At 37.1% G+C, this 72,089-nt stretch overlaps 1 long non-coding RNA gene and 1 pseudogene across 1 annotated transcript; one reads left to right on the top strand and one right to left on the bottom strand.

Moving 5' to 3' along the window:
* The first annotated feature begins 12,981 nt into the window (after positions 1–12,981).
* Positions 12,982–48,844, top strand: LOC141488901 (uncharacterized). The gene is made up of 4 exons (XR_012468842.1): positions 12,982–13,127; positions 33,453–33,512; positions 35,468–35,609; positions 48,487–48,844. It is a non-coding gene; the product is annotated as an uncharacterized LOC141488901 (long non-coding RNA).
* LOC141488892 (phosphatidylinositol N-acetylglucosaminyltransferase subunit P-like) lies at positions 22,023–22,355 on the bottom strand (annotated as a pseudogene).
* Positions 48,845–72,089: the final 23,245 nt, after the last annotated feature.

A 72,089-nucleotide genomic window follows, 5' to 3' on the forward strand; every position in this document is an offset into this window, starting at 1 on the left:
TCTCTTTGATCACTACCTATGTCCTCCCAATGAGACTTTCCTGTCCTAAAAATTTTATCTTCTTAATGTTAGGTTCTATTTTCCTTAAAAAATTACACCAAGCTAAGTAAATGATTTTATTCTGTGCCAATTGAGAAGTGATAGAGGTAGCATGGTATGTAATGCCACCACCAACAAATCATTTTAGTGAACCCACCACCAACAAATCATTTTAGTGAACCCAATGCATTTATTTATTTGTTTGCTCACAAATTTATTTAGCATTTATTAAAGACTTTCCATGTGGCAGGATGGTGCTGTTATTCTAAATATGAACCAGCCCTAAAGAAATGTACATTCTGGTGGAGGAAGACAGTAACAAAATAAGAAGGGGGTCATCAAAGAAGGGTAGGGAGGAAAGTGATTACACTCATTGTGGTATGTTGAGGAGACTATAGGAGATGGAATGGATACCTGGAAAGGACTTGTCAAGTCAACCAGCATTTATTAAAAATTTGCCCTTATTAAATGCACTGTGCTAAATGTTAGAGATACAAACAAAAGTGAAGAGAAAGCTAATACCTGCTCTTGAGGAAAGTCTAGGCTCAGAAGGGAAGTTCTAGGAACAACTCATCAAAGGGAAAAGGCAGTTGAGGTGTGGTGGTGAAGGAGAAGGTCAAAGAACCTTATCAGAACCAGGGTAGCTAATATTTTTGCAATACCTTTTGGAAATGTTATGTGTAACTGATAGAGTCTAGGGAAATAATGGGTATCCATATGTAAGTATCCATATTAGGGATTTTCTGAATCCTAAATTCCTGTCAAATTTTCCTGCTCAAGATACAAACTCTTCCCCGGGGTCATCTACATTGGATGTTGAACAGCAATTGCAGTTTCTTGTGCAAATTCAATCTTTCAACAGCTCTATTCCTAATAAAACTAGTTCAAGGTCAAGATGAGGCTTTTAGGGATACTTCTTGAGGGAACACACTCTTTTCATTTCTTAGGCAATAATTTACACTTAGAGGATCTCTCCCTGGGATTTTTCCCTCTCTGTGGAATTTGATTGGGGAAAACTTGGGAGAAGTTAGAGAATAAAAAAGAAATAAGGAAAAATGATGGAAATAACCTGCAAAATGAGGAATTTCCCCCCTTAAAAGAAGATTTCTTCTCTTATTTTTCAGAATTCAGGACCAATTCTCTGTAAGTGATTATTGTAAGAAAATCATTTTTGCCTTTCTCTGCTTATAATGATCTATAATCATCTCAAGGTGACCATAGCAAAGCTATAGGTAAGGAACTTTTATACCTCCTCTTTGTTAGAACTATTGCTTTAACAAATTCTTAATACACAGGTCCTCTTTCTTGACACTTTCCCTGGTATCTACAATTCCAGATCATAGGAATGCCAATTCTTTAGAGTATCTCCTATTTCTCATAGATGTCTATGTGCTCTCTATTCCTATCTTGGTTTCTGTCCAACATATATAATTGTACGCTCTTCTTCACTAGACCCTTCACCTCAACCAACATTCACTTCTAGTTAATTCTCTGGGATAGTCTCCAAGTTCAAATATTTATCAGAGTTAGTGAACACCAACTTCAGGCTTTAAGAATTTTTGATGACATGACCTTTCATCATTTTAGAGTTTTGTGTGTGTGTGTGTGTGTGTGTGTGTGTGTGTGTGTGTGTGTTTCAGTTGTCATGCTCAAATAATTTCTTATCTTCTGGCCAACCTTCAAGTACTGAAAGAATTTCCATCCTTACCAATCAAGATTCTAAATAGTATTCTTCCCTGGACTGTCCTCAAAGTCCTCCTAGATTGATAGAACTTTGTCCTCCTAGATTGATAGAACTTTCTGGAGCTTGTGAGCTTCTAGAATGACTTTTTTTTTAGTTTTTTAGTTTTTTTGAGGCAATGGGGTTAAGTGGCTTGCCCAAGGCCACACAGCCACGTATTTATTAAGTATCTGAGATCAGATTTGAACTCAGGTACTCCTGACTCCAGGGCTGGTTCTCTATCTACTGTGCCACCTAGCTGCCCCTGGCATGACTTTTAAGAAAATCCAGGGTCAACTTCACCCCCAGTAAGACAGTAGAGCAGGACTTTAATAGAGCCCCCAAGAAAATCTTCGGAATATCAGGCAAGGGACATTTTTTAACAGAAGAGAGACAAGAATAGCATTAGGGGAAAGGAGGTAAGATTAGTTGGGAAGGAAATCACAAGTCTGCTAAAGCATTGAAATATAAGATATATTATTCAAGTGAAATTTTCTTGGGTTTTGAAGTAATAAAACTTTTCTAATGCAACCCAGTCTCTCATTCCTATTTAATATAGTGTGAAAGGAAAATATCTTGGATTTAATACAAAAGAGAAAACAAATTGTAATTAAGCATTCAAATGCATTTTTCTTTTCTCAGGGGATCCCAAAGATGATTATAAATCAAATCTTCAAAGACATAAGAGTAGGGAGTTGACATGAATATTTTGAGGCATGCGCCATTATTTACCTCAATGTGAATTCATACATCCTAGAACCTATACTGGAATTACTAATTTTTTTTTTTTTGGATTTTTTTTGCAAGGCATTGGAGTTAAGTGACTTCCCAAAGATAACATAGCTAAGTAAGTATTAAGTGCCTGAGGCTTGATTTGAATTCAGGTTCTCCTGACTCCAGGATCTGTGTTCCATCTACTGCAACACCTAGCTGCCTCCTTGTGATGTCTAATTTGAAGAAAGGTCTTATGCAAAAGTTTTGGATAGACACACTGGGAAGAGATGAATAATCTTTCCAGAAGTAGATTATGCAAAAGGAAAAAAATAGAAAAAAATGATCATACTTTCTTCCATCTAGTTTCTTTCCTCCTCTTATACTTTCATCTCTTCCTTATATCACCATCCACCTTATCTCACCATCCATGAAAACTATGTATGCATCTGTTTTTTTGGAGAGAGAAAAAATGTGTTATGGATAATCAGAATGGCAGCTAGGTAACACAGTGGATAGAGTGTCAGGCCAGGCATCAGGAATACCTGAGTTCAGATTTGGTTTTAGACACTAACTAGCAGTGTGACTCTGGACAAGTCACTTAACCTGATTATTTTTGTTTTCTCATCTAAAAATGATCAGAAGGAAATGGCAAACACTCCAGTATTTTTGCCAAGAAAACCCCAAATGCAATCATGAAGAATCACACAAGACTGAAATAACTGGACAGCAGCAACATCAGTAAGGTTGCTTGAGGGGTAAAAATTTGTATGTACATATATATGTATATATCTACACACATACACACATATATAATCAAACATGTACACATATATTTTTTCATATTTATATTTATATATTTATATCTATTTGGATAAGACTTGTAATTTCATTGTTATATGAAACTTTTGGTGAGGGATTTCCCTCTACCAGTAGGGATCTAGCTACTCTTCTACTTGTGGTCTTAAAAGTATTGCTCATGGACCATGAGACTGTTACTTGGCTGGACAATATGTTTGATTTGTGGGCCTTGAAGTCAGGGTTTTTTAATTCCAAGGCTAGTTCTTTCTTCATTAGTACCCAATTGCTTCTCATATACATGTTTATACATTCATGTATTTTCATATATAATATTATCTCTGAAGGAGAACATAGAGATCTTCTAATCCAAGTCTCTCATTTTTATGAATGGAAAAAGGTCAAGTGATATCATGCAGTTAATGACAGAAATAAAACTAGAATCCAGGGTTCCTGACTCTCATTCCAGTATCCTTTCCACTGCACATTATATTGTCTTACTACATCCTGGGCTAAATTAATATAAAAAAGAAAGTATCTTAAAATGATGCTGCCAGTGAATTTACTAAAAATATGATTCCTATTTTGCTCTTTCATTCTTCAATCCTTGATGTTCTTGAGGAGCTTATTTTCCCCATTGCAGCTGTCATCCAGTCTCCTCACACAGCCAGTTCACAACCACAATGGTTCTGTAACTTCAGGGCCCAGATTTAATATCTGAGGAAAGCTGTCTCCAAGTTTCTTTATAGCGAACAAAAAAATACTAGATAGCAAAAAATAAAAGCTCTTTGATCACATCCAGGCTTCAGTCCTAACTAGCTGTATGACCCTGGAAAAGTCATTCATCTTTTGTGTACTCAAGTTTATATATGTATAAAATTAGGTGTGTTAAGTTTCAGTTCAGAACAAGATGTATACAATTCATTCAGAACCCTGAAAGAAAGGGATCAGATGAACAAAATTGGTGTACATCTGTGAACAATGTTACTGTGATTATACTTTGCATTATTACCCTAGGGGACATACACACACACACATTTCTACAATTTAATGAAGATGTAGTGAACATGGAGGAGATCCAGAGAACAAGGAAATAATTAAAGGGGGCAGAATAAGGATGGAGGTAGAAATTTTATGAAAATTAGCTTATTCAGAAAATTTTTTTAAATTAATGAAGAACTCTAAGTCAATGATCTTATGTAACTTAAATATGGAAAAATATAGCTATATAAAATGAAATCAGTAGTCTCTCACTAAGTGCTCTACCCATTGTAGCTCTCATTGACAAAATATAGAATATAGGATAGTTTTTATAATCTAAGAATAAAAAAATAAAACAATATAAAGACTTCCACCTGAGCTTATAAGCAATCATCCAAGCTTTGAATCACATTTAAGTGAAAATGAATTATAGAATATTAAAAACTACTATTCTTGAAAAATTTTTATTGACTACCATTTTCTCTAATAATGATGATGATGATGATGATGATGATGATGATGTTTGTTCTTTATTTTTGGAGAAGATCACAATATTAGGGAGGTGATGCCATGATGAACACATGAATTGGATTTGGGTGAGGGGGGTGCTGTGCTAAAGTCACCAGCCTCACTTTCTCCTCTAGAGCCATCTGGGTCCAGTGACCAGATAAGAATCAGGATGACTGGAGATGGTCCTGGATGTGGGGCAATCAAAGTTAAGTGACTTGCCCAAGGTCACACACCTAGTAAATGTCAAGTGTTTGAGGCTGAATTAGAACTCCCATCCTCCTTACTCCAAGATTGGTGCTTTATCTACTGCACCATTTAGCTGCACACCATTTTCTTCTAAGATGGTAGGCTTAATCACAAATTAACATAGTGCCCACTGGAATTGCACAACATTGGTCAAAATCTTTCATCTCCCTCAAATAGTATGTTGACCAGCATGTTGTGGCACATTCCCAGAAGACCCTCTCCACTCTGTGTCTCTGACCAGGTTTGAATTCCTCTTGTCCCAAGTTCTTTCCCCATCAATTATTCTGGCACAGATCCAAGTTCATGTCTAGTTCACTTTAGGGCAGTCAGGCCAGAGGCAAAGGTTGAACAATAAACACAGATAGTATTTGCGAATAGATAAGGTCTTGATTTCTTAGGAATCAACTAGAGGTTCTGGTCTTTCTTCAGGGAACTATATAGCTCTCCCAATGAAGAGGAACTGGGACCAGATGGTCAAGTTGGAGCTACAATTTGGTAGAGGTGGAATTGTTGAGGAATCATCAGTAGATGGAAATGTGGAAGACAAAATCATGGCAGGGAACCATAATATAGAAAACAACCATTGGACTATTCATCCCCATTGGTAGACCCTACTTAGGCTAATGTTATAAGTCAGAAAACTGTATATAATCTTGTGGGGAAAAGAGGGCTACAGTAAGAAAGTTGCTCAACTCTTTAGTAATCTCTTACTTGTAGGAGGGGGCATCTAAAATAATTGAGATGAAAGAGAAGATAGGGCTTCCTGGGGGAGAATTGTATCAACTGCTTATAAGCACAGGTGGGAGTCATATATATTTATAATAATATATTTATAATAATAATATATTTATATTTATATATATTTAATTTCTAGTTTATACAAACTGTTCTATGTTCTATATTTTATCAATCTGAGCCCTTGGAAGTTAAGGGTCCTTTGAGAGAAATGAATCATGTTATGGGAAACCAGGGAAACCATGAGTGGGGACAAAATAAAATAACTCATACCTAACCCAAATATAATAATATTTTTTGATACACAGGCAATTTCTCAGCAAGTTATTTTCTTCTCAATACCCAGGTAATGCAGTTAAAAATTAATGATATTTTGTAATATTACCTATGTGTTCTGATAAATCCCTCCTCCTTCCCCTGTCTCAGAGAGCTATTCCTTATGACAAATAATAAAAAAAAAGGGAAGGGGGAAGTCAGTTTATCAAAACTAAGCAACACATCCCCAAAATCTAACATATGTACTATTTTATACTCATAGTCCCCAATATTGCAAATAAGTAGGTAGGGGGGATTTTGAGACAACAGAACTAGAAATTACAGAATAGTTGTAGGTATGAATTATTTAGTGAATTTCTTCCTTGGGAATGCCTTAAACCAGTGACAGCATATGTCTGGTTAAAAAACCCCGAAACATTGAGAGGTTCTAATCTGGATCTGTGATTGACTGGCATAAGGAAAATATCTCTTGGTCAATTGAGATTGGCAGTGATTCCAAAGAGCTTCCTGGAATAGGATTTGTTATACAACTGACTCCTGTGGTAGGTCTCTAACCACCTTACCTCTGCCTCTTAGGAAATTACCTGAGTATCAGAAATACTTATTTGCTGCATTTGTCTGTTTTGTGTTTTTTAGAATGAAACTGGGCCCTGGACAAATAGGTAGGTAAGGTGGAGGGTTTTCAATTTGTCTCACAGGCACGGATGTCATTTGCCTTTTAAAATATTGAAAAAGAAGGCTTTATGTCTACTCCAATGCAGCCTGAAAAAATAGCCTAATAATAGTAGTTGACAGCTGAATTTCTTATTGCCCCAACATCCCTGATGCAATCACCTCACAATCTACCACATTCCGCACCCTGGTTTAGCACAAGTCTGTACACGTTCTCACTAGCACCCTTTCATTATTGCCTCTCCTAATCAGCTGTCTCACTCTTCACAGTCTGGCTATTACAATAAGTGCTTAATATCTGTTCCTGTCTTGTTGTGGGATCATTGTGTTGATGGCATGCTGTGTTGGTGTGAGGCAGAGGTAGCTAACAAATTCAGGACTCATCACAACAGACTCACCAGGGGATCCAGGGTATAGGATGGTGGTGAACCTCAAACATTCCAGAGATTCAGCCCTATTGGGGTTCTTTCTTCATATTACTCCTTGCTTTACTTTTAAGAGCCCAAGAAAATACAGGACTACTCCCAGCTTTGTGAGTGCCTGTCATCCAAAATTTTTGTATAGACCTCAATGTACCTGCTGTCTCCCCTTACTAGTTCAGCTCCTAGAGATCAAAGGCTTTTTTCATTCTTTTTTGTCTCCAGCAACTAGCCCAGGGACATATATATATATATATATATATATATATATATATATATATGTATATGTACATATATATTAGGTACTTAATAAATGCTCATTGATCGAAGCCCAATCCACAGCAGATTTATCAAAACATGGAGTTTTTTTTCCCCCTTGGATGAGGAGGTAATGCTAAATGAATGATAAGTGTTGCATTGTTGTAATATTGTATTAATACAATAAAATCAGAGATGTATGCCCAGTATGCTGTTTTATATATATTTAGGTTTTTGCAAGGCAAATGGGGTTAAGTGGCTTGCCCAAGGCCACATAGCTGGTGCTCTATCCATTGTGCCACCTAACCACCCTGCTGTTATGTATTTTTGCATGGAGGAAATTCTGGGAAGGCAAAGCCTCATCATGTAATATGGACCTTATTTCTTTTTTATATGATAGCACCCAAGGCAGCACAATGACTCAATTATTATCACTATTTGGGAAATGATATAATCTAAACTGATTCTTTATCTGTCCTGCATACACAGAGGCATTTCACAAACACTCACAATTTGCTTCTCCATATGCCTGTCAAATATTGTCATTGTTAATCATTTCTTTATAATTGTTAAATAATAATTATTAAAGTACAAGTGCAGAAAGCAATGTTGGGCATTGGTTGAGCCCCTTTTCTTTAAACACACAGATATACATACTTTTCATTCAAAGGGGCAGCAGGTTTCTATGAATACATAGAGGGATCGACAGTATTTATATGGAGTATTTATAATAAAAAAGGCACAACAGCAGAATCTAGCTCCAATGAGATCACATAGGCAAAGTGTTTTACAAACTCTATAAGTATCCATTATTATTATTTTTCTTCCCTAAAGACTTGGCAATTTAGGAGATCTGGGGTAGAGACAGGCAATCTTAATATATAGATGACTAACAGTCTTGCTGCTCTCAACATTGGTAGTGAAGTCCTATGACTTGGGTTTATATTCTATGCTTTTTATTGCATCTTCAATTTCTCTTTTTCCATTTTTCCCATTCACTCATCCTGTTAATATGCTAAATTAAAATTTCCTTCTAGTCATCTGTTCACATAAATGATTGTTGTACTTTTGATCTTCCTTTCATTAGCAAATTTCACATTCCCTAACTTCTCTTCCTTACCACCCCACTCATTAATTACCCCTTCTAGCTCTTATCACTACTTCTTAACTGAAACTGCATTTTCTGGGGTCACCAAGTGACTACTAAATCTCAAAGTCTCTTTCATACCATATCTCCCTTGACTTCTTTTTAGCCTTTGACACTGATGACCTTCACCTTATTATTTTCTTGTCTCCTTTGATAAATCCCTCTTCTGCTTTTTCCCTACAACTTGAACTATTCCTCCTTCATTATTCCTCTTCCCACTATATAAAAATAGGTTTGTCCTTGCTTTTCCCTTGCCTTTCCTTCCCTTGCCTTCCTTTCCCTTCCCTTTCTCTTTGTTTCTAATCTTTTGACCTTGATGAGCTTATCCACTACAAGTTCAACCATCTAAACTGATGACTCCCCAAACTCAAATTTTATGTCTCAAAAATTTTTGTATATAAAATTCCAGCATGGCTCCTCACTACAGTCCCATATTTTCATCTACTAAAAAATACTGTGGCCTGGAATGCCCACTTGTATCTCAATCTCAATAGATCCCAAGCCAAACTCATTATTTTTTTATCTGCTGAAGTCATTCTTCTTTTCTGACATTTCTGTTAATGTCATCACCTTTATTTCCTCCAACCTTGGAGTTCTACTTTTGGTTCCTTCCTCTACTATTTCTTTTTTAGGTTTTTGCAAGGCAAATGGGATTAAGTGGCTTGCCCAAGGCCACACAGCTAGGTAATTATTAATTGTTTGAGACGGGATTTGAACCTAGGTACTCCTGACTCCAGGGCTGGTGCTCCATCCACTGCTCCACCTAGCCGCCCCTTACTATTTTCAAAGATCTAATCAGTCCTATTGATTTTATTTCTATGGTGGCTTTCACATATATCCTTTCTATTCTATTCCCATTGCTACCAATTTATTTCAAACCCTTCTGCCTCACACCTCTATTATTGTAGTGGTCTCCTAAGTGGTCTCCAGGTTCCTCTCTAGTATCTATCCTAAACACTAGAGGGGTCAAACTTGAAATCTACAAAAACCCAGAGTGCAATTGAATTAGATAAAAATGTAATTGTGAAATGTTTAAAAACGAAGAAAAATACAATGTTACACAGATAATGCTGATTTGCGGTTTTTTAAGTCAAAATGCTACTAGCAAAGATCAGTGTTTGGCACCATTACCTTACACCATCACAAGATTCAGTTTTCCAAAACAAAGTTTTGATAATATTACTTTCTTGTTCAAATACTTTTAATGACATCCTATTGTCTACTGAATAAAGACCATATTCCTTGCTCTGGTATTCAAGGTCTTATATAATATGGCTCCAAACTACTTTTCTATTCTTAGTTCATAACAACTCACCACCATATACCCTATGCTTCAACCAAATTATACACTTCATTGATCCCCATAGATGCCTTATACTACACTCCCCACCTATCACCAAGTCATTGCTTATACAATTCTAGGTACTTGAAATGCCCCATACCCAATTAGAGTTTTATCTAAATTCCAGTGCTCAAGTTAAAAGTCACTTCTTTGTAACTTCTAGAATTGCCCAAGACAGAAACAATATTTCTCTCCTCTCAACTCTCATAACCCTGTTAAATATACATTTCTCAACTAGTCATATGTGTCTTATGTTGTAATTATTTTGGAATAACTTGGATTTACTTGAGATTCCCTCCCTTTTCACTTTGGAACCCTTGCCAACATCAGCTCCTCTTAAGACTCAGATGGTAAAGATCTTAGCTTAAGGTCAAGGTTTCCCACCCTGCCATGGCCACCGCTAGTTGTCCTGACACTGGGTCCAGATGACTCCAGTGGAGAAAGTAAAACTGGTGACTTTGTACAACCCTCCCTCACTTAAATTCAATTCACTTGCAAGTCATGGCATCACCTTCCTGATGTCATGGTCTTTTTTGAGAATGAAGGACAAGCAACAACAAGATGCTTATAGTCATTGTAACCATCTCTCAAATTTATTACATATTTATTAAATATAAATGTGTATTAATTCTGCATCTTCTCACAGAACTTTTTTTTTAGTTTTTTGCAAGGCAAATGGGGTTAAGTGGCTTTTCCAAGGCCACACAGCTAGGTAATTATTAAATGTCTGAGACCGGATTTGAATCCAGGTACTCCTGACTCCAGGGCCGGCGCTTTATCTGCTGTGTCACCTAGCCACCCCTTCTCACAGAACTTTTAATCCTCAAGAACAAGGTATATCTCCCTTTTGCAGCCTTTGGCACACAATAGGCACTCCCTTCCTTTCTCGATAGCCTAGGCAGTTGTATACTTGCCTTATCTTCTCATTAAATTGGAATGCCAGCCAGGGAGAAAAATATAAAATTTAGTGTCAGAAGACCTAGATTTAAATTCTGGATCTGCTACTTACTACTCTGCCTGTGTGTGTGGGGCAACAGACAAATTCCCCCTCTAAAGTTTTGTTTTTTTTGCAAGACAATGGTGTTAAGTGGTTTGCCCAAGGCCACACAGCTAGGTAATTAAGTGTCTGAGTTGGATTTGAACTCAGGTACTCCTGACTCCAGGGTGGGTGCTCTATCCACTGTGCCACCTAGCCTCCCCTCCTCTCTAAGTTTTAACTTCCTATCAGTGAAAAGTGAGGTTTGTATTAGAGTGGTATAGTGGATACAGTACTGGACCTAGAGATGAGAGATTCAAGATGATCTTCCTGAATTCAGATACTTATTAGCTATGTGATCCTGGGTAAGTCATTTAGCTGCCTGTTTCCTCATCTATAAAATGAGCTGGAGAAGGAAATGACAAACCACTCCCATATTTTTGCTTGGAAAACCCCAAATGGGGTCAGGAAGAGCTAGACATTACTGGAATGACTGAAAAATGACAAAAGATCTTTCCAGATCTAAATCCATTATCCTATTATGGTGATTGTTTTGTGAGCAGGGTCAATGTTGTGTACATTTTTGATTCCTCCATAACAATTAACTCTGCGTTTTGAACATAGCACTCAAAATATGTTAGTCACAAGAATGAATGAATGAATGACCTTAAAATGAATAGAACAATTTTCTTCCTCAATTCTTTTCTGTTGTTTGGCAACTTTGGTGGATAATCATAGGCTGACCACTTCAATCTCATGTATCTATACTTCGATATATTAATCCTCAGTGAGTAGAAACTCTCCCTCATACAATTCACAGATGCAAAACACTTCAGAGACCCATAACTGTTTCCTCCTGTGTCTGAGACTTTCTTGGCTCTGAAAACTTCCTGGGTTTGCTGACATCATCCTGTGTGGAGGAGGACTTGGCCGGCCTGCTGAGAACATATATGTAATTGAATAAGTTCTATTAAGAAAAAGGAAAAGGAGGGAAAAAAACCCCAACAATCCAGCCACACCTTCATAGCCATTGTTAAACATTCTGAGTATGTGATGCCACATGGTAAGCTGAAAAGGAAGAGGTTACCCTGGGAGGTATTTCCTAAGCAAAGATTGTAAAAAGCCTTTGGGACTGGACATGGTCAAAAGGAAATGAAGAGGTCATGTTCTTCCTTCAAATGGGTTTAGTCTGTAAGGAAGGAGCTGAACTCAACACTGAAGAAAACAGCACGACAGACATTAACAACAACAACAACACTTAAGGACTTTCTATAAAATCAAAGGACTAGGAAGGACAAGGGCAAGGCCACATCGTCCATCCCCCTGCCTTCCAACTTGCTTTCAGACAGACTAGGTTTCCAGAAAAGATTTCACAACCTTCCCCTATTAACATTCCAGTGGCTAACATTCCTCAGACTGGAAATTCTTTCTCATGTCTAACCTGAATCTCTCATGCTGCCACTTATATTCATTTCCTCATCTGTTCTAGTGGAAATGGAAAACAGCCTGTCACCTCCCTTGTATTATAACCTTTTAGAAACCTGAAGGCTGTTAAACTACTATTTAATCACTCGAGAATTTATGTTCCTTTTAGTGAAGAAATCTAAGGGCCTGTGGCAAACATTTAGAATCAGGAAATGGTTTTGAAAATACTAAAAATAAAAAAAAGGGGAAAAAAACCCCTTGACAACTGGACCTCTTCTAGTACCCAAAGAAAGATCCCTTGCATGAATATACAGTTTTACACATTCATTTTTAAACAGAGAGAGTATTTTATCTTTCCTTTCCCAGTCACTTGTATTCCTCCTATAGGATAATGAGTACAGTGGTTGTCCGACCCTTGGATTGTTCATGCAGGTCATTGTTAGCATGTAGAAAGATGAATAAAGCATCTTGACTGAGGTGGACAGAATGGTTGGGGGTGGGTTGAATGGGAGGAAAGGGATAACCTTCCAGTTTTATGCATTTTCCCTGTCTATTTCTGACTCAGGAGGCTGTCCCCACTGTGACACTAATACACCATGGAACAGAATAATTGTTGGCAAGGTCTGGGGGACAGTGAGCCAGACTGGGCGGAGAGAGCATTCCATTACTATAACACAATGCCATAATAGGATACAAAATTCTTTTCATATTAATTCTTATACAATAGAAATTATTTTTTTAAAATTCCAGTTTTCACATTGGCCAGGGAGGAGAAAGATAACCTCTCTCCACAAGGAGGTCATTTTTCTTGCCCTGCCCTGACATGGTGAGACCCTGGATAGCCCCTTAGCTGGCTGCATCTCAGTCATAAGGTGGGTACAATTCAGTTTCAGAGAACTGATCAAGTGTAGCCTATGTTTTCTTCCAGGAAACCTTTTCTGGATTACTTCAAGCTCAGAGGGGAAAAATGGGTCATATTCCAAGGTAGTTCCTATTCTTTGTTTCTTTTTCTTTTTCTTTTAGTTTTTTGCAGAGCAATGGGGTTGCTCAAGGTCATACAGCTAAGTAATTATTAAGTGTCTGAGGTCAAATTTGAACTCAGGTCCTTCTGATTCCAGGGCTAGTTCTCTATCCACTGTGTCATCTAGTTGCCCACCTATTCTATCTGTAAGGAACTTTATGGGTTTAAAAAAAACACTTGGATACTAAGATAAAAAGGGACTCGGTCCTTTAAAATGCTCAAGCTTGGGTTGTCTGCAGAGAGATTCATACTAGAAATTCTTTGATGACTCTAGCCCTTAATGGGGGGTTTAGGGTGGCTCTCTCTCAAATGGTAAGGTGAAAGAGAACAAATAGTGTATTTCCTTTATCATTCCCTATGGTGCCTAAGGCAATGACCTACACTTGGTGGGTGCTCAATAAACATTGTTGACAGTCTGACTCATTGACTGGGCATGATGACTGGACTCCAAAAACCTGGATCATATTTCTATCTTGGCTGTTATTGAGCTCGGGCATGTCATCTTTTGCACCTTGGTTTCCTTCTCTGTAACACAAGCAGAGCTTATATTGGGCAGAATCTAAGCCCTGGGCCTGCTTCAGGGTGGATACTAGGAGAAATTAAGCCAAGGGAAGCCCTTGGGGACTTTGTCATTAAAAAGAAAAAAAAAAAGAAAAAAAAGAGAAGAGCAGAGTATTACTTGCAATCTCTGTCCTTAAAGCTAATCTCCATCTAGGATGTAAACTACTAGGGGGAAATTATTTGTATTAATCTATATTCAGTAAATTCCTTACTCTCATTCATTTGTCCAGCAAATATAAAGCTTTTAATATAAGCACACACACATGTATATGCTGAATACATTTCCTAAGCACTCTTTCTTATTCCCTCCAATAATTTTGTTAACCATAAATAATTTTCCTAGTTACAAAGGATTTTTTTGGTGGGGTTTTAGAGAGTAAACTTCATTCTTCAAGTCCTATTCACTCAGTGAATAAATATGATTATTCTTTTTTTCTGATGCTTTTCTTTAAAAACAAAGCCTTGATTTCTTAAGTTGTTCTTGTATTTTAACAGGAATAAGGATTTTTTCAATAATGTAGGAAAAAATTCTATCAGATAAGGGAAAAAAGTAAAAACAATGAATATTGGCATTTCTACAGATGACCCTTTACCCTTCACAACCATAATACCAAATCACATAGCCCTGATTAAATGAAGTGACTCTCCCTCTGATCAATGAACAGTAAGTCTGGCATTCTTTTCTGCCTAAACATCCTGGTTCCAGGCAGTGCCAACCATATGAATTTTGAGGTTGAATCCCCTTCCAGACTAAATGAACTGGCAACAGGCTTTATGGGACATTCCACTGAAATCAGGCCATCAAACTCTGAAGACAAAGACCATTGATTCAAAGCACACCAAACAGGAGTTTCTCTAATCAAATATATTAAATTTGCCATCATTCTTGATTGTTTCAGTGGAATGAAGGGGCAGCTGGATGGGTTCATGTTCTGGATATTTTATTCAGTCCCCTGAGGTTGGAGGCTTGGTATGTGTGTATGTGCTTGGGGTATATTTGGGGGGGAGCAGGCATCAGGGCAGAGAAGAAAATGGTAGAGATGGTTGGAAAACTCTGTTGTCTAAGTAAAATGATTTTGCAAATTACCCCCAAATTCCTAAACCAGTGTCTGTGAACTTGTTTAAAAAATATTTCAATAATTATATTTCAAAATAATTGGTTTTCCTTTTGATCATATGTATTTTATGCATTTAAAAAGGTTATTTATTCTGAGAAGTGTTCCTTAGGTTTCACTAGATTGTCAAAGGGCCTCAGGACACACCCCCAAAAGTTAAGAACCCCTGTTCTAATCCATACAGAGGAGTCCAAGAGTTATCCTCCAACAAGGAAAAACCTTGGCTACCTATACTATGAGTCTGTTTCCATCTCCTGCCAAAGAAATATAGATCTCTGAATATCAAGACAAAAATAGGACTCTGAAGGCCAGCATCAAGGATGTGCTTTTTGACTTTTGATCATCAAGGAACCAATCAACCTCTTTCCCATTCCAATCCTTTTCCCCAAAGTATAAGCTTTGTCCCAAAGGGTTTACAATTTAGAAAACTAGAGGACTGACATCTCTATCCCTTTGAAAACACAAGTTTGAGTTGTGGATCTGTAGCATCTTCCTTCATCACTGTCAGACACATGTTTTTAAATCAGAAATCTGTAAGCAAACTAACTTTTTAAAAAAAGTTCTATCAACAAAAGTTTAACAGGGATGTTTCCTGCCCAGCCACGAGAGCTGCAGTTTCTTGCTAAGTTTCCTTTGCTTCAAACAAGACCCTAGGTCACTGATGTCACTTCCTCTGTCTGCTTCGATGATAACAGGATAAACCTGAACTAGCTATGAACCAGGCATTCCACTGGGTAATTCATTATTTCTCCCCATTGTAGGCAGGATACTCAGCTTCAAACATTGTTTTAGTAGTTAGGGTTTTACATACACATATGCACATGCATGAATGCATGTGCGCCCACACGTCCACATACACACACTAGCGCAGTTTCCAAAGAAAATCATTTGGAGGAACTTTAGGATAGGCTAATAGACCCCGCATGTGGGCAATGTGACTAGTCCACAGAATGGGCTTTGCAAAGAAGCTGGTGCCTGTTACAGACTGAATCAGTCTGCTTCTGATCAGAAATGTGAAAGGCAGCTGGCTATGTTAAAAGGGCAGAGAATAAAGCAAGCAGTGTAAAATGAAGACACAATTAAGCAAAGACAAAATGCCCTGAAAATGTTTCTGTTCCTTATTCGTTTGCTCTCGGGGGTCTCTTTTAGAAAGAAATTATTCTATTTGGTTCTAATTTTCTCTTGGTGGGGGATATTTAATTTGACAAAATGTGATGGCCTTTTTATCATTCCCCATTTTAATAAATAAATAATAATAATAGTTAATAGCTTTGAGGTTTACAAAGCACTTTACATATATTTTGTTATATTTGATATGATCCTTAAGCAATGCTATAGAGAAGTGCTAGTCTCCATTTCAGAGTTATAGAAACTGAGGATGACAAGTTTTGTGACTTGTTGAGGGTTACATAGGAATAAGACAATAATGGAACTCAGTTTCATGACTTGCTGAGGGTTACATAGTAAGACCAATCTGGTAAGAAAATAAGTCTAACACTCTATCCCCTCCCTAACCGCCTGTAAGGAAATCAAAGGTTCTGTTTTCTTTAGTTCAGAAGCAGAGTCAGGTGATTCTTGGAAGGATATAGAGGTTTGTTTTTTTCCTGAGGCAATCTAAATTTGGCCTGTTAGCCTTAATCTCTTGTCATAGAGAGGGACATCAGATTCCACTGAGCATTCCCAACTGCTTTCCTTCAAATACCCTACATTGATGAGTTTTCAGTTTCTTCCCTTCCATAACCTTACCTTACCCAATAGACTCTTCATCAACTATGCATGAACATATCTTTGTCTATATCTATTTGTCGGCTCCCTGCTCCTGCCTCCCCACTGCCTTTCTTTTTCCTTTGATCATTAAGAAACATGGATTAAGCCAGAGTAGAGAGAGCTACTGGAGGATGGGTATAAATATTCTATCATCTAGTTGTGCCAATGGTACCTTATCTCCTAATTTAACCTAATAAAACCCTAAAGGTATAGGTTTATAGATTTAGACTTGAGAGAGACCATAAAGTGCATCTGCCTCAACTCCCTCATTTCACAGTTGAAGGATCTGAAACCTGGAGAAGTTCCGAATCTCACACAAGTTTCCATAGGAAGGAAGAGAATGGTAGAGTGGGATTTGATTCCAAAGTCTTCTGACTACTATGTTGCCTCTTTCTACTTTATTAGGAATCTATGCTGGGATAGAGTAGACAGGAATGCCAGTCTTTTTTTCCATGTTACCCTGGATGACATAGAAGTGTGGGGACACTGTGAGGCATAACCAGAGCTAGCATTCTCGTGGAAAATAAAGAGAAAAGAGAACTATTGAACTGCAGGCAAAACCCACTTAACCCTGTCACAATGGACAAATCCAGCACTTCTCAAGACTCTGTTTTCTCATCTGTAAAATGAAGGGTTTGGAAAAGATTATCTGTTAAAGCTTTTCCAGTTCAAAAATTGTATGATTCTTTTACAAAATAAATTACTTTATTACTTATTCACAAAAAAGGGGAATGCTACTTTAAAATGTTTAAAATGTTACTTTAAAAGTCTCTTGAATCTTAGGGGCAGCTAGGTGGTGCAGTGGATAGAGCACTGGCCCTGGAGTCGGGAGTACCTGAGTTCAAATCCCACCTCTGACACTTAATTGCCTTTCTATGTGGCCTTGGGCAAACCACTTAACCCCATTGTCTTGCAAAAACATGAAATAAAATAAAATAAAATAAAATAAAATACCTCTTCCTTCATTCTCCTGAACACCTAAGGTATGAGAAAGATAAAAGAGTAAACTGAGTATCAGAGAGAAGAGGTTGACTCAATCTTCAGCTGCTTTGTTAAACAAAAAGGGAACACAGGGGAATGGTGCCATCAATCCCCAGCATGGAATGGAGTGAGAGGGAGGATAAAAGGAGATGCTGAGCAGGAGGCGTGATGGGAGAGCTGGACAGCTTTCTAGTTCCCGCTGATCTAAGTCTCCATACTTTGGGGCTATTATTTGGTTTCATGTGTTGTGAATTATGAAGCTGCCCGACACACCCACAATCAAATGTTAAGTACTAAAACTCTTTCCAGTGCCAAACATATATAACCGACTCTGAAATTATCTTTTGATTTGGGTTACCCATATACTAATGCTCTGACTGGTGCCAAAGTCAAGAGTTTCCTATCATGTTATTTTTTTTTCTGGAGTTGCTTTTTTGGGAGTGGTGTTCAGGGAGTTTGGGAGTCTGGATCTTTATCCAGTTGTGCTTTATAGAAATCCTTGGTCCCAGTAAGGGGGTCCTCTTTTTCCTTGAGGGGCATAGGCCATAGAACATCTTTTAGGCTCAGTCTCAAATCTCTTGCTTTTGTTATTGTTCAGTTATTTTATTCTTGTCTGATACTTTGTGACCTTATTTAAGGTTTTCTTGGCAAAGATAGTGAAAGGGTTTGCCATATCCTTCTCCATCTCATTTTACAGGTGAAGAAACTGAGCAAAAAGGGTGCAGTGATTTCCCTAGTATCCCACAGTTAAAAAGTGTTTGAGGCTAGATTTGAACTCAGGAAAATAAGTCTGACTTTAGACCTGGCATTCTCTCCACTGTGCCACCAAGACACCAAATCTTTACCTGGGGGCAATGGAAATCAGCCTTGTCTTCATGGATCATTGGATGAGAAAGGTCACAGGGTCCTTTGGACCTGAGGACCAACTAAAGTAATATCACACAGTTGAACTCTGACCCAGACATCTTACTTTATGGCTAGAAGATCTATTTGATTTAAAATTATTCAATATGTGTTAGAAATTCAAACAGTATAAGGACTATTTCCTCACTATCCCACCCCTCATTCTTTTTGAGTTTTACTTTGGCATGGTCATTTAGTGAGGGTCCCAGAAGGAAGTGGGACACTGATGCTCAGGACACACTTTTACTTTTTTGGCTTACACATCCCAAACTGCATTGGGCTAGGCAATGGGGCTTATTTTTCTTTTTTGAGACCCTATCGATCTACCAAGAAACTTAGGTAAGTGTTTAGAAGCTCACTGAGGTTAGTGTTCTCCTGCTTCATGTGGTGAAAAGTTCGCATGTTATAGTTATTTTTGATGTGGCTGCTATAGCCAATGAAAGATTCTTTTCTTCTTTATTTTCAAAGTTTCAGGTTAGGTTCTTTTGGTTTCTCTTCAACATTTCCTCTTCAAGATAGCTGAGAACAAACTTATTTCTCCACCCTCCCAAAGGGTTTAACCCTCTTCATCACTGTTAATTCTCAGTTGTTAACTTAATAGTTGTTAACATGGCAGATTATGGGATGGGAGAAAGTGTGGCATATTCTTGTAATCATCCCATCTTGTTTTTGTTATCAACAGGGAACATTCAAATACTTTCTGATATGAGAATGATTAAAAAATAAATAGTTGGCATTTACATGAAATCACTTTAAGATTGGCAAAGCTCTTTATAGTTATCTCATTTTATCCTCACAACAAATCACAAGGTAGGTGATTTATTAGTTCCATTTTGCAGATGAAGAAACTGAGGCTGAAGGAGTTACCCAGAGTCACACAGTAAATAAATATGCAAGGCAGTCTTTGAACTCTGATGTATCTGACTCTGAAGTCCAGTCTTTTAGCCAATGTGCCACCTAGCAGCTTTAATAAGAATCTTATCATTGACCTCCAAAGGACTAAATCCAAAGACTTTCCCCAAATTCCTGAAATCTGTATATAATGTTGTGTAGTTGATCAGCTATTCCTTTTGGAAATTTCTTCAACTCCTAACCCAAGCTCTCACCTCCATGCAGCTCTCTCAAATCTGATTTTTTATAGAATCTCAGATTTGCAAAGGTCAGTTTTTATGAACGTGGCATAACCTCTACCCCTATCCTTTTTTAAAACCTCAACTGAAGATAATATTCTGCTCTAGCCCCTTATTTTAACTTCATGTATTATTATTATTATTATTATTATCATTTGTTCCAAGTCCATTGCTTATAAATAACATATTGTTGAATTCTGGCTTCTAATCTATCCTGCTATGCTCTTCTGTTTTATGACTGGATTCATCCTATTCATATTCACAGTTATGATTATTACTATCTGTGCATTTCCCTCCATTCTGTTGTCTTCTATTTATTCTTTTCTCATTCTTTTTACCCTGTCCCTTCTCAAAAATCCATTTTACTTTGGACCACTGCCTCTTTTAATCTATTCTCTCTTTTTTTTTTATTACTTTTATTATCTTTATTACCTTTTATTACCTCTTCCTTTCTTCCTATTTCCCTCTTCCCCCTCCAACTTTACTGTTGGGTAAGATAAATTTCTATACTCAATTGACTGTGTGTGTATGTGTGTGTGTGTGTGTGTGTGTGTGTGTGTATTTTTTCCTCTTTGAATCAATCCAAATGAGAGTGAGGTTCCATTTTTTCCTTCATTGTAAAAACCCTTCCTTGTACACTCTTTTATGTGAGATAATGTTCCCCATTCTTCATTTCCTATTCCATTTCTCCCAGTGCATTCTCTTTCTTATTCATTCATTTTTTGAGATCATTCAACTATAATCAACTCATTCTCATGCTCTTTATCTAGAGTTCTTTTAATTGCCCCAATAATAATGATGCTTTTTGTATTATATTTCCATATAGGAATACAAAATTCTTTATTTAGTTCCTTATAATTTCTTTCATGTTTATCTTTTTATGCTTCCTTTGAGTCTTGTATTTGAAAGACAAATTTTCTTTTCATTACTTATGCTTGAATGTTCTCTTTTTCCTTAAATGTACATCTCCCCCCAAGATTTATACTCAGTTTTGCTAGGTAGGTTATTCTTTTGTGTGCATGTGTGTGTGTGTGTGTGTGTGTGTGAGTGTGTGTGTGTGTGTGTGTGTGTATGTATGTGTGTGTGTAAAATATTGTTTATTCTCACTTGTACCATTTTAACAGCTTCCTAAATGTACTCTTAGCTGTCAGCCTCTCCTTTCTCCAATATAGCCTCCACTTATATGCCACATTTATCTGCCTAAGGGACAAGTCTCTTATTCCCCTTATTAAGAACCTTCAGTGGTTCGTGATAAATCTAGGATAATACATATATATATATATATATATATATATATATATATATATAATATATATAAACTCGTTAGCCAGTCAATCAATGCCATCTTTTTATCAAATTTATTTCATATTATTCCCTCCTTTTTGGGGTTTTTTTTTTGATTCAGTCAGTCAGCTTTACTACTTGTTTGCTATTTGCAGAATTCCAAATCCTACCACTCACCATGTCTTTGTATCAGTTATCCTCATGCAAAGGATGTTCTCCTTCACCTTTAAATTCTTAACTTCCTAAAGGGCTATGGGTAAGTCCCCTCCTATGGGAAACATTTTTAATCTCCTCTCCCCCAATTTGTTAGCACCCTCTTCCTTTTCAGAAATTATCTATATTTATATTATATATGTCCTATCTTCTCAATAGAATGTAAGCTTCTTGAGGGCAGCTTTTGTTTTTGTTTTCATATTCCCAGGTTCTAGGATGACTTGTAAACTAACTATTTGTTGAACTGAATCAGATGCAATCTTTTCTGTGGCGAGTACTTTGAATACTTAACTCACTAAAAGCAAATGAAAAAGAGGCTAACTCTTGTTCATTAACTACAGTGTTTAATTAGACTGATTTTTAATTAGAGCTTTTTTTTGCTAGTATATATGACATAATATTTATTTCTTCCATTCATCAACTGATATTTGGATTTTTTTCCTAAAAAATCTGATCAAGATAGGGACTAGATCCATTATTAAACTAATATAGGGAAGTCTCAGAAGAGGAATCTCTGCATCTTCTCTGTGTCATAGTTTTAGAGAGTTAAAAAAGAACATTGAGAAGTGAAGTGATTTGCCCAGCATCTTACAAATTAGGGTCTCAGAAGGGTGACTTGAATCAATGTTTTGCTGGCTCCAAGGTCAGGTCTCCATATAAACAATTTGAATCTTTTTCCCTTCTCAATGAATACAAGGTATTTAAGGGAGATAGAAAAATCATTAGTCAAAAATAATCCTATTTTAAAAATTCTTAAATGAATGTTTGGGATTATGGTGTTCTCTCTAGGATTCAGCTTTTAGTATATAGTCCTCTGGCAGCAATAAAGAACATTTGATTTACTTCACTAATAGGTATGTCCTTTAAGGCTGGGACAGCTTTTTCCTTGAGATTTCTTCTGTGGCTGATTTTTGGCATAGTTATCTGTGACTGTATGAATCGAGTCCAGTGGAGAAGTATTCACCATGTTAATTCCAAATATCAACATGTAAGTAATTACTAAGGTAATGAGGAGGTAGACTGGCAAAGCCACTGCCCAGTACTGAAGCTGCACTGGGAGCTTAGGAAGAGGATGAAGCCATAGATGGTTCTTTCTGGCAGCGGGGATGGTGAATTCTCCACCATGGTCTCTTAGGGCACCATCTAAAGGGCTGCGGGGGGTGCCAGGCGGCCCCTCACAGGGGCAGCTTGGCTCTCCTCTTTCCAGGCTTGGATGCGGTGATGCACCAGTTTTCCTCGCCACTGGCTTGAGCACCGCTAGGCTGAACCTGCGTGCTCAAGTGCCCCCCCTTGGAAACCTGGAGAAGCGGGGGGCTCGGCACCCCGAGCTTTAGTGCCACTCGGGCGGGGCAGATTGCAGCAGTAGGTAGGTTATTCTTGATTATAACCTTAACTCTTTTACCTTCAGCTCTAAGCTCTTTGCTCCTTTAATGTGGTAAAATATTTTTACCTGGATTTTCATAAACCTTGTGTGATCCTGACTGACTCCATGGCATTCCATTCTTCCTTACCACCATTTATATTTTTTATCTCCTTTCACTCTGTCCTTCTTCAAAAGTGTGCTGTGGGGCAGTTGAGTGGTGCAGCAGACAGGAGGCCCCAAGCTACACATCCTACCCCAGAGACCCAGCAACTACCCAGTCCCATGGTCCTGGACAGACCACCCAATCCCACCACCTTGCAAAAAGTAAAAAAAAAAATCTATCTTCCTTCCTTTGTATCTTCCTCATTCCCCCTCACCTTCCTCCCTTCCATACCATTGCAAAAAGCTTTTTCTTGACTCTTTTACATGAAACATCTTAGCCTAATCTACCTCTCCTTTCCCTTTCTCCCAGTACATTTCCTTTTCAACCATTGACTCCATTTTTATAATTGACTACATTTTTCACAATATTATACCTTTTACAATTTTTACAATATATTATACCTTCAAATTTGGCTCTTTCCTATGTCATATATATATATATATATATATATATATATATATATTATATATATATATAAAATGCTCCTTCTAACTGCTCTAATAAATGAGAAGGTACATATGAGTATTAAATCCCTCATAATTTACCCTTCTTGTCCACCTTCTCTATCCACCTGAGCCCTCTACTTAAAGATCAAAATTTCTGTTCAGCTCTGGTTATTTCAACAGGAACATTTGAAATCCCCCTATTTCATTGAATGTTCATCTTTTCCCCTTGAAGAGGATGTTAAGTTTTTCTGGGTAGTTGATTCTCAGTTGAATTCCAAGCTCTTTTGTCCTCCAGAATATTATAATCTAAGCCCTATGAGCCCTTAATGTGGATGCTGCTAAATCCTGTATAAACCTGCATGGAGCTCCACAATATTTGAATTGTTTCATTTTGGCTGCTTTTAGTATTTTCTCTTTGACTTGGGAGTTCTGGAACTTGGCTATAATATTCCTGGGGATTATTTTTTTGAAACTCTTTCCAGAGATCGATGGATTCTCTCAATTTCTATTTTTACCCTCTGCTTCTAGGATATCTGGACAACTTTCCTGTAAAAATTCTTTTGTTTTGTTTTGTTTTTAGGTTTTTTCAAGGCAAACGGGGTTAAGTGGCTTGCCCAAGGCCACACAGCTAGGTAATTATTAAATGTCTGAGATCGGATTTGAACCCAGGTACTCCTGACTCCAAGGCCGTTGCTTTATCCACTACGACTCCTAGCCACCCCCTAGAAATTCTTTAAAAATGAAGTCAAGGCTCTTTTCCTGACCATGACTTTCAGGTAGCCCAATAATTTTTAAATTGTCTCTTTTGGATGTTTTCCAGGTCAGTTGTTTTTTCCAATAAGATATTTCATGTTTTCTTCTAGCTTTTCATTCTTTTGGTATTGTTTTATTGTTTCTTGATTCCTTGCAAAGTCATTGGCTTCCTTTAGCTCTATCCTACATTTGGAGGAGTTGTTTTCTTCAGAGAATTTTCTTATCTCCTTTTACATCTGGCCAATTCTGGTTTTTAAGGTATTCTTTTCCTCATTAACTTTTTTGACTGCTTTTTCCATTTGACCTAAACTGATTTTTAACATGTTGTTTTCTTCAGCATCTTTTTGTATCTCCTTGACCAAGTTGCTGACTTGGTTTTTATGATTTTCCTGTGCCTCTCTCATTTCTCTTCCCAATTTTTCCTCTACTTTCCTTGCTTTATTGTCAAAATCTTTTTTGAGCTCTACCATAGCCTGAGCCCAACTCCTATTTTTCTTGGGGTCTTTAGATGCAGAAGCTTGGACTTTGTCATCTTCTGAATGTGTGTTTTGATCCTCCATGGGACCAAAGTAATTGCCTATGGTCAGGTTCCTTTTTTTCTATTTACTCATTTCCCTAGCCTGTGCCCTGATTTTGGGGTGCTTCCCAAGTTTTTGAGTATGATTGGGACCCCCCCCATAACCTCAGATCCTTCAAGGTCTGCTCTCCTGGCCTGCTGCTTTGGTCTGTGAATGACCACAAGCATACCCCTTTGCCCTGGAGCTGTGAGGAGGGTCCCTGCCCTGCCATGGCAGTGTGGGGCCCCAGACTGGGACCAGGATCTAAATATGGACAAAACACCATAGCCCTTTCCCAGGGACAGAGGAGAGACCTCTGACAGTCTCCTTTGACCCCCTTACCTTCTGTGGGCTCAACTCTCTGGGAGCTGCTACTGGGCAGCTCCCTGCTGGGTGGCTCCCTGCTAGGCTGTTCTGTAGGCCTGCTTCTGTTTCCTGGGATCTGGGCTGCACTGAGGGCTGTGGCTGCTTTGAGGAGGGCAACATTGGCCTAGGCTTTGTGCCTGCTCTTGCAGAGCTTTCCCCATTGTTCATCCAAGTTGTGCTTGGTGTTCCCTGGGTTGGCAGGTCAGGAAACTGCTTCTGCTGTCAGGAGCTTCCAGGGACTCAGGGACTCAGGGACCCAGGCACCCCGAGAGCTGTTTCTGGATTGCTGGAACTCCTTCACTCCTGCCCAATAATCCTGGTTGTGCTGCCACCCCCTCTAACCCCATGGAAAAAAGGCTTCTCACAATCTTCCAGGTTATGTTGGACTGGAGAATTGCCTCACTGGATCTTTCTGTGGGATCTTTCTCTAAAAATTTAGTTAGAATCATAATTTTAATATTTTTGGAATATTTTGGAAGACAGCTCTTGGGAAAGCCTGTGCACGTGCCACCATCTTGGCTCTGCTCATATCTAATAATTCTTAAGTTTCTCTCTTCATTCTCTTTTCCAGTTCAGTTGTTTTTCTGATGAGATATTTCATATTTTCTTCTACTTTTTCATTCCTTCAACTTTGTTACTGTTTCTTGATAACTCATGGAGCTACTGGCTTCCACTTGTCCAATTCTAATTTATAAGGAATTATTTTCTTCATTGAGCTTTTGTACCTCTTTTTCTATTTGATCAATTCCGCTTTTAAAGAAATTATTTTCATCAGTGAAGTTTTGTACTTTTTGCCACTTGTCCAATTCTGTTTTTCAAAGTGCTATTTTTCAGTAGTTTTTTTAGTTTCTTTTACTAAACTGTGGTCTTTTTACAATTTTCTTCCATTGTTTTCATTTTTAAAAATATTTTTACCCTCTATCACTCTTGTGTGATTTTTTTTATCACTTTTTTTAGTTTTGCAAGGCAATGGTCACACAGCTAGGTAATTATGAAGTGTCTGAGGTGGGATTTGACTCCAGGGTCCTCCTGACTCCAAGGCTGGTGCTCTATCCATCACCTAGTTGTCCCTTTATGTGATTTTTGAAGTAATTTTTTTTTTTGCTCTTCAAGAAATTCTTGTTGAACTTCTGTCTAATTCACATTTTTTCCTTTGAAGTTTCACTTATAGCTGTTTTGATATTATTTTTTACTTCATTTGTATCTAGCTCTTCCCTGTCACCCTTGATTGATGAATTGTTTTTCTGTATGTTGTTTGTTCATCTCTCCATCCTATTTCTTGACTTTGAACTTTATGATAATGTTGGGTGCTGGTCCTATAGTTGGGGTAGGGTGGGACATTCTCCCAAGTCTCAGATTTTTTTGCACTGCTTGTTTTCAGAGCTAATTTTGGGAGTTTGGAAAGTTTCAGTACTTTAAGGTGATGTAATATGGGGAGAATGGTGGTCAGTTCTGCACTCTGCTCCTTACCAAAGAAGGACTCAAGTTCCCTTATGGTCATAAGCACTATTGATCATCTGAGTCCTAATCCCTTGCAACTGAACCTTTTTACTCTTTTATCCTAACCTTTTCAAAAGTCTGTTTTCCTTCTGACCATTGTCTCCTTTAAGCCACCTTCCTCTTATCCCCCCTCTTTCTTTATCCCTTTCCCCTCCTATTTTGAAGGGAATTACCTGAAAACTGTGATCTCCAAAGTGACTATAGGCAATGAAGTTGCCAAATAATACCTGCTTCTGTGTCCAGTGTCCAGCCTCCTTTGTAATCTCTTTCTGACCAGCTGCTCCATCTTATTACCATTTCTGACTTGAAAGCTGCTACTTTCATTTCCTTCAATGCCCACTGCTGATATTGTTGCCACATTACCTTTAGCCAAGCATACAGTATCCCTCCTTTTGATTTCCTAAGTTGTCTTGGGCTGGAAAAAAAATGTCTTAACCTGATCTTTTGTTTGCTGTATTACTTCAGAACTTGTCTTGAAATATTATTTTATAGTTGTCTGGGGGAGGGGTAATGTTGGGAAAGCTCAGCTGTACTGCTTCCTCTACTCTGTCATCGTGTCTTTTGCCATGGAAAGTTGAAAGGTGACCGTTATGAATATTGCTTCAGGGACCTTTCAATTGGTCACTGTGGTAGGGTCTATTCATCTTACCGATTCTTATTTTTCTGAACTCAGTAGTCCACTCTGAAATTTACTTTCTTTACTTCTCAGACTGGGTCCCAGAATCATGGATTCATCAGGAGACTGTCTTCCATAATACTTCTTTGGGGGAAAGGTTTATTAAGTCTTTTGAAATTAGAACTCTTTGTGGGCAGTTAGGTTGTGCAGTGGATAGAGCTTAGCAGGACCTGAGTTCAAATGTGATCTCAGATACTTAATACTTATTTAGCTGTGTGCCCTTTGGCAAGTCATTTAACCCCACTGTCTTGCAAAAAATAAAAAAAATATGGAAATTAGTTGTCTTCCTCACCTTTCTTTTCATTCCTCTTTTTAGATAACTGATTCCTCCAGTGCTATATTAAGACTTGGAATTCCCTTGTTGATTGGGATCAATTTATATTTAGGCCATACCCCAAGGTACTGCCTAAAATTCCAATATCTGTAGGTCATAGTGTTGCCTTGGCCCACCCTTGAGGGGAGGGGTGGGTAGGAGAGGTGAGGAGTCAGAGTGTGAGGATCTAAGTATTTCCCCATATATAAGTTACACCTAATTTGGGGGCCCAAAATTTGAAAAAGAAGTATTACATAAAGTTATTGAACTCAAGTTTTATTCCTCATAGACTTCATATAACAACTCATCACTATCAAAACTCCCATTAGCTTGTCTTCATCTGTGTTTGGTGACAAATTATTGTCTTCCTATATTGACTTGTCTTCTGTTACATCTATAAAACCACATTAATTAAATGACTTGACAATAAACTCAATATTGATATTAACCCAGCACTGTAAGAAAATCTTTTCTGAGTCATTTTGGGTAGAACATGGCAATATGTAACCTAATATACCAGTAACAAATGTGGAACAATGAGCGTAAAGATAGCATGCACAAAAACGCGGGAAATGTAGTAAAAAAAACTACAACACTGTCTAAAATGCTCCCAGTTTTTAGATTCCAGAATTTTCAAAACAGGGTTCATCTTATACATGGGGAAATATGGTAAATTGTCTCCTCTCACATTAAGCAGGGGCGATGCTTCCAGAGAGGGGGAGAGTTCCAAGGGGTTAACTCTGAATTTATTACCAAAATTATTTGCCAAAAATTTATTCTGGGGGAAATCACAGGGCCATTCTGATCTGTGGTTTGGGAGTTAAAGAACCTAACAATAAGGGTGGGAACAGCTTAGAACCCTCTCTGATTTTGGGGAATCTTTATATGTAATATTTGTATGTGGTAAGAGAGCTACTTTTGTAAACCACTTTTTCCAAAATCTTTTCAGGATCTACCCTCCTAACCCTTTCTGTTCTCTCCTCCCCACCCCCCAATATCCCAAGGGTTTTTCAGATATCTCTAATAGTGTATCACATTTGACATTTTCTTCAAAATCTTAAAGTATAGTTCATGCCTAATACATGGTAAGTGCTTATAGATTTCAAGTCTGGTGATTTGAACTCCTTAGAGAGACATAATTTTTCTCTTTTATCCTCTTATTATGGATATTTATTACCTGTTAACTAGTTTTGTTTTTTCCTTCCTAGCTTAAGGAAATAGAAGCAATATAAAAATTGAACAAAAATAGCTTTTGTTGCTTATCATTTTCTCTTCTTTTCTTAAATCTTTCTCTTTCCCCCAAATAAATTAGAACAGAAACAGCTTAGTTTTCTTCACCATTGTCAGCACATTTGAAACTTTGGTACTCTATTATTTTTACAGGATTGTGTCACACTCTTGCCTCTTGTTCTTGCTTTCAATTTTGTCCATGTTTTCTTAAAAACTATGTTCTTTAATGAGTTCTCTATGTATCCACATCAACCTCTTTAAGAAGCAGTCCCCCTTCTTCAGAGGAATTGCTTCTTTCTGCCTTCAGAATTTTATTCTTGAGAATCTCTCATGCTTCCTGAGTTGATGCCCTTGAAAAATTTAGTGCATAGGATCCTACAGAAGCTATCTTTTCTCCGAACCCTTGGAAATCCTTTTTCATAAAATCTTGGGTGCATATCACTCTGATGTTTTCTGTATCACAAATTTTATGATGGAATAGTTATTTTTCCCTAAGACCATCACCCTTTCCTTTTCAGTAATTAATTCCTCTTTGGTGAGAGTTGGATCCCAAATATGTCTCTTTCAATATAATAAATCTAGAAACTGTTTGCTGCTGCTCTGTTTGGGTACAAAAAGTTCAGATAATTACAGTTCCCATTATAACTCTCCTACCATCCCAAGTCTGTGATCTGTTGCCTTAATTCCACATACTTTTCCTCGTTCTGTCCAGGAGGTCTGTATTATGTTTTGCTGAAAATATAACTTCTGTTCCTACTTCTATTGACCTTGTTTCTAAATTTTGTTTGTTCCCAGATCTTTGAACAATTCTCTACATACTATAGGTACTTAAGAAAAGTTTATCCAATTAAATTGAATCTAATTCTATTTCCAATACTTAGAGAAATTAATTCAAGTTTTTCATAGGAAGGTCAAGTATTGAAGCTTAAATATTTTTTTCCATATAATGACAAGAAGGAACTCATTAAAAAAAAAAGACCCTGATGTTGGGAAAGATTGAAAGCAGAAGGAAAATGGGAACAGCAGAGGATGAGATGAATAGATAGTATCATGGACATATTGAACATGAATTTGTACAGACTTTGAGAAATAGTGGAGGATAGAAGTGCTTGGTGTGCACATAGGGTCATGAAGCCTCAAATACAACTGAGAGAGTCAATAACAACAATAATTTTATTTCATTTTAAAATTTGTTTGCTGACAAGCGAAGTATCCGCCTTTATTTTTTTGAGATTTCTTCCCCTCTATCTCTCTTCATTCTCAAAGTCACTTGTGACATTACCAGAAATTTATTACTGAAAGCTTCCCATTTCTCTGGAGTCAACTTCCCTTTTTTAAACACAAACCACGGGATCCTATATGCTCTCTCTTAACTCTTTAAATTTGATTTAATTTTAATGACAATTATGTCCAAGTGTGGAGATATAAAAATGAAACATTCATTTGCGCCCAAGATTTCATTAAAGCAGATATGCTCCCACTCCTTCTCTCCTATACTTCCTAATCATCATCAACATATAATATTTTAAAACTTACAAAGTGTTTTAAAATATCTACTACCTCGTTGGATTCTCATACTCTCTGAGGATGGAACTATATGTATTATCATCATCTTTATTTTACAAATGAGGATATTAAGACATATGAAATAAAAGATTGCTAATTAAGTGTTTACTAATTGCTAATTAAATGTTTACTAATGTGCCAATCACTGGTTAAATTCTGGGAATATAAATAGAAAAATGGGATAGTTTCTGACCTCAAAGAACTTGTATTCTAATGGGAGGGGTCAACATACATGGAGAGTGTTTAGAAATGAGAAATCACAGAAACGATGGGTAGAATCAGCTAAGTAGTATGGTGAATAGAACATTCAACTTGGCAACAGAAAGATCTGAGTTCAAATTTTGTTCAAATACTTTTTCACTCTGTGATGTTGAACAAATTATTTAGCCTCTGTTTGCTTCCATTTCCTCATTTATAAAGGAATAATAGAACCTACCTCATAGGGTTGTTTTGAGAATCAAATGAGATAATATTTGTAAAACACTTTACAAAACTAAAATGAGTTATATAAATGTTAGTAATAATAATAATAATGGTTTTTATTAGGAAAGCTCTAGAGCCATTTCCAGAAACAATGATACTGTTGCTTAGATCATGTTTCCCAGGGTAAGAGATGAAAAGTCATTATGGTATATGGTGTCAGGCCAGATGGCAAGAAGATTACTGGGGCAGATAGCTGGATGGCATATGAAGTATGATTTTCTTGGTCTCATAAAGATAAAATGACTTTCCTAGGGTCATTTAACAAGTTTGTGTTAGAAGTAGGATTGAAAGTCAGGGATCTCCTGATTCTATGTCAAATATTAAAACTCTTTCTAATAGACCTTTCCATCTGTATCTCTTCCATTTGTATGCTAAGATGGCATGATCATAACTTTCTAAGATTCTCACCATTTGTATTTCCCTAACTCTATTTCCTCTTTATTGGTCAGAATCAGGAGCAATTAGGAAAAGATAGGCATATTTGAGAATACGATTTTCAGGTTCTGAGATTTATTTATTCTACCCGCCTCTCAGTTGATGTATTTTACTTTATTGCTTTAGTTGCCAATCAAATCCTTTTGGAATAATCCAATCTCTGTTTTATGTAAATATAGGGTTCATAGGATTTTATTTATGCCAAAGTCATTGCTAATCTATACAAGCCAGGGCACCTCAGAGATCAGGCATGGGTTGGTGGTAGCAGCCGAGAGGAGCCACCTGTTGTATCCAGTCTGTTGGAGTCACTCCAATCATGATTACAGCCAAGGCCAGCAGAGAGGAGGTACAGTAATTGTTTATTGAGCAGGGTGGGGAGGTTGCTACGCAACCATGTCAGAAACAGAGAGGCAAATGGTGGCTCATCAACATATGAAGCCAAGGGTCATGCAAAGGAGAGTCCAAAAGAAGTGCTGTAAGTGAAGATATCAGAAAATGGGAGTCATGGCTTATAATTTGCATCACACCCTAGATTCAGTAAACAGGATGAGAAGCTGGATCAAGACCATCTAAACCAGTAAAAACAGGTGAAGAAGAGTGAGACCAAATTAAGAAAAGATTGGAGTGGACTGCAAGTCAAGTCAACAGATATTACAAAAATGGTTACTCTGCCAGACAGTGTTTTAAGCTCTGGGGGTAAAAGAAAGGGCAGCAAAAATGGTCCTGATCTCATGTCATTTATAATCTAAGTGGGAAAGGCAATAATTTGCTCTGAGTATATTCCAGGCAGAAGAGAATATGGTGCCAAATTCAGACATCATTCTACTAGATTATCATATAGTGGCCATATCATAGGCTGAACTATCAAATGACAAGAATATAAAGACAATTCTGGGTATGTCTCATTATAAATCAAAGGAAAACTAAAAAAGTATCTTAGGTAGGACAAGAGCTGAGGCTAACCTCCAAGTGCTGGACCACTTCTTCCTGACTGAGATGTTAGATTTCCTTAAAGACTGTTACATTCTTTACATGATTTTTTTGAAAGTTGGTGGTCTTAGAATTTTCAGAAGCAATTTTAATATTGATTTACTTATGGTTCCTAGAGAAAGTGTTGAACTATAACACAGGAGGTAGGTGTAGTCCATAACACTGGAAGAGATGACAACAAGATGACCTGAGTGGGCAGTTGGAGGACATGATGTGATAGGTGTTAGAGAAGTCAAGTGACTTTGCTCAGGTTCAACTAGGTAGTATCAGAAGCAGAATTCAAATTCAGGCCTCTCCTGACTCTGAATCTAGGGCTCTAGATCTCTGATTTCTTCAGCAGTGAAATGCTTGGTCTGTAAAAAATCAGTATCCAGAAAGTTGCTTTCCTGTTCCTCCTGGAGCCTGGACTTGGAGCTCAATTTCAATTATTCTTGGCTCAATCTCTATCGATTAGACTATCCTATGTAGAAATACCCTTTCAAAATCACTTAAACCTCTTCTGTACACCATTAACTTAGATTAGAAAAAGTATGACAATATAAAGAAATATCAAACTATAGCTAATATAAATTGTATCTTCACTTTTATTTTCCTTTCCTGTCATCCAAGTCTCCTCTACCTACCATGATAGATTTCCACTTTCCTCTACTCTTCATGATGGAGTCCTATCTTCCTCAACCCTTCATGAATAAGTTCCATCTCCCGCTAGCCTCCTTGATGAAGTTCCATCTCCCTTTGCTTTTCACGATGGAGTTCCATCTCCTCTAACCCTTCATGTTACCTTTGTACCCACAGGAAAGTACCCTTTGTACCCACAGGCAAGGAGTTCACGTATTCACAAACTTCTCTGTTTCCTACTGTGATCAGAAGGGATTATAGAAGAATAGCTCAGTCATTCATAGAAATAACTCAGTAAGGTGCCATTAGGTCTTGAGGTATCATGATCAGTCTTAGCGGGAAAGGAAGGAACTTTCACAATTAGCAACTAATATACTCTAGAGAAATATCATTGCATGCTTCAGTGATGTCAAACTCTTCCAAGTTTGGCAGGAGCAGAATAAAATATAATTGGGGAATGCTTGACAAAATATAGTACAACATAGATATTGTTAATTTGTGTTTTTTCTAAGTCAGTATTCCTCCCATGGAGCTCTATTTTGATTTGAGTTTAATATTACTATTGTACTCCACTTTGGTCTTGGGGAGGATATAGCCATAGCCATGTTATTTCCCCTCCATCTTTGACCACGTTTATCCTTTCCATCTCTTCCTTCCCTCCTTTTCTTCCTCCTTATTTCTTCTCTTCTTATTTTTCTTCCCTGGCTCCCTCATTTCTTTTGTCCTTAGTTTGATTGAACAATTTGGTTTCCTTTTCTTCTAGGCACCAGGCATCCCAAGAAAAGGGGACAAATAATGCTATACTGGATCTCACTACCAGCAGGTATTGAAAAACTCCCTTCAGAGAAAGCTGGGGTCAAATCTATTCAGAAGACATACCCCCTACAAAAGTAACAACAGTCAGACCCTGGTGCTCTGAAAGACCTCACGTGTCTCCCTGAGGACCAAATATTATCACAGAATAGTGTGGTGGGAGGGGAATTGTTGAGAATATTCTGGTTTATAAGAAAAACAATTTTCAATGAAATGGAACGACAAATTTCTCTTTAACAAAAGAAAGAAGAAAGTATGTAAAATGAGAAAAGAAGGCAGTGTTCAGTCTGACCAGTGACACTACTTGCTTTATTTCTATTGGAAAAGACCTCTTCCATTAACATTTACAGTATAATTGCAGGCACCAGCAGATTCAAATTATCAACATATTCTGATGTTGAATGGATACTTTAAATATGGGTTTACATTTTATTACTTGAATAAAATAGAAAATGGTGCCAAATTCAGATGTCTTTTGGTTTTAATCAGTTTCAATTCTTGAACTTGCCCAGGAGAAATTATTATATGTATGTATGTAATAAAAAATATATATATATATGTATACCCAATATATAATCACTAACCTCTGATAGAAGACATAAATTTAAGATAGAACATTAGGGCAATGGTTTAGCCTTATAATTTACAGATATTAATATGTTCACAGACTTCCAGTTTTCTTATTATGTTATAGTCAGCTGTCATAGGTCAGGCCTGACTAGTGGTTCAGGTTCATCATTGGAATAATCCATTCCTGGAATTTATACAATGTTCTTAGATTTTTAAAGACCTTTATAAATATTGTATATGTAAATACAAACCTAGTAAGAAAATTCTATTATTACCCTCATTTTACAGATTAGGAAACTGAGGAACACAAAAGTTATATAACTTGCCTAGGGTCACATGGCCAGTAAGTGGCTAAGGTTATATTAAAATTTGGCAGGGCCTACTAGATATTATTTTTATGCACATTCATGGATAAAAATGAGACTAGGTGGTTTGATTAATTGATTGTCATAAACAAAACACTCATGTACAAAAACACTCATGTAAATGATTTGTGGTGAATCCATTGAGATATTATATATGTAACACACACATATATACATATATACGTATATAGATAGATAGATAGATTATAAAAATTACCCCATTTGCCTTGGTTCTGCATCTGTAAAATGAGCTGGAAAAGAAAATGACAGACCACTCATTTCTTTGTCAAGAAAACACCAAAATGAAGTCACAAGAATTGGACTGGACTAAAATGGTTGAGTGCTAAACCTGAAGTCAGAAAACCCTGATAATACATACATACATACATACATACATACATACATACATATGTAAACACACACAGACACACAAACAGTGATACTTAATAGAAACAGGGGCTACCAGACTGTACATCCTTGTCTAACATCTTGACTTAGAAAAACCACATGTGAACATTATCTATTGTAATATAATATATCTTATTGTATTTTTACTTATTTTGTTAAATATTCCCTAATTACATTTTAATCTGGTTCCTGCTGCAGACCAATGCTGCCTGCAACCATGTTTAATACTTCTGTGGTAAAGAGTAATGCTTTTTAAAACTGGAGATCCAAGCCCAAAGGGGTTTTAGCCAATCCCTAACTGATGAAGATGATAACAATAACTGACATCATACTTGAAGGTTTACAAAGTATTTTGCATAACCCTGGGAAGTAAGTGCATTGGATGTCATTGTCTTTATTTTTGTAAAATTGAGATTCAGTCACACTATTACTATTGGCAGGTGTCTAATAGAGTTTGAACCCAGCTCTTTGTGACTCCATGATACGATACATAATTTCATTAGGCTTTAGTTTCCTGATCAATAAAGTGAGGTAATGAGACTTGTTAACCTTTAAGGAACATCCCTCCTAGCTTATATATTCCTTGATCATATGACAATATTATTTTTTCTTGTCTTACTAGATCTTGGTGACTTGAAGTGCCCATGTATGTTATCTATTTTGATTCAATCAACAAACCGATGGAATGGGTAAATAGTATGATCCTCATTTACAAATGAGGAAAATGAAGTTCAACAACTTTCACCAATTGCTAACAAGTGCAGGTAAGTATTAAATGTAAATTTGTTTTTGTTTTACTTCAAGTTGGGTGACATTTTACTCATTTGATCCACTATGCCTCATTCTACATCCTTACTCATTATAGTGAACTTCAAGTGAGCTGGTTAGATCAAATCCTTTAGTCCCATTTTAATTGGTCATGTACATCTATAGACACAATCATATAGCTAACATTTATATTGGAGGTTCACAAAGTTTTTTGCATATATTATCTCATTTTTATTTTCATTACAATTCTGTGAAGTTCATGTTAATAGTATCATCTCCATGTTAGGATACAGATACTGAGAAAGGTTAAGTTACTTTATCCAGGGTCACATAGCAAGCAAATGTCTGAAGCCAACTTTGAATTCAGGTCAATGATGCTCTCCTCTAAAATAGAAGTATCAGTCTTGTGGGTGGGGGTGCAACTGAGTGAAACCAGAACAAGCAATGTTTAACAAAATAAATGAAAATACAATACAATATGAATAATGTTAATGTGTGGTTTTCAGAGTCAATAAGGTAGAGTTATTTCTATTTAAGTAGATATTCTGCCTAAGCCACCTTGTTAATACTTATATTTCTTCAAAGATATATGATTTATCAGTAAGGGGCAGCCTTCTGCCAGTAGAGATTATAACACTTTTCACTTTAAAGAGGATTTTGAATGTTTGGGGGTGGGGATAAAAGCAAAACAATAAAAACAAGCTTCTTTAGGTTGTGGTCAACTTTGGGTGATGTCTCTCTTAATTTAGGCTCAATTTGGTGATAATTTATCACCTATCCAACACAAAGTATTTTCCATCTGACTGAATCTACTAAATTTTGTGGTCTACTGGCATAACTTTTGGAAATACAAATGTTAAAACAGCACAACTTCACTGATATCAGTTTTAAGTAAGTCTTTTGACATCTTTGAAGGACTTCTAAGACTGTAGAAAGAGGGAAGTAAACTTTATATATTTGGGTGACCCAATAAAAGTTGTATTGGATGAAAGGCCAATGTATTCCATTTGAGACTGAGGCAATAGTGTCTGGGGTGGAGATAGGTAGAAAAAAGGAAACCTGGCTCAAGAAAGTAATTTCTTTGTGAAGAATAAGACTTGAAGCTTCAAAAAAAAAAATCGACAGGTGCTCTATTGACTAATGTATCCCCATCTTATAAATTAAAGGCCCAGCTGGACTGAATGAATGTATGTTGCCAGATGGCTAATGAGAATATTATCTACCATTTGGGATGTTTCCCTGACAAATGAAGATATATCTAAGCAGTGATCTCTGTTTATTTTTTATGCATTTGAAAACTTTTTGTAATTCAATAAATAAATATTGAAGGAGAAATCTTACCTTAGGCATGGATAATCTTGAAAGGAGAAAAATGCTCTTTATAGTCATCATTATATTTCCCTATTTTTCTTAAATAAAAGCAAAAATGAGTTTTATAAATATTTCTTTTTTGTGACCTTTTTGTATTTGTTTTTGTTCTAGCTCATATGGAATTTAATCACATTATAATTGATTTATGCAATTATGATGAAAGTCTAATCTTTTTGCAAAGACAAGATAATTGAAAAAATGCAATGAATCATATTTATTGTACAGGTACTCTAAAAATGCTATTTTCCCTAAAATAACTGAGTGAGCCATATTACATACTGGCCATCTGTAATTGAGTTACAGTTACTCTGAGTAATTACTAATAATTAACTCTGAGTTATTACTAATATGGTCCAGGATATAAGAGGTCATACTTTGCTGATTGGTTGGAGAAATATGACTTCTTAGTGTGGGAATTCTATCAACCTATATATAGAGATCACAACCCCATTGTGCTTTTATGGTCTGTGTAACTCTAAATCCATGTTCTACCTAAAATTTTCATTGTCTTCCCAAAGCAATGGAGATATTTTTCTAATCTTGTTCAATACCATGAGAATGTCCTTGTAGGAAATCATCTCTTTGAATTCCTTTGCCCTATTCCCTTAAGAAATTTGAATCAGACCTGTGATTTCATGTGTAAAGGGAGATCTCAGGAAAGATCCAGTATCTTCCAAGACAGATCTGCTACTGTGCTGATGCACTTGGAGAAAATTGTGTAGGAGGACCCAAGGAATTTTTTGACTTTGTTCAGCTCACACAGTCAGTCTGTGTCTGACTTGGAAATGAATCCAGGTCTTTTGTGCCATAAAATGTTACCTGGTAGGGGTGGCTAGGTGGCGCAGTGGATAGAGCACTGGACCTGGAGTCAGGAGGACCTGAGTTCAAATGTGACCTCAAACACTTAATAATTACCTAGCTGTGTGGCCTTGGACAAGCCACTTAACCCCTATGCCTTGCAAAAAAAACCCCCCAAAACATTACCTGGCACTGCCTTTTGTTCTCAATAGTGGCATTTATTTGAATTCTTATATATACAATATTGGTTGTGATTTGCCTCAGTTTGTTTTCTCCCTCCATGAGTCTATCCATTGCCTTTTGCATTATTTGTAGTTTTAATTCTTCTGGGATTGTGCTGCCATGATATATAATCATTTAGAATTACAAAAGACAGCTTTTATAAATTTGCGATCACTGAGAGCAAACTTCATTGTTGTCTTATTCTAAGAAATTGCCACAGCCACCCTAACCTTCATAATCATTACCCTAATCAGTCAGGAGTCATCAATATCAAGGCAAGATCCCCCACCAGCAAAAAGATTATAACTTGTTAAAGGCTCAGATGATGGTTGGCATTTTTAACAATAAAATATTTTTAGTTAAGATATCTAATACTATTATAAACTTAATAGACTATAAAAATAGGGCAAACATAACTTTTATATGCACTGAGGAACCAAAAAAATTCATGTGACTTGATTTATTGCAAAATATTTGCTTTATTGTGGCAGTCTGGATGAACCTGTAATATCTCCAAGGTATGGTTAGAGAGAGAGAGAGAGAGAGAGAGAGAGAGAGAGAGAGAGAGAGAGAGAGAGAGAGAGAGACAGAGACAGAGACAGAGACAGACAGAGACAGACAGAGAGAGACAGAGACAGACAGAGACAGACAGAGACAGACAGAGAGAGACAGAGAGAGAGATGAGAGACAGAGAGACAGAGACCTAAAGACAAAAAGAGAGAGGCAGAGACAGAGACAGAGATCGAAAGACAGACAGACAGAGAGAGAGAGAGAGAGAGAGAGAGAGAGAGAGAGAGACATATGGGTATGAAATTATAAAGAACTTCTAATGTCCAACAGAAGATTCTGTATTTGGTCCTAGATATGATAGGAAGCCAATAGAGCTTGTTGACTCTACTTTTGAAAGAAGTTATACTGTGGAGAAAATGATATCAAACAGCATTGCATATTACAGAGCACTCTTTCGTGAAAAGAAGAATCAAGTAATGCAGCAAACTGAAAGTTGGGGTGGCTGTGGCAATTTAAAAAAATAGTCTAGCAGCAAAGTTTGCCATATCGATAGACTTGCATGTCATTGCTAATGTCTTGAGCCAGAGAGTCTCTCATAATCCTTTCTTTATATTTTATTTAGTGGTATTTCCTGTTTTAGTTTTATTTGTTAAAATTACTTTTACTAACCCTTTTTATGACCATCTCTTGATTATTGTGGTAGCCCAAAGATCAAGGACTGATAGCATCATGTTCCTTACATCTATATAGTCTATTAAATTCAATTCAATTCATGATGTATTTATTGGGTATTTAATATTGTGTACAAACATTCTGTTAGGTGCTGGGGATACAAAGATAGGGGAAAAAAATCATTCCTACCCCTAAGGAACTTAGCTTTTCCATGAACACAATTAAGGTACACAAAGTCATCCAAAGCAGCTTCACAAAGAGGAAATTGTTAATTTCTTGGCAACTATCTGTGAAGGTATGGAGGGGTTTACATCTTGTTGGAAGAGGGTGTGATCACATTAATGAAATAACAAAGCTCTTGTAGTAAAAATAACATACCTGTTGGCTTAATTGTGTGCCTGTGTAGACCTGGCAACAAAAGTTAAGGCATTAATGTTCATGGGCCCACCATAATCAGCTCTCCTGATTGCTTTGCCAGAAGAATTATTCTGAAGTCTCACTCTAAGTAGAAAGTCCCAAGACTTAGAAACCAACTAAATTTGGTTACTTGAGAATGACAAATGTCATATGAGAATCCAAGTCCTTCCTATTTGGTGCCTGGGTTATAAGGGCTTGTATAAACATTACATTTCCTTTCTTTAAAGGGAAGCAAATGAGGAAAACTAATTTGGTCTATTTCTTCTATGTTCTTGTGTTTTCTTTTCCCACTTTTTTTCATTCCACTCATCACTATTCTTGCATTTCCTTTTCCATCCATCCATTGTTGACCTTACCTTGAGATTATTTCTCCTTCTTCGCTGGTCCTAGATATTATACATTAGGTACCTTAGTCCCTATCTTCATGATGGCACTGATGGAGTCTCCTGATCATGGACTATCCTTGATAACTTTAATGAAAAACAAGATGAAAAGTTGAAGCAATTAACAGGTACAAAGTTAAGGAATCATTTCCTGGTCTCTACTGATCCTTATGCCCTCTTCAAATGGGATTTAGTGCTTTACAAGAGAATCACCCATGAAAAGTCTACAGAAATGAAGATGCTTTGGATACAGGTCACTGGACTTTCCTTCCCAGCATTCATATCTTTGTGGGCATTTATGCTCCAAATTCGGGCCAAAGCAACTTCTCTAGTTTAAATTCTGTGAAGCACCTGCAGATTTCCTATTAAATTGCTTGCCGAATCAGGAATAATGATCCTCAGGGGGAAGAGATATGATTTGCATTTGAATTAATGTGGAGTTCAGAGTCACAGATTCCTCATCAAGAAGGATTTAGAGCAATTGCTGATATCCTGGGGATCTGTGACCAGCTCATTATTTTCATCTCACAGGGTAGTACTAGAATTTTTAATTTTTTTTTCAAGTCTTCTCACTAAAGTTTGGCTCTCTTTATCCCCAGGATCATAATTACAATAATTTTGAAACATCAGTCTACTCAGATATCAAGGTGTTGAATAGATAATTTCACTTTAATGAATTTGTCTCATCTGGGCTTATTTTCCACATCTGTCCTGCTTTGAATAGCTCACTGTTTAATATGAGAACTGTTCTGTCCCATTACTCCTTCCCTGTTGATTTCCTTGAGGTGGAACTGATGTATTGCCAGTTGAAACCACTGTCAGTTCTTTCCTACTAGAGGATGTACAAGAACCAAAAATAAATAAAACGGCACAGTCGTGTGGATAAATTTCAGAATCCTGAGTACCTGGGGCTTCTGAGAGACTATGAAATGACCATCATCTTCATCTTTTGAAAGTACTTGTGCCTAAAGCTGTGCTAGAAACAAGTTAATTGGACATGAGTTCCTTATGAAGAGTTATCAATGAAGGAAGGGATGGAGAATGATGTGTTCAATAGAAAAAAAGATAGAAAAGTAAGACACCCAGGGAGACCTTGTGATGGAACTTGAAGGTGAGGGTGAGGAACTTCATCCCAATGTGTTAACCAATGGAAAAACCTTGCAAGTTTTTTAGATAATATTAACCCATTTGTGCTGAAGGCTGATATTGGGAGCCCCTGGGGTTTAGGGTTGTAAGTAGTAGTGTGCTACTTAATTTTACTTTAACATAGTAAATGTTAACAACCTGCTCCAGGGGGAGAGGGGGATATATGTGCTACATGCTTGGGTTTAATCTGAATTATTAACATTTTCTTTCTTAACTCTAGACAACCAAACTCAATTTGTAGATTTGCCAATATCTGAAGTATTCACAGTGAAATTTTCACAGCTGAGTTCTCAATTGTGAACCAGGATCTGGTTCAACATGGTTCCAACACAGCCCTGGTTGTGGGGGAGATTCTTCACCTCTGCTAGCAACTTACTCAGTTACCTTGAGCAAGGCTAATTCTCTCTACTTCTAACTCAGACTATTAGAGAAGAATGTGTTGGAGGTCCCATATAGAAACCACTAGGATCTCTCAAAACATGTATGAGGAGAAAACTCCTCAAATTCTAGCTACCTTATACCTTTTAGACATGTCCAGCATAACAGTCTAGCAGCACCTTCAGGAACCTTGCTAGGCAAAGGGATGAGTTCTATGCCTATGCAAAATTTATTCTTGAGTGGGAAAGCTTGTGTTCACAAATGAACTGGGAATCCTGTGTATTATGAAAACAGGGAGTAGATATGATCATTCAAGGAAGGAGGGAGAGCTATCTCTTAGGGTTATAATGATCAAGTTCTACTTCACCCAGGATCTTTACATCTGCTCCAGTATTGGCAACTCTTTTGTTCCTATATTCTCTCTAATTAAAGACTAAATCACAAAAAAGTAAGTTATTCTGGTCATACATACATGAGTGAGTCTCACTCATGTTAGAGTTAGATCTGCCCCAGTTTCTAGTTCTGAATGAAGGAAGGACAGGGATGGGGTGGGAGAGAGGGTGGGGAATTTTCCTCTCCAGAATGCTCTTAGAGGATTTAAACAAGCCAAGTTCCAGTTGGGCATGGGGTGTGGCTACTGAAAAATGGGAGGTGGCTGTTGTAGTCATGGTTCTCCTTTGATACTCCTGTAAAGTTGCCCAACCAGCTGCAGTCACTTCTGTAGGACACTGGTTGGCATCTTCTTTTGCCACCAGAGAACAGGATGGCATGAGTATGTGGAGCACATGAAAGAAAATAAGAATTCTCTTACCATTAATCATTTGACATGAAGTAGGAGTTATTCCCACACATAGTGTTCATGTATTTGTCATCAGTTATATTTTGGGCTTATGTAGTCCTTTTATTTTTTATTTTTTTGAAAAATGGGAACAGAACTACCTCAGTCTTGAAAACTGCTATTTTATATCTGCTTCTGACATGCCATGATGAATTCTTCTCTTCTTTGGTGAGAAGCCAGAGTATTGGAGAATGACAGGACCAGCGCTTTGGTTTAATCATCATGAGAACAATGCTTTTCAGAATTGATGTTATGAATTAAATTAAAGTCCTTTGTTGACTCATCAGGACATGGAGATGAGCTAGGCTGGGTAGGAGAAAAGGAAACTCTAGAACCTTCCAAGTAGGAAAGGTCTTCTCCAGGCCAATGTATTCCTTTCATTGGAAGAATACCCTACTCACCCTAGCCACCCTGAAGCTTGGCACCTCAGTTGTCCTATAGGGACAGTTTGCAGCCATAGCAAATGGGGCTAAATTAGGAGCATAGACTAAAAGGAGACAAGGATTTGCAATTTGTTTTGGTGGAAGGAGTATCCATGCTGATGAGATCACTGATTTGTAGAAGCAATATATGATTATGAGGAAAAGAAACTGTCTTCTATTTAAATCTTATGAAGCATTTAGTGGGAAGGTAAATCCTCTTAGAATACAATACAGTAAAAAAAACTGATTTCTTCAGCCCACTCAACTTTCTCATGATATACGTACAGGTGGGTATTTGAGACCAAAGGCAGATGAAATAAAGAAAGGCTATCTATTTCTGACTTGCTTTGTGCCATAAAGGCATTTTCATGATGCCAGTGTTGTCTGGAAACAACAAGAGAGAATTTCTGATCAAAAGGGCAAACCACTTTATTGTTTTTGCCAAGAAAATCCCAAATGGGGTCAAAAAAGAATCAGATATAACTGAAACGAATGAACAACAATAAACCCCCAAATATCTGAAACTTGGAAAACAAAGCAAATAGAAATGGTTGGGGTTTAATTTCATCTCTCTCTCTCTCTCTCTCTCTCGTACCCTCACCTTAGTATCCAGATGCAATTTTTTTTTTAGGTTTTTTTTTTTGCAAGGCAAATGGGGTTAAGTGGCTTGCCCAAGGCCACACAGCTAGGTAATTATTAAGTGTCTGAGACCGGCTTTGAACCCAGGTACTCCTGACTCCAAGGCCAGTGCTTTATCCGTTATGCCACCTAGCCGCCCCTAGATGCAATTTCAAAAAAAAAAAGTTTGTGCTTTTTATTCCAAATAATTTTATGTAGTGATTTTCCTTCAAGTACAATTGATAACAAACTGCCCCATACCGTGTTTTCTTTAGTATTCTGCTTATTACTTACATTTGAAGCAAAGCAGGATCTCAAGGAATTAAATGGTTTGTGCCAAAGACAGTATAGTGAGTCAGTGTGTGTGTGTGTGTGTGTGTGTGTGTGTGTGTGTGTGTGTGTGTGTGTGTGTGTGTTAGGCATTCCTTGGAGATGCCACACTTTTTAGTTTGGCCCTTCCCTACCACATCATGAGAATAGAATAAAAAGTGACTAGCCCCATGGGTACTGCCTCTCCCCACTCCTCTCCCTCCCATCCCCCCTAAGAACCATACTTGTTACAGACAGAAACAGTGTTAGATAGAGAAAGATGCATGCCTTAATTATCAGCGATAACAGTAATTAAAGGGTTTTGGAACCTCAGTGGTCACCACAGCAATGCTTAATAGTAATTACTGGGTAATTACATATTATTATATAGAAAAAATATAATTATGTAATTGTTATTATTAAGCATGATGGTGACCATTGCAGATTCAACTCCTTCTTCCACTGTTGTGCTTCTTTTGGGGCAGTTGAGCTCATCAGGGCATGGAAGAAGAGCAGTAACTGGATGGAGGGTCTGTTTGGCAAAGATCGAGGGGAAGCAAGAGAAAGATTATGGATTCACTAAACTTTGTGACTCATCTGGGTCTGGGCTGGACCAACTTGGTTGGCATCTTTGACTGGCCCAGGAGGCAAGTTTTAAAAGAATGTTTTTTTTGGCTCTGGGAATTCTGGCTTCAGTTTTCCCAATGTCCTTTCAGAATAAACCAGAATTCTCTCTTCAACATCTAAACAGAGAGGACATTACCAGTTTATGGCAGTGGAACTCCTAGGGTTTTTCACATCATCCCAGTACTTAGTGACAGCTAAAAGAAAAAGAAATAGTTCTCTATTACAGGTAGAAGAAGGTGGAAAATGAATAGAAAATGAATCACAAGTAATAAAAATAATATTACTATATGTTTGTAGAGGGATTTGTAGGTTTCAAAATACTTTCATTGGAGGATAGTGCACTGAATTTAGAACCAAAAGACCTGAGTTTGAATGTTGTCTCTGCTGTTAACTATGACTTTGGACAAATCAATCCTTTCAAGTCTCACTGTTCATTTCTATGGGTTCCTTATCATTTGAATTCTTTAAACCTCACAAAAACTTCATGAGACCGGGGGTATAGCTGCCATCTTCTCAGTTTGGTATAATATCAAGAGTGGGGATATGGAATCAGAAGACATATTCTAATAAGTTTTGTCACTTACAATCTAGGTGATTTGGGATCGATCATTCATCTCCTAGGACTGGAGATCTAGAGCAGATCTGAGACATTATCCAATCTAATCTTCTCATTTGACAGTTGTAGAAACTGAAATCCAAGTATTAAATGATTTGTCTAAAGATATACAGGTAGTGAGCATTGGAGATGGAATTTAAGCTCTCACTGTCTATTTCCCCCTTCTATAGAATAAGAAATTATCCTAAATCAAGGATTCTTAAACACTGTCTATATGAGTCTGCCATATGAATGTGATGAATCCCTTAGATTTCTTATAATACTTTTTAAAACAATTCATAATTGGAGAAAATACTAAATTTTAGTTGAAGATTAATGAAAATTAAGATTTTTTTTCTCATAGAAATTCATGGATCCCCTTTAAATCCATCAGTGGATCTCCTTGGGGTTTGTTGGTCCCAAGTTAAGAACCCCTGTACTAGATGATACCTAAGTTTACTTCTAGCTTTAAACCCACAGCCTCTATATAGCAGATGAAGAATCCAAGCCTCAGAGAGAGGTTAAAGGACTAGTCTCAAATCTCCTGGGGGGTAAGTGACAAAGCCAGAACTAGAACCCAGGAACCCAACTTCCAGGTGTGTCCTTTTTTAGCACATCATATGGCTTAACTTAGTTGACATTCTTCTTGAACAGGTCAAGAAATTACTGCCAACTGTTAGTACTACTCTATATTTTAATGGAACAGAAGACAAGTTGGAACTTGTTTTCTCCCTTTTTGAATGTGAGCCAGATTGCAAGGAGGGTGTTGCTAAGCTATTTGTGGGAAGCTTTCCATAGGCTGTCTGATTAGGTAAGAGAAAAGGGTGTGATTTTAGAAAGAGAAGAGGTGAGGGAAAACCTAGGTGGGTGGGTGTTATTAAATCCTTCTTTATTGCACCAGGTAGCTCAGATTCTGGGTGGAGGGCATTTATTCCTGAGGAGGAAGAGTTGCCAAGTTGGAGTCTCCATAACCCAAATGATTCTTTACCCAGACCTTTTATTTATTAATGATCAAATTTTCAAATGCTCAGTTGGAAAATGGCCTACTTCAAGATTAGGAGCCTGAAATAGCCTGCTTCAAACAAGGAGTCTGAAACCTAAACCAACATCATGACTGGCACAAGCTCACTCCTGGAGCCCACTCCTGGACCTCAATCAGCCACATTCTTGTCTTGGAACAAAGGAACAGAGGAGAAAATCAAACTAATGTTGTAGATTTCTCAAACTCATTTGGTCCAGGGAAGTCAGAGATTTTTTCCAAACATGACCTGATCTCTGTCCCCCTTTTTTTTTTTTATAGAGAGCCATGCCAAACTTCAGAGTGTTGACTTTGTCAGAACATATATTATTGAAAAGGCTCATTTTAATCATTAGGATAACTAAAAATAATAACAAAACCAACAATAATAATAGCTAATATTGATGAACTTTCTTAGTTTTAAGGTTTATAAAACTTTTCATATTTGATCTCCTTTGATGACTTTATTATTAGCTTAGGCTTAAAAATTTGTTTTCTCTTCTGTTGGGCAACCAATTTTAGTTACTTCAAAATCAATACTCACCCTTTAAAAACTGTAACTCTTTCTGGTTAGATCATGCCAGGATAAGAGTCCCTATGGAGAAATTTAGATAATCACAGCAGAGAAATTCTTGGAACTACCAGCAAGATAGGGGTTATTATTAAAATCATTTTACAGATAAGGAAACTGAGGCTGATAGAGATTAAATACTTAACAAGGAGTAAATAACTCAAGTAGGATTCCAACTCAGGTTTTTCTGATTTCAAATACAACATCTCTGCTGTCTTAGCTGCCCCTGATGTGAAAGGTGCCAGCTTCACCAGAGCATTGTTGGTTGTGACCTTAAGTGTTCAACACTAGGGTATTTTTTTTAATGTTTCATCTGACATTTGGAACCTGTGACAGCTTGGTCACCCCCTCCCCATGTCAAAAGGTGGAGGTAAGGGATGGGGGGAGGTGGCTGAGTCAGCAGGAGACTGACTCAGAGAGAAGAGTGGCACCTCCAGAGCCACCATCATCAAACACCCACATCAGGAATTTCCTCTCCAAGAGGACCAAGGGAACCTCACCTGGCTTTTCCTTTAGTGAATGTTGATTTCTTGAATGGATTTGCAGGCATGGTGATCTGTGGGAATACAGCTGAAATAGTCATTCATTTAGTCAAAAGTCATTCTTTAACATTAAAAGCTAGAAGGGATGTAATTGAACAATAAACCCCTTCATTTTTTTAGATGATGAAACTGAGACTAGAAAGGTTTAGTGACTTAACTAAGGTCATACAGTCAGTAAGTGGAAGAACTGAGATCTGTAACTAGTTCCTCTGATATCCAAATCCCTCCCCCCCACTTTCCTGTTTATCACTTTAACTGTGATGTGCTCTTAAGACTAGTTCCTCAGTTTCTCCTGTTTTACTTTTAGGTCTGGGATTCTGAGCAAGAAAACTTTTCTACTAGTATTTTGAGATATTCCCTAATCATGATCAGTGGATCTAGTTCCAGAAAACCAAGAATGGTTTTCTTGGCATATAAGTTGAGTGTTTCAATGTGATCTTTAAAAACTTTAGTGAGTAGCTATCCAAGTCTCTCTCTGTCCATGCTTACAACTATTTTGGTGGTCTCTAAGTGGTAAGAACAGCAATATTATTGCTTTTTTTTTTCTCCATATAGCTTTCCCATAACAGTCACTAAATATAGCCCTTCTCAGATTCATTGGTGGAATGTTCCTACAAGTCAGGGCAGTGAAGATCTGAGCTCCTTTGATCAGATAGTATAGAGTAGACAGGCTTTACATTTTGTGAGCCCACAGAACATAAGACCCAATTTAGGTCTGCACTGTAAGTGCCAAGCCCAATTCAAACCAGGAGGCCAAGGGAGGGAGGGGAAGCTAGAGGGTTTTAGGTCACCTTTCAAAAAAAAAAAAAAGAACAGGAAACTTATTGTAATTTTAAGGTGGGGGGAGAGTGTGTTTTAAGCCAAATGTTGATTAATGTTAATTTTAGAGTAAACAGAAGGAGAGAGACAGGAAAGGCCAGTGGATTCCGCAGTTAAAAATATTCTCCAGTTGAGAACCAGCATATGTGGATTTAAAACCTAATAATTATTTGGGAATAATGATGACCTGTTCTTATATAATTAACCTGTGAGATTTACCTGGATGGCTAATGCCCCTGTCGTGGAAAGCCCTAGTCACTTTACTGTCCTCAGACCACAGGGTCCAATCCAGAAGTGTCCCCACACTAAGCAGCCTGGTTTCCCTCATCTATAATAACGGCCTTCTTTTTCTAGAGTATAGGAAAGATATTATTCATTTGAAAAAGGGAGAAACATCTACAAAAGTCATAGATATTTGTCTTGTTGCTGAGGCTTATAAGTTTGGGGGAATAGCCAAAAGGAGAACATAAAACATGGTTTGATTAGGGATTCTTGAATAAACCCCATATATATATATGTATATGTATATACATTATATATATATATATATATATATATATATATATATATATATATATATATATATATATATGATTCCTTTCCTTGTGTTTCCTTAGGTATTGCTGAATGAAGAAAATGTTAATCAACCCCTCGGTGTTTTGGTTCTGATTAAGACAAGCTGCGAAAGAAATAAAAAGTAAGAGAGAGAAGTGGGTCTGTGGAGGTCTGTGAAACAGTGGGTCACAGTTCAAACTTCAAAGCTATAAATAAATGGAAATTAAATGAGAAGAAAGGTAAGAAGGTAGGCATTTTCCTCTAGGATTACTGGAGAAGGAGTCCTGGGTAAATATTCTCCCCCCAAACCAACTAGATGAAATGAGAGAAGGGAGCCCATTATTTATTTTGGGGGAGGTGTTCAGATTTATGACTTCACTGATATCGAGAATTCTTGGTGAGGAAATTTCCTTTGCCAGTGCAGACTGGCACCTACTTTTTTCAATTTACAATCTTGCAGAAGAGCAGTTAAGTGACTCAGAGTGCTGGGTGTGGAGTAAGGAAGACCTGAGTTCAAATCCTGCCTCAGAGACCTACCACCTGGGTAAGTGAACCTGGGTAAGTAAATAAGTAAGTAAGTCACTTAACCTCTGTTTGCCTTGATCCACTGCAGAAGGAAACAGTAATCCACTACAGTATCTTTGCCAGAAAAAAGAAAACCCTACATAGGGTCATAAAGAGTTGAACAATGTTGTGAAATTGGTTGGGGATCTTGAGTGGGCAAGAAACATTTCCAGGGTCACCCACCCACCCACCAGGGAACAGATGAGGAACATTAATCCAAATCTACCAGACTCTATCTTCATTATTAGTGGTTCTACAATTAAATGCCAAAAGATAGACCACAAACCTCTACTATCCATGCCATAATTCTATGGCATTTATACTTGTATTAAACATGTTCATAAAGCAGGATATACCTGGACTGTGCCATCCTGTTTATGAGATCATAGATTTCAGAACTGGAAGGAACCTCAGAGACCCCCATCCCTTCACTCCCATTGTACAGTTACTGCCCCAGGATCTCACTGAGAGATTTAAACTCAACTCTTGCTGACTCCAAGTCCATTGCTCTGTCCACTATGCCATGCCTCTTTCTTTTGCTGGCAATGCCTAATATTAGATATTGGTGAACCCCAAAGTATAAAAAACCCATGATACCAAGCCATGTTGATTTAATTTCCTTCTTGGATCAAGTATTAGATATAGCCTAGGATCAGCTACCCTAGCTTAGAAATAAGGATGCTTCTAATTAAGAGGAGAGTTAGAGGTGGGAACAGCTATAGAGTCAGAAAGAAAACTCTTACCCAGTCCTCAGATACTGGAAGGGCATGGCCTCAGACAACTTAGACAGAGGAAAGATCTTAATTAAAAAAAGGTCAAAGTCACCCACTGCATCCTGGACCTTTACCAGTCATCTTAAACTTTGTCATGCCACTGGACTTCAATGACACTGGAGGAGAGTGTGAATCTGCAGACTTTGTACAACCCTCCTAAACTCATATTCAATTCATGTACAAGTCAAGACATCACTTATATGTTTATCACTGGTCCTCTTTTGAGAATGAAGGACAAACAACAACCCAGACTACCCACTTATTTAATGCTGTTGAGGGCAGGGGCTATTGTTCTTTTTGCTGATATTTGTATTCCCACTTAGCACAGTGCCTCACACCAACAGGCACTTAATAAATTCTTGTTTACTGATTAATTTATATAGCTTATGATAAGAATAGAGATTTGAATAGTCTAACAGTATATGTGACAAAACACTGGCCTTTTCTCCCTTTTCTCTATATTCTTCCTCAGCAGTGAGACATATAAACACAAAGTTTATTTGACATTGATATAATGACTTATGAGAGTAAAACCATTATTAGGCTATGACATATTTTATTTTTTCTCCAATATATTTTTATTTATTTTATTAAATACTTTTCAGTTTCAAATAAAATTTCTTTTTTTTTGCAAGGCAAATGGGGTTAAGTGGCTTGCCCAAGGCCACACAGCTAGGTAATTATTAAGTGTCTGAGGTCGCATTTGAACCCAGGTACTCCTGACTTCAGGGCTGGTGCTTTATCCACTGTGCCACCTAGCCGCCCCTCAAATAAAATTTCTTAGAATTTATTTAAAAAATTTTTGAGTTCCAAATTCTCTTCCTCCCTCACTCCCTCCCATGAGAAGGCAAGCAATTTGATAAAAATATTCATTGAAGTCATACAAGGCATAATTCCATATTAGCCATATTACAAAAGAAAACACAAACCATAAAAACGCACTAACAAATCCAAGAAGAATAAAGAAAAAACTATAATCTTACTTATCTAAGATATTATAGTTATACATTTTACAGCTATACATATTAAGTCTCATCTATATTTAAGCTTCATCAGTATTTTTTCTGTAGATGAATAGCATTTTTCATCATCAGTTCCTTTGAAATTGTCTTAGACCATTGTATTGCTGAGAATAGCTGTCATTCACAGTTGATCATTGTACAATATTATGATATATAGTGTTCTCCTGGTTCGGTTCATTCCTTTTTGTTTTGGTTCATATAAAGCTTCCCAGGTTTTTCTGAAACCATATTACTCATCAATTTTTATAGCACCATTAAAATCTTTTAAAATACAACTCAAATATTCCTTTCTCCAAGAATTCTTCTGAGATATTCCCTCCTCAAAGAAAATATAAGCTCCCACTCTGTTGACATGTAGTATTTTTTTCTTACAAATCTATGTTCCTTATATATTTTAGTTATTTATATTTGTGTCATAATTCTTTACTATACTCTAAACTGTTCCATGAAGTCAGAGAACATGGTCTAAATTTTATTTTCTCTTCTCTCTCTCTCTCTCTCTATATATATAGATAGATAGATAGATAGATATCTCATCATATTTTGCTTATAGTACTTAGTAAATGTTTGTTGAATCAAGATAGATTACATTGAGATGGCTTGTATTGATTTGGATCACAGGCAAATAGCATAGTTAATAGATACTAACTTTGTCAGTTTTATGAGTTCTGGTTCAGGGATTCTCAATACCTCTGACCAAACTTCAAGTGGCCAGTATAGTCTTTTTACTGCCCATTTCCTTCTCTGTTAGGCATATGCTAGAATCTGAATCAGTGGTTGTTAATGATGACTGGTTGCTTGCTGCTAGTTGTAGAATGGTTTTTCATAGTATCTTTTGATGACACATTTCTCTGACTAAACTTTTTCTTTGATATCCAAGAAAGGTCCTTTTCTTCTGAGTTTTCCAAGTCCTCTTGGTTCGAACTAAAATGTCCTAATTATTATTATTTCTTTAAACAAGTGGGCCAATCTCTTCTCCAATTTCTCAAAAAATCTGAGTAGCTAACTAACCAATTAATCTGTTTCTCTCTCATTTTACTCATTATTTATGAACTTTATGCTCAGTGATCTGGATCTGGGGCTCTGGAATCACTTATCTCCTATCACATTTTCTTTCTAGTACTGTACATACAATCCTTTACATAGATTATAATGCAGAAGGTTACAGCTTAATCATAAGGATATTTAATCATTCAACAAACATTAAGCCTCTGTGTGTGTGTGTGTGTGTGTGTGTGTGTGTGTGTGTGTGTATTGTTTAGGAGCTATAAAAGTAAAGTTATTATCTCTTCTATCAAGGAATAGAGATAAGATTTAGAAGATTTCCCATACCTGAATTCTCCTCATCAATATCTACACATACCTGAAGGTTAATTATAAAACTGACTAAAATTTGAGGAAATAAACAAGAACCTAAAGTCACATCATAAAATGTCAGAGTTGCAAGGGACCACAAAGGTCTTTCAGTACCAAAATAAGGATCTCTTTAACAACAGACAAATAATAACCTATCTTAGATGTTCATGATGAGGAGGAATCCATGACCTTTTATTTCATAAATTAAGAACAAAATAAATAAAAAAGAATTCCTTGGGCAAGAAGGAATTCACTATCTCCTGAGGAACTCATGATATTTAGAAATAGCCCTAATGGTGAAGAAATTTTCTTTACATCAAACCTAGATTTGTCTCTTTTCAACTTTCACCTGTTGTTCCTAGCTCTTCCTAGTGGCATCAATTAGAATAATTGGATTTTTTTCTTTTATAGGACACGTCTTCAAATAATTACTTTAGTGGTTGAAAGGAGGATAGATTGGAATTGGGGAAAACCTGAGGCAGAAAGACTCACCAGTAGGCTATTGATAGCATTGGCCTGGAATGATTAGATCGTGCTTCAGATTGATGGCAGGGCCAAGAGAGAGAGAAGAGGATATATTTAGAGATGTTGCAAAGGTAAAATCGATAGGCTTTTGCAACATCGGATGGAGAGGGAGTGAGGAGTTGAGAATCACATATATGTTATGAGTCTGAGGGATTGGGAGGATGATATTACTCTTCACAATTGCAGGAAAGGTAAGATATGGGGAGGGTTTAGCCGGAAGATATTGAGTTCTATTTGGGACATACTGAGTTTAAAATGTCTATTGGACATCCAGTTCAAGATGCCTGAAAGATACTTGGAAATGTGAGATTAGAAGTCAGTAAAGAAGGTTAAGGCCAGATAGGTAAATGTGAGAATTATCAGCATAGAGATGATAATTAAATCCATAGGAATCTACTTTTCCATCTTTTACTTGGAAGTTAATTTATTGAATTTAAGCACAAGACTTTACAGTTATACCTATTAAATCTCATTTAATTACAGTTGACTCGAACTTCTAACCCATCAAAAATTTTATGAATCTTAACTTTATCCTCCAATGTATTAAAAATCCTTACATATCAACTTTATTCAAATCATCAATTAAAATGTTAAATGGCTAAGGACAGATCCCTGGGGAAGCCCAGCTAGAAATCTCCCTCCAAGTTGACATTGAGCTATTAATGACATGTTCTTTGAACCCTGACATTCTACCATTTTTTCTTTAAGAAAAACATGAGTACATTTGTCATAAACTTTGCTAAAAATCTAGTGCTGTTCAGTTGTTCAGTGATGTCTGACTCTTCATGACCTCATAGACCATAACATGCTCTGGCCTTCTATCCTCTGGTAGTTCTAGGTAAGTCCGAGTGTCAGTCTGGTAATTCTGTATACACATACAAAAAGAGGAATTAAAATTTGTCTGAAATGGATCATCGTTGATGAAGTCATGCTAGTTTTTTGTGATTGTCATTTCCTTTTCTAGATAATAACTAATCATCCCTTTAAAAGTATAGATTGGATTTCTGCCAGCAATTAAAGCCAAGTTCATTGGTCTCCCTGTTCTGAAAATAAGGATATATGATGTATTAACCTGTTCTACCCTTTGTATTCTTGGTGATCTTTAAAAAATCACTGATAGTGTTTTAATAATCACATTCAGCATTTTTTTCAATATTCCCTGTGATTTTAAATGCTATAACTAATCTACTCTTGCCCATCTTATGCAAATTTCATCCATGTTCTCTCATAAAGTCCACCCAAAATACCAGGGGCCATCTTAATGCTTATTTGACATTGAAAAGGCACTAGTGAATTATCTATTCATAATTCTTTTTTCTCTCACTAATGAGCTACCAGCCCATTTTATATTTTGGTCATATATTTCTTTGAAAACAACCTTCATACTTCTCTAGAATAATTTCATGTTTGCAATGTGTTACTGCCTACATATGCCTAATATGAGCCACTCTATTGGTTATCTCTCTCTCTCTCTCTCTCTCTCTCTCTCTCTCTCTCTCTCTCTCTCTCTCCCCCCACTGACTTGCCAAGGTCACACAGCCAGGTAATCTAAGTATCTGAGGCCAGATTTGAACCCAGATTCTATTGACTCCAGGATGGGTGTTTTATCCACCTAGATTTTCACCTAGATGCACCACCTAACTGCCCCTGGCCTTATTCTTTTTAGTGATCTTATACTTCTTCTTGGTGATCTTATACTTCTTCTTGGTGATCTTATACTTCTTCTTGGAGAATATCACACTTTACAATTTGTGGCCATATGATATCATAAGAAGCATGTTCGTATTAAAAGTTAGACCTTTGTTGCAGGGAGAACATTGAGGTTAATTTAAAAATTGTGCATTTTCTCAAGGCAATTCAGGTCACTTTCTTCTTCCTGCTAAATTTGATGGTCACCTCATTATGTATCTGTGTACTAATTGTCTAAAACATATGCATATGTATATTTTTATATAATACATATATAAATATATGCCTGTGTTTACATACTTACACATATAAGCACACAGGCATACACATCTAGAATATGCATACATACCTATATATATATATTTGTAAGTATGTAATCCATATGCATATATATACATATATATATATATAAATATATCACTGATGGATGATCATAATAAGTTATCTATCCAAATAGATACCTAATGACATTTCATGTTCTGAATGATAGACATTCTTCATCTACTTAATTTTCCAGTTTTTCCTGTGTGGATGGCCAGACTTCTGAGTGAAAATGGATCTCATTAGGAGAATCTGTAGGGTTCCAGAATTTGGTACATTTGACACAATATCATCCACAAATAGGAGCATCTGGAAGACATCACCATCTATAGAAAAATTCCTCTTTGACTTGGATCTTAGGAGAAGATTGATGCAAAAAAGATATTTTTGGTTGTGAAGAGTAGTTTGGGATTGTTACTTGAGCAAATCTTTCACTGATGCATCACTGTGGCTTAAAAAGTGAACCTTACTGCAAGAAATTGTGTCTACTAATGATGGTATAGCTTATGGACAATTTTTGCATAGTGCTTTCCCTATTAGGTTGTAGTCTTTAAAAGCAGCAACAATATTATTTTTTCTTTCTTTGTATCTCCTTTGCTTAGCACAATATAGACTTTAATAAATGCTAGATAAATGACTAAGTTCTTACTAAATGCTTGCTGATAGACTATGGCCCAGGTCTGGAGAGATTCATCTTTAGCAGTTTGGTCACTTGGTGATGAATTCTTTAGCTATAGTAACTTGTAAAAGACAAATATATCCAAAATGACTCTTGGAAAAACTATTAAACACTATTTAAATATGAGCTATTACTATTTAGTGTGAGAAAAAGAAGTAGGTCTTTTGGATCTCTAGAGACTTTGGATCCTAGAGATCCCACCTCCAGGATCCACCTGTGGGGGTCAACCTGCGTGGGTATGGAGATTGTACCCTTTGGCAGTTTGTTAGTTTAACATCTGGATTCAATTTCCTGAAATCTTAACAAATACCTTCCTCAAGCAGACCATTTTTGACTTTGACAAGAATGAAAATGCAATCATTCTGTTGAAAGTGCAAGTACTAGACTGAAGAAATGCATCTTTCTGTTTTTGAATGAAATACAATTAAATTTTAAGACAAAAAATCAACAACATCAAGATTAGCAGAAACACTGGAATGAAATACAGAGCTTTGTGATGCACTCTGTCAGTCCTTAAACTACTATACCATTGAACTATTTATTTCTCCTCATTTTAATTGGGTCCAATGTTATCCATTCACCAAGGGCACTTAAAATCCCAATAAAGAACTTGAAAGTACTTGGGATATTAATTATTTCCTATGTCAGCTTCCATAACAAAGAGCATGCTTCCTCTTGTTCCCACCTCCAACTTTTATCAATTGAATATATTTATTTTTCTCTTTTTGAATTTATTTATTTTTTGTTTTTAATATTTATTTGTCAAAAATTTGTTCCCAATTTTCTTCTTCCCTCTAGCCTCTCCCCCCCACCCATAGAGAAGGCAAGTAAGATGATATCAATTATACATGTGAAATCATGCAAAACATATTTCCATATTAGCCATATGGTTACTGTATTTCAACCTCTAAATTATTGAGGGGAAGAAGTCTGGAACACACTTGTCTGAAGCAAATCTCACCAAGGGAGGGATCTGTACCCCACTAAGACCCCCTTCATTTTTCTGTCTCCTCAAGGAATGTTGCGAACTAAAGTAGCCTCCTTGGAGTGTGAGGCTGCAGCTGTCCTTCATTGGTCTCATTCATGCTTCCTGTGTGGCCTGACAACCTCCCTGGAGAGGCTAGTCTCCGCGTCCCTTGATGCTATGTAGCTCTTTGTCCCTAAGAGAAGGGCAACGCACTATGCAGGGGTCACACAATTAGGCTGGCCCTGGATCCAAAAGAACAAGTCTCCCCAGGGCTGACCTGGAGGCTATTGAGTTGTCAACCATTTTCTTTTATTGATATATATAATGCCTGTTCTCCCAGGTCTATAGGAGCTTCCCACATTCAGTTATCACCATGGCTTGTCAATACCCAACAAAGACATTTTTAATACTTTATAAATATAATGCATTTGTCTGCATTTATTGAAAGAATCAATCAGTTCCAGTCTAACTTTCCAATAAGAATCACCTGTTTTCTGGGTAAAAAAGTTGTCAAATTTTTTTATGTTTTTTTTTTTTTTTTTTTGCAAGGCAAATGGGGTTAAGTGGCTTGCCCAAGGCCACACAGCTAGGTAATTATTAAGTGTTTGATGCCGAATTTGAACCCAGGTACTCCTGACTCCAGGGCTGGTGCCTTATCCACTGCGCCACCTAGCTGCCCCAAGAATTGTCAAATTTTAAAGCAGGAAGGGGCATCAGCCAATATCTATTCCAAACCTTTATATTTTACAGAAGAGGGACCTGAGACTGAGAGAATTTGATCAGGGTCACAGAGTAAGTTAGGAAATTACTCTTTTACCCCCCCCCCCCCCAAACTGGCTCCCTTCCCAACATTTCTTTGCTTCTAGTTCTTCACCTGGAACAAAAAAATTAATAAAAACTTGATAAAAATACTTATACTTCTCTATAATTAGTTCCCTTTTTGATCCTATGTATCTTATTTTTATGCATTTTAAAACATTAATTGTGAGAAGGGGTCCACAGATTTCACCAGACTGTCAGAGGGGTTAATGATTCAAAAGGATAAAAACCGCACTCTAAGGTTTAGTGTGGACAATGAGGGGGGAAAATCAGTTGTATGTTGTTAAAAATGGAAAGTTCTACTCAAAGAGCTCTTTAATTTCCTAAAACAAAGCACATTTTAAGAGGAGACAGTGGAAAATACCTTAGTTCTGAATGCTGAGAGTCTGGGTTCAAATTCAAGAGCTATAGCCTCCCTATGAGAGTTTCATAATCTAGAATATGGAGGTATTGGGTGGGGGGAAGGATTAGACCAGGGTACCCCTGAAATCTCAATACTAGATACAGAAGACCTGGGAGGGGGAAGGGGGTCTTATCCTTCTCCATCTCCAGACAATATTCAGGCACAATAGAATGGATCCTCTCCTTGTTTCCTCCCTTTTGAACGAAGCTTATTGTTCTCTTTGCCTGAGAATCAACCACTTTAAATTTGTTCAGGCACTTGGTCACCAATTAGCCGATTTTCTCTTGTTGTACTCCTGTGTTTCTATCAATAGCACAGATTTATGTACATTGTTCAGATGTGTCTGTGACAGTGAAATAAAGGTGGAGGCAGGGCCTTAATTTTGACGTTTTAGTACATTTGGGAGTCTAGGCCTTCATGCTTAATGTTCTTCTCTAAGTATCTAATTTACTATGAGGGGACTGATTTGGGAATTAGGGAAAATCTGTCTCAGTGTGAGCTTTTTTTTGAGACATAAACTACACAAACTGTGTCATTCCAATGATCATGAGACTTAGAGTTTCTCTTTTGCTTATAGCTTCCCCTGTCCCCTTCTTCTCCTCCCCTCTTCCCATTCTCTCTATTCAACTGATTTTTTTTCCCATGGGATTCTAGAATATTAATGCTGAAAGGGATCTTGAAGACCATGTAGTCTACCCTGACACCCATTTAACAAATGAAGAAACTGAAACTCAGAAAAGAGTAGTGACTTCCCTAAGCTCACAGCACTATCAAGGGATAGAGCTGGGACATAAAGCCAGGTCTTCTCATCCTATCATTTTTTTTTAGGTTTTTGCAAGGCAAATGGGGTTAAGTGGCTTGCTCAAGGCCACACAGCTAGGTAATTATTAAATGTCTGAGGTGGGATTTGAACTCAGGTCTTCCTCACTCCAGGGCCGGTGCTTTATCCACTGTGCCACCTAGCCGCCCTCATCCTATCATTTTCTTTGTTTATTCTTATTGTTGTACAGTTCTTATTACCTTTTTCAGAATATGGTAGAGCTTCAAAAATCTAGAAGTTGCAAAGTCTCAAATATCTAGGTTCTTAGGTCTGGGATTGATTGAAATAGAAAAAATGTCTCTGTAGTCTAGACCTCTGTACTCTTCAGGCTTCTGGATCTGATTTTCTACTTTAAATTTAGTTTATGGTTAATAGATTGTTAGCCTTGGAGTCAGAAAGACCTGAATTTGAATTCAATCTCAGACACTTAGTAGCTGTGTGACCCTGGGCAAGTCACTTAATTCCTATCTGCCTATAAAATAGGAAATAATAACTTCAAACTCACAGAGCTGTAAGGATTAAATAGCAGATGAAAAATGCTTTGGAGACTGTGAAGTGCTGTATTAATATTATTTTGGCTCCAGTCTCTGACCCATATCCATTCCCAGTTCATTCCCCTCCACTTCCTTCACCGTCTAGCCTTAGCTCTCATCTTCCCCTATGATCTACTGCCTCTGCTGCCATTTTTGACTTGGAGCTGCAGCAGCCTTCATTCCTATCATGGTGAATGCTGTATAAAGCACCACAGCCCTGAAACCACACTGTTGACTCTACTCAAAAGTTTTTTCAGAAGTCCAAAACTATGGTTTTTAAACACACTCATGACTCTCCCATGGGGGGAGGAGGATCCCTTGTATGAGTAATGTTGTATTAGGTCAGCGAAGTGAACTGGGGAAAGAAGAAAATAAAAAACTTCCTTTTCCTAAGCATCTCTAAGGGTAGGTGAAGTAGGTGGTCTTCATGCAAACTCACTTGACAAAACCCTTGACTTTGCAATATTTCACAGCAGTAAAAATATCTAAGCATGGGTAAGTAAACTAAATTAAAAGAATTTTTTTTATCCTTTTATAAACACCATGGTCAACATGTCACCCCTGTTCTCAGGTCAATACAGTGTATGCTCTATGAGGACAGTGATTATTACATTTTTATCTTTGTCCTTTCCCCACCTTCTTCACCCCTCCCCCACTTCCTCAATTGTCTGCTCAGATTGTCTATTTGCAGTATTTTCACAAATAGATATATTGGTAGGTAAACTCTATAGTGTGCTTTCCAACTGCCTGCCACAATTCATTTGCTTTTTCCTGTGTGGTATGTTGGACAACTCGGGAAAATAATCTTGACAAAAGAATCAGTTTGAGGACAAAGACTACTTTTAGCTGGAAGGAGAAAGTGATTCATAAGGGACCTAGAAGAAGAAGAGGATTTCTATCAGTGGAATAAATGTAAATAAGGATATGAAGTCTTCCATGACAGCTAGATGGACAAGCATGGAGGTCAAGATCTTTTCAGTTTGGCTGGTTTGTTGTATGTGTACGTATTACACCAATTTTAGATCTGCATGAGGTGGAGAGGTATATTAAAAGATCTGGTGTGTTAGTCAAAATTTGTGAAAAGAAAAAATTTACCCTAATTTCACTAATAATAATAGCTAGTATTTATATAGTGGTTTATGGTTTACAAAATACTTTACAAATATTATCTCATTTTAATTGCACAACCCTGGGAAATAGGTTCTATTATTATTCCCATTTTACAAATGAGGAAACTGAGGCTGGGGTTATATGACTTGCTTATGATCTCATAACATTTAAGGTGGATTTTAACTCAGGTCTTCTGAGCCACCTAGCAGACCTTCACCTTGTATTGACTGGTGATTATTATATACATACACACACACGCACATATATTTATATATATTTGTTGGCAAGGCAAATGGGGTTAAGTGGCTTGCCCAGCTAGATAATTATTAAGTGTCTGAGGTTATATTTGAACTCAGGTTCTCCTGACTTCAGGGTAGGTGCTCTATACACTATGCCACCTAGCTGCCCCATATATATATATATATATATATATATACATATATATATATATATATATATTTACACATAGAAGTCTCTATTGCATGTTGCGTTAGGTAGAAAAACATGCCATGTTATAATAGTTCTCTTTACAGCTTAAAGTGTAAGTAAGAATAGCACATTTTCTCATTTTGAAATATGTTTTGACTAATACTTAATTTTTTTCCCAAGTGAATTTCAAGTATAGACTATATCTTCTGCATATATATAGGGCTAAATTGCATATTTCACTGCAAACCTCTGCATTGTAGAGACAACTGAATTCTGCAGCATGTTAATACCACTGATAGCACATTTATTTATAGATCTCCCCCCTTTCCTTCCCTGCTCACAGTATGAAGCCCATACACAGTAATTAAACCATTATAAAAACACAATGGGATACAACATAATAGAATTGTCCTGCTGTCAAGGCACACATAGCAGGGAAAAGTCGGATAACAAAAGAAACAGAATGCATTCCATCCAGGCCTGCTGAGGAAATGTCATGAAACAACACCTACCAAAGGGATGAGTTCAAAGAACCAGACAACTGGAAACAGAGTCCTGCACTTTGGATGCAGTTAGCCAATCAATCAAGTAATCAATCAACAGATAACTTGCATCTGCTAGGCCCTTGGGGAACACAAAACACAGGTCCTGTCTTCAATGAGGACACATCACAAAGGACCATTGTATGGGCAGAGCCAGGATGGTGACCCCTATGAGAAGGAACTCCCCTCTGCTCTCCCTAATATCAGCATCCCAGGGATGGATTCATCCTGGACTTCTATTTCTGAATAGCTAACAAGATCACTGAGTAAAAAGAAGAGATCTTTGCACACTTAGTGAGCGGGAGATATTTGACCAACCAGCAAAGCAACATGTTGGAGGAGAATCAAGCGACAGAAATATCAGAGAAGTCATGGGAGGTAAGAGTATCCAGTAGAGGCAGCCAAGGGGTAGTAAACACTGAAAAATTGCAGACAATTCAAGAATGAAGAAAACTGAGAAAAGGCTATTAAGTATAGTTCTTAAGAGATGTGATATTGGGGTAGAGCAGTTTCAGTTGAGTAGTGGGAATTAGAAGCCAGGTTGCCAGAAACTGAGAAGTAAATGAAAGATGAAGAATGGATAAAAGAATGAAAAAATATTACTATGTTTTGGGAATAATATATACATAAGTGACATAGTTCCCAGTCTCAAAGATCTTACATTCTTTTTTTGATGTCTCAAGATTTTACTTGTTATATTTCATTTTCTATTGAGATTTTATTTGAGTTTTATAATTTCCCTCCAATCTTCCTTCCCTTCCCCCACCCCCCACAGAAGGCATTCTGTTAGTCTTTACATTATTTCCATGGTATACACTGATCTAAGCTGAATGTCATGAGAGAGAAATCATATCCTTAAGGAAGAAAAATAAAGTATAAGAGAAAGCAAAATTACATAATAAGATAATGGTTTTTTTCCCCTAAATTAAAGGTAATAGGGGTGGCTAGGTGAGTCAGGAGGACCTGAGTTCAATTCTGGCCTCAGACACTTAATAATTACCCAGCTGTGTAGCCTTGGCCAAGCCACTTAACCCCATTGCCTTGCAGAAACCTAAAAAATAAAAACAAATAAATTAAAGGTAATTGTCTTTGATCTTTGTTCAAACTCCACAATTCTTTCTCTGGATACACATGGCATTCTCCATTGCAGACAGCCCAAAATTGTCCCTGATTGTTGCACTGATGGAATGAGTAAGTCCATCAAGGTTGATCATCACCCCCATGTTGCTGTTAGGGTGTACAATGTTTTTCTTGTTCTGATCATCTCACTCATCATCAGTTCATACAAACCCTTCCAGGCTTCCTTGAATTCCCATCCCTCCTGGTTGCTAATAGAACAATAGTGTTCCATGACATACATATATCACAGTTTGTTAAGTCATTCCTCATTTGAAAGACATTTACTTAATTTCCAATTCTTTGCCACCACAAACAGGGACTATATGAATTTTTTGTACAAATGATGTTTTTACCCTTTTTTCATAATCAAAGAACTTACATTCTAATAGGAAAGGCAATATATTTCAGGAGTGGTGACCAGAGAAGGGAGTGTTGATCTGAGTTTTTAGAAGTTTAGTGAGTTAATCCACAGTGCAGAGACAAAGAAAGGATATTCCTATAAAACGAAAAGTCAACTTTTGCCCTCTGTTCATGTTTTACCTTTCCTAAATTCTCTGTTCTGCTAGAGTGAGCAGACCTCCAAACTCAGTCTCTGGTCATCTGCTGGTAATGAACAACTGACAAGTAAGTAGTTTTCTCCATCAGTTTGGTGACGTGAGGAAGAATAGGTATTTCTTCCACAAGTGGCAGCCAATGAGAGGCAATAGAGCTGGATAATCACCTTCCAGCACTCAGGAATGGAGCAGATCAGAGTCAGTGTCTGACCAATGTTATCAATTGCAGCCACTGTCTGTCAGGCAACAAAAGGCTAATGAAGAAGGGAAAAGGAGGTATTAAAATAAGTAGGAACCATGAATGAATGAATGAAAAGGAGTTCAAATATAGCCTCAGACACTAGTTATATCCCTAGTAATTCACTTAATCTCTGCCTGCCTCAGTTTCCTCAACTGTAAAATGAAGATCATAGTAGTATTCCCATCCAATAGACTACTAGCCCTGGAGTCAGGAGAAACTGAGTTCAAATCCAGCCTCAGACACTTGACACTGACTGTGTGACCTTGGGCAGATTACTTAACCCTAATTATCTTACACCCAGGGCCATTTCCAGTCATCCAGATCACTCCAGAGGAGAAAGTGAAGCTGGTGATTTTGCACAGCAACCCTTCATTCAAATCCAATTCACCTGCATGTCATAGCATTATCTCCCTGTGCCTTCTTTGAGAATGAAGGACAAAAAAAAAAAACACTCAACAACAGCAATAAAGTTTTGCTTCTTTTCTTTTAAGTACTTATCAAATGCAAAGATTATGTTAAACATGATAGAAATAGAAAAGTTAGACAGTTCTACTCTCAAGAGCTTCATCTCTTATAAGGGAGACCATATATATAGGGTTTAAACTGCAGATCAGATGGTAGCAGATATAAGGCAAGGAGGCTTCTCTGGCGAGAAGGATCTCTTCCTTCTAAAAGAGCTGAGTAGGAAAGGAACATCAGTACTCTTGAATAGCATTAGCTCTACTCCTAATCAAAAGCAGGCAGTCACACTCTATTTCACTATTAAGTAATGTTACAATAATTTAGTAGCAATACAAGATTACTATACAAAAATAGCAAAAAATTATAGGATTAATCACTAAATTTAGTTGATGATACAGAAAACAAACAGCTAAAATTCAGAGAAGAGTGAGAGCACTGTGAAATGGAGCAGAAGGGGAGAGGTCATGGAGGAAGTATCATCTAAACTAGAGCTGGAAAGGTAGATTGGGTTTGAATGTGTACAGCGGAAAATTCAAGTGAAAATGACTCATTCACAGAGGTGAGATCCAGAACCAAGATGAAAGGAAGATGAGACTCATAGATCCAAAGGAGATCCAAGGAAATTTCAGCGGAGAGGATTTGCAAGCCATATTTGGTGAATAGGTCCATCTGACTGAGTAGGTTTTGGTTAGGAAAGCAGCATGCAATATGGTAGAAAAGGCAGATCAGAGTCAGAGTGTAGAAGGCTTTGAATATTAGGTTAAAGATTTGGGGTTGTAGGCAGGGGGGATTTATTGAATATACCTAACCATCATATTAAGGGGAAGAATATGCAGGAGTGATTGCTAATAGATAATGAGATGATAGCTAGACAGATAAATAAAGCATTTATTATGTGCTTATCTGGACCAGTTCCTAGACTAGACTCTAGGCAGCAGACCAGTTAGTGATAAGGGTCTGAACTAAAGTCATGGTTATGAAAGACATTGTAAAAGAAATCAATTAGGGAGTGAATGAAACCCAATAGGTTTTGGAATCTGATGGATTATAAAGCACATTTTACTTAGAAATGTTTTGAATATTCTTTTATAAGCTGGTCATCTGGAACTTAAAATGCATTTTCTCACAGGAACAATATGATGACTTGGTTCCCAGAACAGACCACAAAAAGTCTAGTTAAGCCATGATGGCTGTAAGGGTGTTGTTTCAACAACACTTAATTTATAATGTTATTTCTATGGGCAAATCCATTCTGAGTTCCAAGATAGAATGCCAAGAATAAATTTTCCACCCTGGGTGACAGTGGTTCTCCTTGTAACAGAATGTGGAAGGCTAGCACTCCAATGAAGGTTATGGTTACTCTACTTGGGCATCAGTAACATGCTATTTCTCCATATCTGTACAAGTCCACACCACCACCTTATATTTGTACAGTACTTTATGGTAATCTCATTTACTAAGAGATGCCATTATTTCTCTATTGCTGCCTAGAGGATGCCTCTTTCTATTTTCATAACAACCTGAGAAGGTATTTCTCTAGGTCAGTTACTTCTCTGGTTTTCTAAGTTGGGTAGAGAAAAGGCGAAGTCTCTCTTTAGGGATAAGTCTCTGAATTCTGATTCTGTTACTGCCAGTTCATTTATGTAGACCTTTCCAAAACACTGGCAAATCAGAGAGTTTATAGTTTATTCGTGCCTTAGTACATTTTTTTTCTGGAAATTTCATGGATGTGAGTCCCTTTTCCCTGAGAAAGAACACTTTCTTTTTTCATTTCCTTCTGGCATTTTCTATGAGGTAATATAGATTGGTGGAGCAGTATTGCATCTGTCTCATTGACTATGGACTTTGTCTTTCAGCTAACACAATATTGTGCTTAATAAATCAATATTTGATTTTATTTGAATTAATTTGAAATGAACTTCTATGGTCCTTATTTCTTTGGTCTGTTATGAGGTCATAACTAGCAAGAGGCAAGATAAACTTAGTCCCAGTGCACTGACATCTTGGGAAAAGAGGTTCCCTTTCTCCCTGTGGGAAAAAAAGTAACCTTGTGATCCCTCTCTATTGTATAAAACAACTGCCCCAGTTAATATGCCAGGTATCCTGTCATTTAATCCCTCTCTCCTGGGACATTTTATCCACTTGTCCCTCAGGAGTATGGGCTAGATTCTTGGGGGATGGCTCATCCATCCCTGGCTTTACTCCATTTATCCTGATCTCTGCATCATCACATATGGGGACTTAATTCAATCTGCCACAAATTCAGGGGAGGTTTTGCTGTTATTTATCTTCCTGGTAAATGATGCTAAAAAAAATTACTGGGATTAATGAGTAATGTTTGCCTCAATATTATCCTTATTCCTCATCCTAGACCATTAGATCATAGGATATGGAAGTGAAAGAGACCATTAGGTCTAATTTTTCTCATTTTGTAGTTAAAGAAACTGAAACCCAGAGAGATGATGGTAGTAAGGGGAAGAGTTGGAATTTTAACTTTTGCTTTAGGACAATTGTGATGTGTAAAAAATTCAAGAGACATAATTTCAGGGTAATTAACAATTTTATTAATCACTCTAGTTTATAATTAACAAAAGGGGTCATTGATACTCTTGAATGCCAAAGATCCCTCATAAAACCCACTCAATCCTTATATGGCCTTGGAAGAGTGGATGTTCCTGAAAAAGACAATCAACTCTGATTGGTTAACAAATAATGAGAGGATGACTATTATAAGGAGAGATAGAATTATTTTAATTTAAGGTTCTTGACTTTGAATGTTGTCACAACCAACCCCAGTCTTGGACAAACTAGACAAAGGATTTACCCTAAGCTGCCTGAATGGAACAAATTGAGCAAGAATTCAGTTAAGATTAAATTCTATGTAAGATTTTCCACTTGGGTGAGGCAAAAACTCCACCTAGATAAGACAGTCTAGATGGGTTAAATTTGGGGGAATGGTAAGAGATCTCTCCAATAACATGTTGTTTAATAACCATTTCTCTCACTACAAATCTAGTATGCTTTCCATTCAGGAAAGAATTACCTCCACTGGCTAATTTGGTCTTATTGATTTTTAGAATCTAGGGATGATCTGTTTAATAAGTGCATAGATTCAAGAACTTGAGGCCTCTTCAAGTCATCCCTGGTGTGTGGGAAGCCTTAAGATCACAATTTCAGAATAGTTCTAAGTGTTGAGACCTCTCTCTCTCTCTCTCTCTCTCTCTCTCTCTCTCTCTCTCTATCTCTGTGTGTGTGTGTGTCAGACTTTTACTTTAATGAATAGAAGGAATGTGTGGACAGTAGTGGTGGCATCAGAGTTGTGCTTATGCCTTGGGAAGCCCACCTAACAGAATTGCTGGACAGGTCTCTTATGAGTCATACAGGTATCATTAAAAATACAGTCGCAGAGATGGTAGATTATTATATTTGAAGGTCATTTCATACTCCAGATCAAATTCCATTGTCTTGTCCCAAGTAGCATTTTGGTGTAAGTTGTGTATTTTACAAAATTCAAGAGAAAGAGAACCCCATATGGTCAACAACTGATTGCTCTTTGGATAGGAGGACTTTAAGAAAAAAACTGGGATGGGTTTAATAGTTTTCAGTCTCAGAATATGAAGTAGATCTACTTCTCTTCATTGGCCTTGAGACTTTAATTCAAGATGAAGTTTACTGGATAAACCAATATGGTTTCTTCCTTGAGGAAAAGTATAGAAGGTGGAGAAGTTCCTTCTATATAGATTATGCTCTTTTCTTCCCATCCCATTAGTTCCCCAAAGAGTTCCAGCAGAAAAACAATCTTTTTTGAAGATTCTGGGTATAACTTGGAAAGGATATAAATCTTCTGAGATCCTTGGCCTAGTTCAGCTGACACGGGAGAGCCATCACCATGACTTGTACTACTTACAGGGTTTTACCAAGTCTTAGTATAACCTGAATGAACCTATCTAAGCCTGGAAAAAGAGATACCTTCATTTCTAGTGTTACTTTAACTTTTGCCAAGTTTTATCGAGGTCATAGGGTTCATCTTTCTGAGTTTAAATCTGGCCTCAGACACTGATTAGTTGTATGACCCTGAGAAAGTCACTTAATTCTTTTTTATCTTAGTTTCCTCAATTGTAAAATGAACTAGAGAAGGAAATGGAAAACCACTTTATTAACTCTGTCAAGAAAATCCCAAATGGGATCATGAAGAATTGGATGTGACTGAAATAATTATATATATACTACATGGAACAAGCCAAGCACATACTGTATGAAAGGGGAGAGTATTGGAAAGTGTTATCAGATTTACAGCCTCTGATGACAGCAAGAAAGAAATTGTAGAATTATATGGTTGAAGAACTGGAAGTTCAACTAATTTAAACTTCTACTTTCTTTTTCAAAAATTTTTTTATATTATTTTGAATTTTTTACATTTTTCCCCCAATCTTGCTTCCCTCCCCCCACCCCCCACGGAAGGCTTTACATTGTAAATTTACATTTACATTTAGTCTTTACATTGTTTCCATGGTAAACATTGATCTCAGTTGAATATGATAAGAGAGAGATCATATCCCTAAGGAAGAAAAATAAAGTATTGTGCTTGATTGTTGCACTAATGGAATGAGCAAGTCCTTCAAGGTTGGTCATCACCCCCATGTTGCTGCTAGGGTGCACATCGTTCCTCTGGTTCTGCTCATTTCACTCAGGATCAGTCCATACAAATTTTTCTGGGCTTCTCTGAATATTCATCCTTCTTGGCTTCTAATAGAACAATAGTGTTCCATTACATACATATACGACATTTTGTTAAGTCATTCCCCATTTGAAGGACATTTATTCAATTTCCAATTCTTTGCCACCACAAATGGAGCTGCTATGAATATTTTTGTACAAGTGATGTTTTTTATACATTACTAAAATATTATTGTTTAAGAGTAAACATAATACCCCCCCCAAAAAAAACCCATACAGACTCTCATAAGAAATAAAGGAAAGGGAAAAAAATGTGTTTTAGTCTGTGTTCTGATGCCATCAGCTCTGTCTTGCGTGGATCACATTCTTTATGATAAGCCTATCATAAAAGTTACTTCGAAATTTTTGCACTGTTGCTGTTGCTGATTGTAAATCCCTCCATCCATTCCTTCCCACTACTATATATTATATTTTCTCTCTCCTTTCACTCTGTCCCTGTTCTAAAATGTGCTGTAGGGTGGCTGAGTAGTGCAGCGGACTGATCACTGGCCCTGGGGCCAAGAGGCCCGGAGCCCACCTACCACCCCTAAGATCCAGTAACCACCCAGCCCTGCGGTCCTAGACAGGTCACCTAATCCCAGCCCCTTGTGAGAAGTAAAAAAGAAAATGTGTTATATCTCACTGTTCTCTCCTATGATCTACCCTCTCCTCTATCACCCTCATCCCTCCCTTCCCTCTTTCCCTTTTCTCTCCTTTTTACTCTAGATGTCTATACCCTATTGAGTGTGTATACTATTTCCTCTCTGAGCCATTTCTGATGAGAGTGAAGGTTCCCTCATTCTCCCTCACCTTCCCCCCTCCCATATCACTGCAAAAGCTGATTGTAAAAAGAAGGAAAAAGAATATCTTTTATATGAAATATCTTAGCCCAATTCCACCTCTCCTTTCTCCTACTCCCAGTGCATTTCCCTTTTAGCCATTGACTCCATTTTTACAATATATTATATCTTCAGATTCAGTTCTCTCCTGTGCTTCATCTATAAAAACTCCTTCTAGCTGCTCTATTAAATGAGAAGTTTCATATGAGTATTATCAATATCATTTTTCTATGCAGGAATACATGCAGTTCATCATCATTAAGTCCCTCATACTTTACCCTTCTCCTCCTCTCTCTATACTTCACCTGAGTCCTATATTTGAAGGTCAAACTTTCTGTTCAGCTCTGGTCTAAACCCCTACTTTCTATAAGTGAGAAAACTATGGCACAAAGGCAGGAAATGATTTGTCCAGAGTTAAACACAGTAATAAATAGTAAGGCTGGGATTTGAACCTAGATATTTTAATGCCAAATTCAATATTTTCTCCATTTGTACTGTATCATTTCTCACTTGTATGATGAATAGCCCAGAGCCCCCAAGAGAATGGTACACAGAGTAGGTTGAATCCTGAGAATCTGACCCATGGGGATAATTTTCTTTCTGTTTTCAATTCCCCTACCTGGAATTACTTCAAGAAAATCTCTAAATATAGCTTATGCTTGGTCCTTGTCTAGTATTTGCCATATCTGGGCAACAGGGTCCTAAATCCTTTATGGTTACTCAAGATAGCAATGACTATAGGCAGAACAGGCTTATTGATTTTTAACCTTTATTTTCAAGTCAAGGAAGAAACATTTTTAAACACCTGCTATATAATTGCCAAAAGAGTTTTAGATGGTCTTTCAGTTTGCTTTACAGATGATAAAGTGAGGTGGCTCCTCTACCAAAAGTCTGTACTCCTGAGTCTCTTGATAGTGTCAAGGTGAAATCAATCAATCAATCAATCAAAGTAGCAAAACTAGGATCTTTAATCAAGGCAAGGGAATTTTGATTTGGGACACCATGCAAACCAAAGTACTGGAGTGTTCATGAGGAGCAGATGGGGAAGAGTCTAAATACATTTAACAAGAAAGGAGTCTGATGGAAGGCACGACCTCCTGAAGCTGTTACACAAGTTGTTTAGTATAACAACTGAAAGTTGGGGAGGTTGGAAAGTAGTGATATCTGGTCTACAGCCTCCAGGTGCTTAAAGGGCGAGTTTCCATAGATATCACCAGACTCATTCCAACAGTTCTAATTATGGGATCAGGGTCAGACAGCCCTTCTGATAGGTTCATTCAACCAGAGATACTCCTCAAATGCCTCTAAAATAAGTCTCATTATCTGTAATCTCATTTTACAGATTGAAGGAATTCATCAAATTTTACCTGATCAATCTCCATTATCGATATGTGCGTGGACTGTGGGGAAGCTTGACAATATGGGCACAGACACAGGGAGCTCAATAAAATCTTCTTTTTGGCATCCTTTTAACCAAGACTGCCTTCCATGGCAAATGACCTTTTTGGCAAATGACTAGGTCTTGTAACCTGACCACACCCCCTATTCTTTTTGCTTAGCCACTGTGGTAAGTTGGCTATTAGGACTTGGCTTAACTTGGCCCCTTGGCAGTCATCACATGAATTTAACTGGCAAGGTGGACAATAAGTAGCCCTTTTACTCAGAGAGGCACTTTACTGTTTTCTAAAAAAAATTGTTAATACGAAAATCTTTCTTTAGAAACTATAAATCATCATTTTCCACTTTTCTCTAAAGTCTCATATACTGGGAACTGAGAAATTATAGTTCTTGCACATCAACTTTTACTTCTCAATAAGTATTCTGAAAATGGCTTAGAGGTGATTTTTAACAAAGTATTAATAATAAGGATAGTAATTGCTCATTTACATAGCAATTCAGAATTTTTGAAATTCTTTCCTCATAGCAACCCTGTGAGGTGGTAGGACTACTATATTAGCTTCATTTAAGACAAGAGTAAACAGTCTTAAATGACTTGTCTCCACTTACATAAAAATAAAACTGTGATTCAAATTCAGATCCTTTAATTCCAAACCCTTGCATTTTAAAAATAGCCTATCTTTAAAAAAATGTTTTTTATTTATTTAAGGTAATGGGATTAAAAATGACTTGCCCAAGGTCACACAACTAGGCAATTATTAAGTGTCTGAAGTCAAATTTGCCCCCAAGATAGCCCGCTTTGAAAAGATACAATACTGAATAAGTATAATTTATTCTGGGAACAGAGTTCTGGGTCTGGAGTCAGGAAGACCTGAGTTCAAATTTGATCTCAGATACTTATTAGCTATATAACTCTGGACAAGTCATTTAATTGTTTGTCTCAGTTTCCTCATCTGTAAAATGATCTGGAGAAGGAAATGGCAAACCATTTAAGTATTTTTTTTTAAATTAAAATTTAAAGCAATGAGGTTAAATGAGTTGTCCAAGGTCACACAGCTAGGCAATTATTAAGCATCTGAAACCAGATTTGAACTCAGGTCCTCCTGACTCCAAGGCCAGTGCTCTATCCATTGCACCGACTAGTTGCCCTCTACTTCACTATTTTTGCCAAGAAAACCCCAAATGGGATCATGAAGAGTCAGCCACTACTGAAAACAAATGAACAACAACTGAAATTATACACTGTGAGTTAAGTAATAAATGAATATGACTTAGTCAACCTGGCTCACCCTTTCTGGTCCTCACATATTCTTTCCCTCATGATGAAAATGGTGAACAGCAGTAGAGAGGAGCTGAGATTTTATTCTCTGAGTTTGAGAGAATTCATGCCCCTCAAGCATCAGCCTTCAGATTTGTCACTAACCAGGGTGGTTCTGGGGGAAAAACTCAGGAAATCTGAGTTTGAGTCCTGATTTTTCTAGACCGCAAGTTTATGACTTTGGATAAGTCCAATTTCTTTTGGTTTCAGTTATCTTATTTGTAAAATGAGGGAATTAGACTAGACTGATAAATCATCTTCTAGTTCTATATTTGCAACCCTAAAAATAATGAGTAAATGAGAGAGAGAGTTTTCTGGGTATGTTTGTGAGGGAGAGATTGCATAAGATCCTAGATGGAGCTGGAAGGGACCTCATGACTTGTCTGGCCAAACCTCCTCATTTTACAGATGAAAAAATTCTGGGGTCCAAGAGGTTAGACAATTTGTCCAAGGTCACACATGTTAG

The sequence above is a fragment of the Macrotis lagotis genome, chromosome 1 (assembly GCF_037893015.1).
Source record: "Macrotis lagotis isolate mMagLag1 chromosome 1, bilby.v1.9.chrom.fasta, whole genome shotgun sequence".
In the NCBI taxonomy this organism is placed as follows: Eukaryota; Metazoa; Chordata; class Mammalia; order Peramelemorphia; family Peramelidae; genus Macrotis; species Macrotis lagotis.